The sequence below is a fragment of the Bidens hawaiensis genome, unplaced genomic scaffold, assembly GCF_021521415.1.
Source record: "Bidens hawaiensis isolate Kalapana, Puna unplaced genomic scaffold, B.hawaiensis_p1.1 tig00028811_1, whole genome shotgun sequence".
Classification (NCBI taxonomy): Eukaryota; Viridiplantae; Streptophyta; class Magnoliopsida; order Asterales; family Asteraceae; genus Bidens; species Bidens hawaiensis.
In genome coordinates, this window is record NW_027505135.1 from 149689 (window position 1) to 204637 (window position 54949).

Below are 54949 nucleotides of genomic sequence, written 5' to 3' on the forward strand. Positions count from 1 at the left end.
AGGGGAACCTGTGGCTGGATTGAATCATTCGCGATGGAAATTCCCTTTAAGGTGCTTACTTCCACTAGTGGCGGGCGGGCGAAGGGTCCAAAGGACACGTAGCCGGGGGCGAGTCAGAAAATCCAAGAATTTCATTTTCCTTCTTGTTCATCAATCGAAAATCAAGACAAACCGGGCACCACGGTGAGACGTGAAAACACCCGATCCCATTCCGACCTCGATATGTGGAATTGTCTTGCACCATATGTACTAACATTGTTCGAGAGACATGGTCCAAGCCTGGTACGAGGATGACTTGTGCCTAGGGGAGGGGAGGCAATAGATTCATCTTAGGTGGTAAGCGAAGGAACTGTAGGGCTTAGGACGGCAAGTGAGCCTCAGATTTTTCTTCAATAGCTCTAGGGGAGGTGAGAAGAGAGCCAACAGCTATTACAGGAGGATTTAACAATTCATGGCATGAATTAGAGTTGAAGGAAGAAAGACATGAAATGCTAGAAATATGGAATCTATGAATGAGCTCTTTCGTCTAAGCTCAGAACTGGTCAAGAGCAAGGAATGGACTTTAAGTGAGTGAAGGAAGGAGGGCAAAGGTCATTTCTATAAGGAAAGAAAGCATGATCAGAAGAAGGAGCAATACAGAATAACCAAGCATGACAATGAGAGGATAGCTAGACTTTCAAAGACAGTAGCAACGGCAAGGAGGCTAATCCCGATATTCTTTCCCTAGCAATTGGAGGATTCTATTGATCCAAGACCTGTATGTAGACCAGGGCCTCCCCTACTTCAGTTAAGGCCAGAAAGAATTATCTTATCTTTCTCTTCTGTCAGTTCCTTGTTGGAATACCGTATGCCCGAGACACATAATTAGGTTAATGTAGCTAGCCGTGTTTGATCCAAGTCGGGTCATACCCAATAACGAGTTAGACACACACCAATTATGTATTTGTTAAGATAAGATCTATAAGACAAATACAGAACACGACACATTCAGAAAATTGGGTTTCTGAATATTTACTTGAAAGTGTTAAATAAATTAATCGGTTAATTTATTTATTCAAATAATTATTATTGGAATGATTATTTAACTATGTATTCTTTTATAAAATGGTTTATAAAAGATGGGGTGTTTATATATTTTATAAAGTATAAAATAAATAAAAAAAAAAAAAAAAAAAACTTATTGGGGCCGGTTTTAGGGTGGGCCCCACACCCCATATCTTGGTCAAAATCATTAACATGCAAGGATGGAGGTTGAGTGTTTTACTTGACATAATACCTAACACCATGCTTCCTTGGTTTTATATATCATGAAAAGATCAAGATCATTTTTTTTTTACAACACTTTCAAGTAACCAAACCAAGACACAACTTTCTTTTCTTTCTTTCTTTCTAGCTCACGGCCAAGAGAAAAGAAAGGGCTCGGGTCTCGGGTTTTTCGTGTTCAAGCTTCCTAGCATAGCTCGGTGTGTGTTGGAGGCTCGGGGTATATTCCGTTTGAGGGTTTTCCTTTGAAAGTCTAGCATTCACATCATCATCTTCTTCAACCATCTACTAAACTCTTAAAGGGTTAAGAATGTAAGTTTTACAAGCTTTGATAGTTTAGTTTTCCCGTATTACTTGATCCTTACTTCGGGTTTCTAATATATAGATTATTGGTAATCTAATAACATGGATAAACTAGGTTGTTCATGAATATATATTATATAGACTTGTAATATATACACATATAAACACATGGATACATATGTTTAGTTTGCAAATACCATGCTTCCGCCTTTAATGTGACTAGTTAAATGGTTAACTAAGTTTGTAAATTCCATAGAAACCCAACAAATGGCATCAAGAGCCGGGATACGGGAAACTAAGCTTCGGGTTCTCGGTTTTATATTTTCCCCTTGAAAGATTTTATACAAAAAATTAACATGCATGATATTTTTTTTGTATTTAATCTTGTTATTGTTTTTGGCTTTGTTCAAAAAAAAAAAAAAAAAAAAATTAAAACCGAGCAAATGGGCCAAAGCCCAATTCGGGTGAATTTGGGCCGAAGCCCACTTGAATATGGTTATTGGGCTAACCGGAAATAAAAGGGAAAAAGCTAATTGGGTCGAGCCCATAAGTTTTTTAATTGGGCCGAAGCCCATAATCTTGTTATTGGGTCAAGCCCAAATGGGTTGGGCTAGGCCCGATAAAGCCAAGGGGTTTTGGAACGGGTTCCTAAGACATAACGGGTTATGTTTGTTAATACTAGACCGAGCCGTAGACCAAGTGGATGTTTGTTTGTGGTTGATGTTGTGATTGTAGTTAATTATTCAAGTTTCGGTTTGTAATAATTAATTAGGGGCAATTTTGTAATTTTGTAATTATTTATTCATATGGGTATGTAATAAATAGGTTATTTGTAATATCTTTATTTTATAGAAAAATGTATTAGGACATTTGTTTTGTAAAATAAAGAAGATTGCAAAATTGGAAATTTGGGCCTAATTGGGCCGGGTATGGTAATAATGGGTCTCACAAGCCCATTAAGGGATTCAAGCCCAAAAGGACCTAAGCCCACCAATGAGCCCAAATGGAAGCTTATGGAAGCTAAGGCCCAAGTTCAAGCCCAGTGGATCACAACGGGGTTGAAGAAGATGCTCGAAGCATTTGGATGCGGGATCGAGTGGGAGCTACAACATCCATGTGTCATGTGTCCCTTAGGATTGGACCTAAGACACACACTTGTTTCGGCTAACAAGTGTGGTCTAATTTAGTGGCTCGTGTCTAGTATAATTGTGTATGCTTGTTAATTGATTGTTTGATTGTGTGGTTGTTAGATATTAGGATATCAACTTCGTCACATAGAATTAATTAACAAAGCATAAAACGGGTTCTAATAATTATCGGTAATTACGTGACACATAGTTTAATAAAATGGATTTATTAACTAGCCGTCTCACGCCCATAATAAAATGGTTTTATTATAAATTAGAATTTTGAAAATGGTTTCAAAATATCATGTTACTAAATGCATGTTAGAACATGATTTAAAGTTTTACAACTAGAATTATTAAAACTAAAATTCCCTTTTTAAAATTAAGGATAATAAGTTAAACACCATCCTTTTGTATAACGCTTAACATATTAGTAAGCTCTTAGTGGGAAAAAGGTCACCTAACCGCGTAAGAGTAAATTAATATGTTAAGGTAATATTGGCATATAAATGGGAAAAAGGTCACCTAACCGTTTGTATGTTAATATTACAAGTTGATACAAGTAGGACGACTTAAATTAGAACCATGTGAAGAGGGTCACCCAAACATGGGGTCTAATAGGTGTTGATGGGATAAACATGCCGACACGAAATATGATTTCGAACCGGTCCCATAAACTCTAGAAGTTGCAAAAGGGTTTGCAATTGTTATGAATAACTACCTTGATAAATCGACAATGGGAAAAAGGTCACCTAACCGGAGTCGGGTTTATCGTTGGATTCTAGATTTTAATTATTAATTATATTTGGTTTATATATAAAAGGGTATTAATAATTAAAAAGGTAAAACACTAAAATGAACTTAATTAAAATTCTGCAGATGGCCGCACACGTCGACGACAACATAATCCCTAACGTCCAAAATGTCTCTCTCCGATCTATTCTCGCTAAAGACCGTCTTAACCACAATAACTTTTCGGATTGGTTCCGAAATTTAAGGATTGTTCTAAAACAAGAAAAATTATATCATGTTTTGGAAACACCTATCCCCGAAGAACCGGAAGAGGGTAGTGAGGTCGAATATATGAATTGGGTCAAACTCACGGAAGATTCCATTCAAGTGTCATGCCTCATGTTGGCGACTATGGTTCCCGAAATCCAAAAGGATTTCGAAAACCATAATGCGTACGACATGATTACTCAACTTAAGGAAATGTTCCTTAAGCAATCAAGAGTTGAAAGGTTCGAAACGGTTCGAGCCTTGCATGCATGTAGAATGGATGATAATCAACCAGTTTCAACTTATGTACTTAAGATGAAAAGTTACATTGATCGCCTCGCCAAGCTCAATTGTCCCATCTCAAAAGAGTTAGCAACGGATTTGATCCTTAACTCTTTGTCGAAAAGGTTCGACACATTCGTGTTAAATTATAACATGAACGGGTGGGACAAAACCATTGGAGAACTTCACTCAATGCTTAAAACAGCAGAGGCGAGCATGGGCAAAAGGGTTTTACCCATGTTTGCGATCAATGAAGGTAGATCCAAGAATCGATCTCAACCCAATCTTAAGGCTAAGGTAGCCAAAAGAAAGGGTCCTCCTATGCATCTTAAGGGTAAGGGCAAATCACCGGTTATGGCAAAGAAACAAAAGGTTATGGAACCGAGGAGTCATAAGGATGATCCTTGTTTTGGTTGTGGGGAGACCGGACACTGGAAACGCAATTGCCCGGTCTACCTAAAAGAGCTAAAAGACAAGAGGAATGCGGCGCATACCTCGGGTAATGTCTTTATGATTAATGTTGAGCTAAATCTTATTTCTTCTAACACATGGGTATTGGATACCGGATGTGGAACTCATATTTGCAATTGGTTGCAGGGGTTCAAAAAGAATGAAGACTTAAAGAAGGGCGAAGTGAATCTTTTCATGGGCAACGGTGCAAGGGTGCACGTGGTCGCTAGAGGAGACTTCACTTTATCGCTTCCAAGTGGTTTGGAAGTTGTTTTGAGAAATGTTTTGTATGCTCCTAGTTTGACTAGGAACATTATTTCTGTGCACCTTCTTAGACAATGTAATTTTGACTTTAAATTTGTAAGATCAGAAATGCATGTATCATCTAATGGTATCTTTTATTTTAAAGCTATACCAAACAACGGTATTTATGAATTGGTTCATGATAATACCTTAAATAGCTCATTATATCAAACTTCTACTAAAAGACTCAAAAAGGATTTGAGTGATTCCTACATTTGGCATTGTCGCCTTGGACACATAAACAAGAATCGAATAAATACTCTCCAAAAGAAAGGTCTTTTGAAAACAAACGAGTTAGGTTCGTTTGATGAGTGTGAATCTTGTATTCAAGGCAAGATGACCAAAGAGCCTTTCAAAGGTACAAATGAAAGGGCTAAGGATTTGTTAGGTATCATACATACGGATGTATGCGGACCTTTCAAGCCAACTAGTAGGAATAGTGAAAGGTACTTCATTACCTTTACCGACGATTTTAGTCGATATGGGTATGTTTATCTAATGAAACACAAACATGAAGCCTTTGAAATGTTCAAAGAATTTCAAAATGAAGTACAAAATCAGCTCGACCGAACAATCAAGGTACTCCGCTCCGATAGAGGAGGCGAATACCTAAGTGATGCTTTTCAAAGTCATCTTAGAGATTGTGGAATTATTTCACAGCTCACTCCTCCTGGAACTCCTCAACATAACGGAGTATCCGAGAGGAGGAATCGAACACTGTTGGACATGGTTCGATCAATGATGGCACGAAGCTCACTACCGCCATCATTTTGGGGATATGCGCTACTCACAGCGGCTCGTATTTTGAATATGGCCCCGACCAAAAAGGTGGATCGAATACCCTATGAAGTGTGGCATGGAAAGGTTCCATCCTTTTCATATTTAAGGGTATGGGGATGCATAGTTTATGTTAAACGTGACACCCCAAATAAGCTTGAGGCTCGATCCATCAGGTGTATCTTCATAGGATACCCAAAGGATGATATAGGATATATATTCTATGATCCTAGTGAACAAAGAGTGTTTGTTTCACGCAAAGGATACTTCTTAGAAACTAGGTTCCTTATGGAAGGACCTAGTGAAAAGAGAGTGGAACTTGAAGAGGTTCAAGAATCACTGGATGATACACAGTTGGTCGATACTAGCTTTCAACACGAGGATGTTGAAGATGATCAAATGGTTGATCATACACACGTTGCTCGCAGATCTAGTAGGGTTAGTCAACCTCCCAAGAGATATGGATTTCTTGTGGATGATTGCTACTTGGTCGATTCGGATGAACCGATCTCCTACAAAGATGCTATGTCACAACCTGATTGTGACAAGTGGCTTGAAGCCATGAGCGCCGAGATGCAATCCATGCACGATAATCAAGTTTGGGAATTGGTTGATCGTCCACTTAACTCCAAACTGGTTGGATGTAAGTGGGTCTTCAAGAAGAAAACCGATATGCATGGAAATTTAGATACTTACAAAGCTCGACTTGTCGCAAAAGGTTTCACGCAAACTCAAGGGATTGATTATGATGAAACCTTCTCGCCGGTCGCGATGCTTAAGTCGATCAGGATATTGTTTGCCATTGCAGCTCATTTTGATTATGAGATATGGCAAATGGATGTCAAGACCGCTTTTCTAAATGGATATCTTGAGGAAGATGTCCATATGGTTCAGCCTGAAGGTTTTGTCGATCCATCTAATCCTGATAAAGTTTGTAAGTTAAAGAAATCAATCTACGGGTTGAAACAAGCATCACGGATGTGGAATCATCGTTTTAATGAAGAAATCAAAGCGTTTGGTTTCGTCCAAAACGGTGATGAGGCGTGTGTATATAAATGGGCTAGTGGGAGTATAATCATGTTCCTTATTTTGTATGTCGATGATATACTTTTATTTGGAAATGATATACCAAGTATGGAAAACGTTAAAGCGTGGTTAAGTAGTCGTTTCTCAATTAAGGATCTTGGAGAAGCGACATATATCTTGGGAATAAAGGTCTATAGGGATAGACAAAGGAAATTGATCGGACTCAATCAAAGTGCGTACATTGATAAAATCCTGAAAAGGTTCAGGATGGAAAACTCTAAGAAAGGTTTGGTACCTATTCCTAGAGGAACCGTGTTGAGCTCATCCCAAAGTCCTAGCTCTAAGGAAGAGCAGGATAGGATGAAGCATGTTCCTTATGCTTCGGCAATAGGATCTATTATGTATGCAATGATGTGCACCAGACCGGACGTCTCGTATGCTTTAAGCATAACGAGTAGATACCAGCACAACCCAGGTGACAGTCATTGGATGGCTGTCAAGAATATATTAAAATATCTTAGAAGGACTAAGGATATGTTTTTAATATATGGGTCTGATGAGGAGGAACTCGTCGTAAAGGGTTACGTGGATGCGAGTTTCCAAACTGACCGAGATGATTCTCGGTCACAGTCGGGATATGTCTTCATCTTAAATGGAGGCGCTGTCTCTTGGAAGAGTTCGAAGCAGGATGTTGTCGCGTTATCCACTACAGAATCTGAGTACATCGCCGCTTCAATGGCAGCCCAAGAGGCTGCATGGATGAAAAAGTTCATCATGGATCTAGGGATTATCTCTTCCATTCAGGAGCCCCTAGAGATATTCTGTGACAATGAGGGTGCTATTGCACAGATCAAGGAGCCTCGTGCTCATCAGAAAACGAGGCACATTGAGCGCAGATTCAACTACATAAGGGATGAAGTTGAAAAGAGAAAGATATGTATTCATAAAGTTCATACCGATCAAAATATTGCGGACCCACTCACGAAGCTCCTCGATAGGCCAAAGCATGAGGGTCATGTTTGTGCATTAGGACTTCGGTATTCTAGTGAGTGGATTTAATCTGTGTTTAGTGTTTGTATAAGAACGAATGTAATGGGTATCTCATGAAATTAATTATGTTTTAATTATTCAATGAGTTATGTTCTATATTTGCATGTTTAATCCATGAATGACTTATGTTGTTCTAAACGTCCGTAGTCGATCATGCTTGTGGGAACAAGTATGAAGGTAAGACTATTATGAACCCGGATTGGTTGATATTCATGTGATGAATATAAGGCATAGGTTTGCCACCAAGGTTCATAGATATTTGTGGGACACAAATATTGGACATGATCCGCTCTCAAGGATCACTGCATGGAGTTAGTGCAACTGATCATAAGTAATCCTTGAGTAAAGGCGAGTATCATTGTGTCCTTTGACCTGAGATGCATATTGGATCTGGTTTCTCATCAAGTCTGATAACTTGACTCTCTTCTTTGTTTTTCGGTAACACGATGACGTAAAAGAAAGAGCTCAGATATCATACGAGATGTCAACAAGGATGTATGCAGTCAAGATGGGATTTGTTCCTCTTATGTGTTGAGAGTTTAGATGTCTAAGGCCTGTTAAGTTAAATCATTGAGAGAATGATCACTCTGTGTCTCTTCGATTTAACAGGACATCTAGCAACAAAGGGATGTAATGATAAGACTTACCTATATCATATCAAGTGTGGACTTGAAGGGGATGATGTTATTGAATGGCACTTAGTCAAACACACTAGGGGTGGTGACCTGTTTGTTAGGCGGTATTCACCATTAGCATTAACTTCCTATGAGTCTCGTGCAAGTGGGAGATTGTTGGAATACCGTATGCCCGAGACACATAATTAGGTTAATGTAGCTAGCCGTGTTTGATCCAAGTCGGGTCATACCCAATAACGAGTTAGACACACACCAATTATGTATTTGTTAAGATAAGATCTATAAGACAAATACAGAACACGACACATTCAGAAAATTGGGTTTCTGAATATTTACTTGAAAGTGTTAAATAAATTAATCGGTTAATTTATTTATTCAAATAATTATTATTGGAATGATTATTTAACTATGTATTCTTTTATAAAATGGTTTATAAAAGATGGGGTGTTTATATATTTTATAAAGTATAAAATAAATAAAAAAAAAAAAAAAAAAAAACTTATTGGGGCCGGTTTTAGGGTGGGCCCCACACCCCATATCTTGGTCAAAAATCATTAACATGCAAGGATGGAGGTTGAGTGTTTTACTTGACATAATACCTAACACCATGCTTCCTTGGTTTTATATATCATGAAAAGATCAAGATCATTTTTTTTTTACAACACTTTCAAGTAACCAAACCAAGACACAACTTTCTTTTCTTTCTTTCTTTCTAGCTCACGGCCAAGAGAAAAGAAAGGGCTCGGGTCTCGGGTTTTTCGTGTTCAAGCTTCCTAGCATAGCTCGGTGTGTGTTGGAGGCTCGGGGTATATTCCGTTTGAGGGTTTTCCTTTGAAAGTCTAGCATTCACATCATCATCTTCTTCAACCATCTACTAAACTCTTAAAGGGTTAAGAATGTAAGTTTTACAAGCTTTGATAGTTTAGTTTTCCCGTATTACTTGATCCTTACTTCGGGTTTCTAATATATAGATTATTGGTAATCTAATAACATGGATAAACTAGGTTGTTCATGAATATATATTATATAGACTTGTAATATATACACATATAAACACATGGATACATATGTTTAGTTTGCAAATACCATGCTTCCGCCTTTAATGTGACTAGTTAAATGGTTAACTAAGTTTGTAAATTCCATAGAAACCCAACATTCCTTTCAAAGAAACCCAAGGATGAAGCTAGAATGACACATTGCAACCATGTCCACGCATTTGTTCCAAAATGCCATATTGGACATAAAGAGTCATGTGTATCTGCAATTAATATAACTATTCATTTGGGGTTCTATGTTGTGAGAGCTTCGGAATCAAATCGTGTCCATAACGAAGTTAAAATAAACGAGATATTGATGCTCTAAATTTGTTATACGGAACTATGAAAGCTATCAAAATGCTATACTGCAACCATTGTCCACGCATGCTTCTAGGGTGGGCGAAGCGCGCACCTTTTCAGAGTCTGCACTAGTGTTTGCCTTATAGATATAATGTTCTTAAGGTGTTTCCACTTATAAACTATGTACTAAAAATATTATCTCCCCATCAATGAGGGACGAGTGTACACATGTTCTAAGTTTTCCATCTATTTTCGTAGCTTTTATAGACTCGAACACTCAACTTCGAGTATTGATATCTTATTTATTTTAGTTTGGTTTTGGACAAATTTTTGTTATGCTGTGAAGTCCTCGTAGCATAGAACTTAAAAGAAATAGTTGGTACTTATATTAAGTTTTATATAAATGAAATATTTATCGTTTATGTCCATTTAACTAATTTTTCCTGCACTTTCTAACACTCGACTCAAAATCTGATCACAACATTATTGTCAGCAGTAGAGTACCTATCTCATGTCGCAACTCGAGACAGCTTTAAAATTTAAAAATGAATGAAAATATTATTTAATTTTCACCTAGTAGGAAAACCATCTTTTCCAACAGCTAGATTACTACACACTATGAGAATCGAAGGTTAATTGTCTTTGCTGATTAATACATCAAATTGAATTATTAATTATTCACGAGCATAGTGTGAACTCCTTTGTCACCTAACCACAAATGAACCAATATGGCAATATCTTGTAATTTACACGATGTTGTGGTTTGTTTGAAAAGTGAAAGCGTGAAGCATGCATGCGTATATCAGATAATCAGAATATGTACAAAAGTACTTTTTGTCGTGGTGTAACTTGTTAAACATGGGTTATGTTAGAATAAAAACCCACTTGAGTTATGAAAACTTTAAAAACTCATTCTTAATCATATATTTTTAATTAAAAACTAAATCTTGTGATGCACAATTAAAGTTAATAAAAAATGTAAAAGTTTATTTATATTTTCTCTCTCCTGAAAACATATATAAAATTTACTAAAAAAATATAAAAAAATAGCAAAACATTTTTTTTATGTTTTTTATGTTTTGTATTAAATGTGACAACATATATTACATCTAACAAAAAAAAATGATATTACATAGGGTTTTCACGGGTTTTCTCAACTCAAGAGGGTTTTCAAACTATACTTCTCATATATATATATATATATATATATATATATATATATATATATATATATATAAGGTTAGGTTAGAATAAAAACCCACTTGAGTTGTGAAAACTCTAATAACTCATTCTCAAACACATGTTTTTAATTAAAGATTAAATCTTGTGCTCCACAATTAAAGTTAATAAAAAATTTAAAAGTTAATTTACACTTTCTCTCTCCTGAAAACATATATAAAAATTAATTAAAAATAGCAAAATATTTTTTTTTATGTTTTCGATGTTTTGTATTAAATGTAACAACATATATTACATGTAACAAAATATTTTTTTTACTAATTTTTATATATGTTTTCAGGAGAAAGAAATTGTAAATTAACTTTTACATTTTTATTAATTTTAATTGTGTACCACAAGATTTAATCTTTAATTAAAAACATGTGGTTAAGAATGAGTTTCTAAAATTTTCACAACTCAAGTGAGTTTTTATTTTAACCTAACCCTATATACAATATTTGTTAAATTGTTTTGACCAATTATTCATTAATAGCTATGATGAATGAGATGAAAGATGAAAGAATTATAAGGGAAACTATAACCTATTTATCAAAAATGTTTTGACTCATGACTTATAAATATGTTGGATAAATAAGATGAGAAATTAAAGAAATGAGACGAGACATGAGAGAATTATAAATAAAATTATAACACATTTGAAACAAATGCACGTGGGAATTATAAATGAAATTAAAACTCATTTGAAACAAAGGCACATGGGCAATTGTTTCGCATTTGTCTTTGTCCCGTTCTGCATGCTAACATCAAATCTATATAAAAGAAAATGAATGCCTTCTTTAAAAAAACACAAAATTAAAAGTGTAAATTTTAGTCTTTATATAATGATTTTATAAACTAAGGATACTTATATATGCGTAATATTAAACTTATCTTTTTCTATTCTTTATAATTAATTTAAACTAATATTTATGTTCCATTACCTCTTATATAGCATTTGTATGATTAAATAATAATGTCAGTCTTTAGGATATATACTTTATACATTTTCATTGATACTTGAATTACTCGAGTAACTTATTTATTTAAAAGAATCAAGAGTTGACTAGTTGAGATCAACAAATGAGTTAAATAAGGCGACAACTAATTATTTTACGAGGTTGCAATATCGTGTGTTGTATCGCATAAAAAATTCCCATATGAAATGTGACATTTGAGCCAAAACAAGGTACACCTCAGTACGTATTTACCGATTAAGCAAATAAACGCCTTTTGCATAACAAACGAACGATTAACCGAACGGGTCGGGTTATGACCCAGATATCTCGGGGGGCCATCTATAAGTGATATACGATCTATACAAGCTAAAATATTAGAAATATGGTCTTAGTTTGATAGCAAACAAGTTAAACGAAAACATGCTCGTTTAACCGCCCGCTATAGATTTAAACGCGAAAGATAGTTACAAACCAAGCATTGTATCATCCGTTAAGCCGAAAAAGACTTATCAAACACTTATTTGAAATGTTTTAAGCGGTCCGTGAAAATATTTTTGATTTTTACAAACATATAGTATGTTTTTATAATTTTACACAAAACTAGCCGAAAAACACTCGTTTTTGCGCTGTTTAACGCACCCGATAAATTTTTCGCGCCAAAAACCGAACCCAAGCTAAATTTGGACCGGGCTTTTCGTATTTGGGCTTGAGGAATCAGAAACTTGGGCCAAAATGGGCCCAAGGTGGGCCCATATAATCCCGATCGCAATTCAGCAGCCCCCCCCCCTTTTTAGTTATTTCATATTTAAACTAGATTCAAGATATTTTAACATCATTTCCTTGAAAATCCTGGACACAACTTCTTCTCCAGCCAAAAACAGCAAGAAAACCTAAGGTAAGAGCTTAAATAAGTAGCTTTTGAACTTGTTTAAACTTGTTTAATACCATAAAAACATGTATTGGTTACTAAAAATCATTCCTAACCGTGTAAAAATCCTAAAAATGGTCCGTAAATATGTTTTGATCATACACATGGTAAGGAACCTGTTTTGATAGTTTTTTTTGGCCATAAACACGGATTAACGGGTTGAAACGACGTTTTTACGGTTCAAAAGTTCGTTTTTGTGCACTAGCCGAAACCCTAACTTAAGGGCTGTTATGTTGATGAAATATTGCTTGGTTTGTGATATAGGACTTGTACCTAGCTTTCTTAGAAGCACAAGAACCTGAAAACTTGATTAAAAGGTCGGAAACGAGCCAAACCCGCTAAGGTAATGCCGAAACACTCGCTTACGTGCTATTTAGGTTAAGGTTGTGATGTGAATATTGTTAGGACTTTAAATTTTTCAGGGACATCAGGGACCATGTCAATGAGTCCCTGTTCAAATTTGGTAATTTTTCGACCATCCGAGAATATTTGGCGAATTTATTACCGAATTGGGACGTTTATTTGGGAAAAATTGCTAAGATACTTCAAAAATTATGAAATTTTTTTGGGAACTAAGATTTGATGTATTTTGATCACATATGAATTTTGGAATCATTTAGAAGTTTAAAGGTGTTTTGTTTATTTGCGTTCGTGTGAACTTTTACAGCCAAATTTGGGCCGAAAAGAATATCGCACGAGCTTTTTACATTCTGGAATTGATACAGGTTGTTTTAGGGCATGATTTGAGTATTCAGAAATTTTTGGTGAATTTTTGGAAATTGTTTGGGGTAAACGGACGATTTTCAGACTAAATATAGCTGATAAAATGAATTTTTATAAATTAATAAATTAGTAAATAAATTCCATAAACATTTTTATAAAAATCTACATATTTTAATTGATAAGTGGTTAAATTTTCATAATTTAATGATTAGCGGTTAATTAATTATGCTAATCTGAATATTAAACAAATTCAGTTTTTATAAAAACCGGCAAGTTCGCGACTAGTGAATCTGCGGGAATATCAAAACACCAAGAGTGATCAAAAATCATATTTTTGGACTAATTAAGTAAAAATGAACTTTTCTATGAGAAACCTGGACAATCCGGGTGGATTGTGCGCGTTTCTTCTTAAAACAAACTGAATAAACGGAAACGGGCCCTGTGGCTAATCCGGGACCCCAGTATGTGATCCTTCTTTATAACTTAATCATTTTATTAACCAATACATTTACCCAAGCTTATTTTCCCATAACTGTTTTCTGAACGCCTAAACGAACAACTTGGCCCAGCTGGGAAAACGGGAATCTGAGCCAAGTTCAGTTCTAAGTATTAGACATTGAACAACATCACAACCTAAGCCTATTGCCACTTTCTGGGCGTTCCAGCTACACCCAGATTAGTTATACAGCCCAGCTTAGTATTGAGATTATAATAATATTAAGATATTAATATTATTATAATATTGATTATAGGAACTACTGATAGCGGACCGAACAAACCACGAGCTGATACAGTACCGAATATCTACTAAACCGTGAGTTTCATGACCCCACTTTTAAACTGTTTTACGAACTTTTGGGGTGAAAAGCATGTTTGATTACATATACATACCTGAAACATGTACTGATGTGAATTATCTAAGTGCTAACACACGAAAGTCCCCACGATCACAGTAATTAACTTCGAGCCGGTGGCTTGTGAATAGTACTATTGGTTTGACAAACCCAAACGGAATCGGCCTGGTTTCCGTGTCACATAGCGCCGTTTGCACATGACCATATTTATACAAACAGGCTATGTAGTGTTAGACATAGCTACCGGGGCATGTTGTGGGCGGAAGGAGAGCCACAGTGATTGATTGAGCGTGGGAAATGGAAGCACGCAGCACGAACAGTCCAGGCTTCACTGTAACTTAGCATAATTACATCACATACATCATTTACATACATACATACTTATTTCATGATTACAAGTGTTGACTTGTGAATACTCATTACTGTTTTCTTGAAACTCGTGAAACTCACAAACTCTAGTAGTTGACCCGTTTTAAACTGCTTTTCAGGTGTACCTAAATCGGAGTAATTGGTGATCTGTTACTTGCCTGAAGTGTGTGGTTGATGCTATGTGAATAGAAGCAAGGGAGTTAGTAGTAAGAATGTATAGTTAACGAACTATTTTTGTTTGTATCACTTAGACCGTAAAACAATGATAGAATAAAGAAATGTAATATATTGTAAATCAGTTTGTAATGTTTCTTTATAAACAATGTGTTGATATCAGAGGTGTCTGTTACATTCCCGTTTTACGCTTTCGCATTGTGCTAGACGGGGTGTGACATGAAATGACTAGAATTATTATTAGTATTAAAGGGTAGGATAAAAAGGTTGAATTGAAAGATATAAATTAGTATTAAGATCATTCATATTTAAAAGTTTATGTTTAATTATTAAAATATTTTGTGTTTAAAAGGTGATTAAAATAGTATTGGTTAAACTAAGATAAAAAGTCGGTGTCTTGTTTTATAATTAATAAATGCTTCTAATACGGTAAACATAAAATATAACACTAGTTATAAAGCTGGATGCTTGAGATATAATATTATAAGAGCATTCTCATCCCGTTCCGTATCCCTATATCCATATACTAGCTTTTAGCCCGCGTGTTACGCGGGTTTTGTTAGTTTTTTTGGTTTTAATAATTGTGTTATATTATTTTTGCTAATGATATTTTTTTATCTTTCAATGGAGTTTTGTTTATATTTAATACTTTAATTTAACTTGGTTTATTTTTATTTAATTTTTGGAAGTTTGTTTATATTTAATACATACACGTTAGTCCGTTCGTCATTCTTGCAAGGATTTTTTTTTTGAATGAAAATATTTGTCCGTTTCTTGTTGATTATAATTTTATTGTTTATATACAAAATGTTCATATATTATGTTTGTTTAACCAAGTGTTCGCTTACATTTGAGAGCTGTTCGTTTAGGTTTTAAACGAACAAATATGAACATTCTTGCTTTATTAATGAGCGAACGTGAACACAAAATTCTGTTAGATTATATATTCTTCATGTTCGATTAAAGTTACATTTAACAAAAACTAACTTTAGAGCTTATGAGTGGTTTGAGTATAGTCTTGTAACCAATAGTTTATTATAATGTTTACTAAAGTATTTATGAAACTGTATACCATAGTGAGTTTTGAGTAAAAATCAAAGTATTTCACAGTGTAAATTGACATGAAAATGTAGCCAGATAAATTATGATATTACATATTGTATTTGAGATGCCATACATACTGCATTTGAGATGCCACCTATTGGACAGAGATTAAACCTAATGAGAACTTAAAATAATGAACACATGCCAAATCACCAAGTTGTTATATGCTCGTAAATCAAGCAGCACCGTTATTAAAAATTTATCTAAAAAACCACAATTACACAGACCCACGTAGCCATTTTTAATGAAGGATTATGGTAAAACAAAAATGGTTACCAACAAAACCACAATTACACAACCGACCCATGTAACCACCTAGAATACAAATAAAGATAATGAAGTTCAAATGCCAAAATTTGTACGTCTTCGGTTCTTTTTATTCAAATAAAAAGTTATTCTTTATATGCTTTTTTCAAATCATTAGGTATAGTTTCCATATAATACCCCAAACTTCATCTAGTATATCAACTTTGAATATTTGTTCATACCTATACAGACAACCCTGCACATTTTTACACATGTATTATATCAAACATGTGTCATGAACAAACAACAAACACCAATCAAAATAGCACCAATCAACATTACTTAATGACACCAACAACTGAGGCTTACATTTCGTGTGAGGTGTGACTCCAATGATTCCACGTGTTGTTCACAAACTAAGCGTGACTCCTCATGGAATTCAGGAATTGCAAGTAGGCTTTTTTTTTTTCTTGCTACAGATTGATTTGCACAGTACCATGTACAAACCGTGTTAAATTCTGTAATTGTGGTCTCACATGTAAACGAACGTGTTGCTATAATAATGTTGGTCAGCAAAAAGACACATTTTTAAATGACTCTCTTTGACCCAAACAAAAGGATTACCTTTTTAAGATAAATGACCCATTTTAGTCCGAACCAAAATGAGAATGACCTTAACCCAATTGACACCTTTTTATTATATATTCTCATTATAGGGCTCTCTGTCACTTTCATAAAAGATGTTGAAAAGTTGCTTAACTGCCCTTGGAATAACTCCACAAGAAACTCTCTATGCTATATAAAAAGAAATAGGTCAAGCAGGATGAGATTAATTTACAAAACATATATAATTCATGTTAAATTAACTAATAATCTTGAAGTTAGACAAAAATTACACGGTTCAACCAATACCCTAGCCTGTCAGGCCACCTATATTGGTCTTTATTTAACAAAAACCAACACTTAAGCTATAGTTTTGACTTTAAAGTCGTCAGGATAATATTCGGGCCAATTTCTTTAAGTCATTAATAAACATAGACCCTATTTACATAAAAAGAATTAAAAAAAACATAGTTATTCGGTTAATTCATGTTAGCGGAACAAACCGAATTCAAATTTCGTATATCCAATATCCGATCTGAATACTGAACTTGTAATTCGAATACGCTTAATAACCAAACCGAAAACAAAAATCGTAAATCAGATCGCTTTTTGGTTAAAGATACGGTTATCGTAATTCAGATCGCTTTTTGATTAAAGATACGGTTTAATTTCCCTTTTTTTCGGTTTTCAGTGTTTTATTCCACTTTTACAAACATATTGCGAGACAGTTGGCGATCGTTGCAAATTAGATTTACAAAAATAACAACCGAAATTAAAATTTCAATAAGATAACCATATTAAAATTGCATACTTAAACATATAATTGGTCACTAAATGAAGCAGTATGCTCAAGCAAGATCTTAAATTATATTAGGAAAACAAAGAACAAAAACCTGTCAAAAATTATGAGCAAAAGAAATAGAGAAAACAGTATGTTTAAGCCAACATTATAAACGAAAACAGAATAAGAAAAATGAGTTTAATCACATAATGGTGACACTATTAACTTGGTTTAAACAAATATATCAGATGAAATAAAAAAATATATACTTTAAACTTTTATAGTTAAGTTGTTACCATGTTTAGACAATTGTATATGCATACTTTTATGCTTAGTTGTATATATCAAACTGTCTTATAGGAGATCCTAAAGTGCATTTAGTTTCATGTTAGGAGCTTGAATTATATTTACATCAAGCTGGTTTATAAGAGACCTAATAATGCATTTAGCTTCATGACACAAACAAACTAATTGTTTGAAAGATTATGAATTATGGTGGAGAGACAAAGATATGACTTGCCCATCTTTCTCAGCAAATGAATAAACAATTTTATAACTAAAATATTAAAAAGTTAAAAGGAAATAAAACAATAGTAAGTTGATATAGGCTCGATCAATTATAGGAGTGTCAAATGGGCCGTGTCCGTGGGTGAACCAGAGTTTAACCCAAACATAAAATGAGCTTTCATGGGTTGACAAGAACATGACCCGTTTAACCCAAAATTTGATTTTATCTTATTCTTTTTGCATTTTAATTCTCTAAAACTGAATGTTTACAACAAAATTCAAATGTATATAAAACATTTACGTTCACAGTTTTACACTGTTAAACTTGATGCCTTTTATGCTTTACTTGAACTATGTAAAATAATACTTAGTGAGTTCACAGGAACAGTTTTTAAGTACAAAAGTAAACAGGTCAAACCTGCGAGCTAGCCATGTTGACCAGAACACGTTTAGCCTAAATCCAAACCCGCGAATTTCATATTAGATTCATGCCGCGTAAAAAATTCACATCCGTGGGAAAACCATACCTGCACAAATGTTTCATTTGCATCCATTGAAGTTGGGGCTTAAAGAAACGCCGCATGTAAAAAAAATAAAACGTGTTGATTGAAAGCAATTAACACTTCTAATAATAGTTGCTAAAATTGAAAAATCATTTGAATTGGGATAAAATAGTTGACAACATATCAAATCCTACATCGAGTTCATTAAGGTGCGCGTACAGGTTCGTTTACAGACTTATGTAGAATCAAGTAATAATACTACGAATTCGTGATCTTTCTAGTCACCAGCGCCCTAATTAGTGTGTTCGTAGATCAATTTCTCTAAATACTACCGGCTCGATAGTTTGTTACAATGAACCCTAGCTGAACGAAATTTTGATAACTCGGTGGTTATTAGTAATTGGCTAATTGCCAATTGTATCCCTCCTGGAGTTATATTAAAGGTAATTTTTTTTTCTTTTAACTTTTGAACATACGAACACTATTTGTCAAAATCAATGACCGATTTGATCAGCAGCAATCAATGAATAAACAAAGTAAAACCTACCTTGCTGACTTACGAAAGTAGAAAGGATCGAATTGGATAGCCCTTGAAGCGAGTTTCAGATGCAATCAGGTCGTGCAAAACTGAGATCGAAGATGATGAACAATCTGGTAATTGATTTAGAGAACAACATGAGCGTATTTTGGATCTTCATTTATCTTTATTAATTCCAATAACATTATAGTTCATCCATATAATTGTAGATGCTGGCTAAGGCTGATAGATTTGAGAGAGTAGATTGGTGAGAAATCAACAAAGCTGATTGATGCCGATTATTAAAAAAAAACGCACATTCTAATCGATTAGGGTTTTGAAGCCCCTTGCTTTATACGATTTGATGATGAAACGAAGATTAGGGCTTGGTTGGGGGAGTACAGGGTAGATGTATAAGGCAGAACTTCTTCAACTGAGTTTCGGGTCATCAAACCCGTAGGATACCCACGAAATTAAAGGAATGAATGAGAAGCCTCTATTCAGAAATCAAACAATCGGGTGACTCTAGAGGGTGGGGGAAGCAACATGAGAGTGACACGTAGGATATTATGGTAGGCAATTAGAACGTCTTATGCTGGTGTTGCTAGTTCCTTGTTAGCTTTTGGGGTGTAAAAGTCTCATGTAAAAGCTAACAAGGAACACCAGCATAAGACGTTCTAATCCATTTTACAAATGTTATCCTCTTGATTGTAATGCTGGTGTTGCTAGTTCCTTGTTAGCTTTTGGGGTGTAAAAGTTAATAAAGTGTTGTTGACCGTTTAAAAAAACAATCCAACATAAGACGTTCTAATCCGTTTTACAAATGTTATCCTCTGTGTTTGAGACTTAAATTTTTCGTTTTTAGCGTATATATATAGGGGAAGTATATAATAAAAACTCATTTAAGTTGTGAAAACCCGTAAAAACCATATGCAACATCGTTTTTTTTTGTACATATAATATGTGTTGTTACATTTAATACAAAACATTGAAAAATAAAAAATAAATATTTTTCTATTTATTAACATTTTTTTACTAATTTTTATATATTTTTCAGAAGAGAGAAAATGTTATATTTATATTTACATTTTTTATTAACTTTAATTGTGAACCATAAGATTCAAATTTGGGAAGATTCTCAAAATAATCTCTTTTAGAGAGAGAAGTCTCAAAATAGCAATTTTTTCCTCAAAATCTTTTATAATTTGGACTGTCAAGACGGATTGGGAAAAAATAAAAATAAAGACGAGATTTTAAAAGAAAGTCAGGTAAAAGACGAGATTTGGGGAAATAATGTCGGTAAAGTCCAAATTATTTGTAATCTTGAAGCAAAAGTTCAAATTTTTAAAAAACTTTTTTACTCAAAAAAACCATCTTGAGAGACAGTTTTTTTATGTTCCCTATCTTTCCCGTCCATATTTTCAAATTCTTAGAAATATATGTTTTTTACAATTATACCCCTGAACCACCCGCACCACCTTGAACCACCACAATCACCGACGCCGTCGGCCCCACCACATCACCACCACCGTCACTACCACCATAGCCGCCGCCACCACAATAGCGACCCATCACCAAACCATATCACATTCCAGTAGATTTTGATTCTGAGTGTGGGTCCATTCCCAACCCGACTACTCGGACCCAAATCACCCATTTTCATCTCAGTTTAGGATTCCAAATCACAATTTTGCAATTCATGTAAACCCCATGTACAAATCAAATAAGTAAAACTCAACTGTTATCAATAGAAACTCTTTGGTAATTAGTCTCTGTGGAAGAAACAGAGTCTTCACAAACACCCTTTTCTTATTAATCCCAAAACAATTACTCAACGACGGCGATGGAATCTGGTACGTGCCCATCGGCGGTGGCGGCTGCCGCCAATGCGGCAGTTGTCCGGCCAGCAGAAGGTTCTGCAACAACGGCCCTGTTAAGCGGATTCCGGCCGGCAGAAGGTCCGCCAATGCGGCAGTTGTCCGGCCGGCAGAAGGTCCGCCAATGCGGTAGTTGTCCGTCACTACCGGATTCCGGTCAACTGTGCGGCGAGCTGTTCTACGCGGAGCACCGGTACTCCGATCGGCATGAGTGTAGCTATGATTATAAAGCTGTTGGTCGTGAGGCGATTGTGTAACACCCCGGCTAAAGCGGAATACGCCCGGGTGTGACGTACAGATCACTCATAAGCTCGTAACGCTATTAAAACGACAATAATTATATTTAATTCATTTCAATACATCACAAATACACAATCAAATATTAATACAATAAACTTTGAATTTTCATCTCTTGTAACCTAATGGTCCAACTATTATATTCTTCGATCCTTAAACTTCAACCTGCAGCACGTTGAAAATAATATATTTTGTCAACAATAATGTTTGTGAGAATTCATATAGTCTTTGCATATATATAATACGAAAAAGTGTGTAAAATTCACAAGTCAAGATGTATTGTCTAAATCATAAAGCAAAAAAAAGTAAATACATGATATTCTCGTTCGCTTGACAAAAGTCAAATCTACTAAGGAATCCCTGTTCGCCGCGCTACTTGGAGAATAGAATAATGATACCCCCATTTAAAAATGGACGGCGCAGGTACGTCTTGTCGGACCCTCCCACTATGAGTATGTGTATGATACCGCCATTAACAAATGGACGGCGCAGGTACGTCCCGTCGGACCCTCCCGCTATGAGTATGTGTATCCACCAACAAAAACAGTAAACAACTAGCACATAATCACACAGTTTACAAGTAATATGATACAAAACAAATACATACAAGACACGCATGTGAATTTTAGTTTGACACAAGAAAACTAAGTTTGGACGTGCTACACATCAAAACGTGTAAAAGTAAAAAGGGGTTATGAAAACTCACTTGGAATATAGGGAAGAGTCACCGGGTAGACGGTTTAAACAAGCTAATTAGTTGCACGATAAATCCCAACGATTTATCCTAATTTAAAATATAAAAAGAAATAAACATCTAATCGAAAGGAACGAAGTAGACACGATAGAATGGGTTTATAACGGATTCGGGATAGTTAAAGCGTTAAATATAATGTATGTTAACTTTATAAAGTTGAACTAAAAGCGTAAACAATTTAAATATTACAACATTTTATTAATTTAAGGCGTTTTGTATTATAATATTAATATTTATGTTTTAACGAACACTTGGTTATGATATTATTATTTTAATGGTAAGGACACGACGCTTACATGATTGGAGAACTTGAGCTAAGGATTACAAATCGACTTTATAATTAACGTTTTAACGAAAATATTTTTAGCGACTTAAAGTTTACATTTGATATTAATAAATAATTTCTAATTACGATTTACAAAGACGAATATTTGGTTTTTCAGTGTGGAAAGGTAAGATATATTTTATAGTTAATTTAGAAAATTTTTATTTAAGTTAAAATGATTTTTATGATTTAATATGATATTTAGTTGATTAAAATTAATTAATAAAGAATAGTTAAATTAATAAAACTTATATAAAAAATATGAGTTCTGACGCAGGTTTCGAACCTGGGTCCTGGCGTTACAAGCTCAAGATGTTAGCCAACTGATCCAGATAATCTATTCGTCTAAGATATGATTTTGATTTATTAAATATACTATTTGATTTAAAGGTATATTAATTAAACTTAATAAAACAACAAAAATGGTTGACCCGGGTTGTGAACCCGAGTCATGAGATTACCAGGATCTTAGTTCAACCACTGGACCAGATGGGTTATATATATATATATACACAGGACTTATATTCATCTTCTCCAATTGAAACCTTAGGTTTTCAATTGGAGAAACTGGTTCCATGTTCGGTGAATTAAACTCAGGGGTTCTGATCAATGGTTGAAAACTAATATTTTACATAATTTAATTACCAGGAATGGTTGTGATTCGTCGCAAAACAGGGGCTCGCCGGAGCAGTGTCTTGACGGAGGAATTGGAGGTTACAGAGCGTGTAATAGTGAGATTAAAGATGATGAGCGAGTTTAGATTGGAGTTAGGACCTTATTTATACTAGCAATTGAAACGAGAGGCGATTAAACTGTTGTTAATTGACTTGGCCGAAATTCTGGTGAAAGTTACGGGATTATAGAACGTTTTAATGGATGATATAATACAATTAATTAGTTAGTTAACGCTTAATGACGAAGACTAAAGCCGTTACAAAGATCAATTGGTCAAAAGAACGAGATTTAAAGGAGCTTTGAGCCTCGCCGGCGGTCGCTGAACCTTGGCCGGAAAAACGATGGGGGCAGGGAGTGGGTTGGGTTTTGATTTGTTAATTTATTGTATTTACAAGCTAGGCCCTTCGTCTTTCATAATCTATTAAAACTATAACAAATTTATATTTACATTAATAAACCTTTAAGTTATGAAAGCATATTTGTGTTATTTTCGTATTATACCCGATAGCTTGAGAATCGAAAAATATTGGTTGACGGGAATATTAAACGTATGAAAAAATGAGCTTCGAATGTCGGAAATACTTTATAAATGGTAAACAATATAAACAACAATACATCGAAACGACCCAACGGGTCGGGTTAACGGATCTAAATACAAATACAAACCAAATTTACGAATAATAATTACACTAACAAAACTTGAGATATAAATATATATTTATATATATCTTTATAACAAAAACCGAAAATTAAAAATGGGTTGGGTTTTCGAGTTTTGAAAAGTAACGAATGTTACAGATTGCGAGGGAGAATCCGGTGGTTCAAGGTGGTGGTGATGGTGGAGGCGGCTATGGTGATAGTGACAGTGGTTGTGATGTGGTGGGGTCGACGGCGTCGGTGATAGTGGTGGTGGTGGTGGTTCAGGGGTATAATTGTAAAAAAATATTTTTTCAAGAATTTGATAATATTGACGAGAAAGGTAGGAAACATAAAAAAAAGTCTCTCAATACGGTTTCTTTAAGTAAAAAAGTTTTTGAAAAATTTGAACTTTTGCTTTAAGATAACAAATAATTTGGACTTTACCGACATTATTTCCCCAAATCTCGTCTTTTACCTGACTTTCTTTTGAAATCTCGTCTTTATTTTTATCTTTTCCCAATCCGTCTTCACAGTCCAAATTATAAAAGATTTTGAGGAAAAAAATGGCTATTTTGGGACTTCTCTCTCTAAAAGGGTCTATTTTGAGAATTTTCTCTTCAAACTTTAATTAAAAACATGTGGTTGAGAATGAGTTTCTAGAGTTTTCAAAACTCAAGTGGGTTTTTATTTTAACCTAACCCTATCTATAATATATATAAACGAAAACCCTAAAATCTTACGCGTCGCAATGTGGTCGCTCCATCTTTTTATGGAAGCCACCAGATTGCTTAATTTTTAAATGGAGGCCTCTCATTGATTTAACCCAAATTCATGGGTATGTGTCTTACTAAAACCAGATAGCTCTTAAACGGGTTATAACATCTCATTAAATTAAAAATTAATCTTACCAATTATTTGATATGAAAATCCTATAAAATAGGGATATACTAAAATTTAATATCCAATTTAAAAAAAAAGATATTATTTATAATTAATAAACAATTTTATAGTTAAAAAAATAAGCTGGTAATGGGTCACCAAATCCAGATAGTTTTTAAACGGGTTATAACATATCATTTATTTATGAAACATTTTCATCATCAAACCCTAAGTACATTATTAACTTTCTTACAATAAAGAAAATTAAAATCCAAAAAATAAATATTAAAAAACGAAAAATGTAAAACAACCATTCACTCAAGCCATCATATTGCTTTATTTGTAAATGAAGGCTTCTCACGCGTTTAACTCGAATTCATGGGTAAAGGTTTCACCAAACCCAGATAGCTCTTAAACGGGTTATAATATCTCATTATATTAAAAATTAATCTAATCAAATATTTGATATGAAAATCCTATAAAATAGGGATATACTAAAAATTAATATCATATTTTATTTAATATATATATATATATATAAATATATATATATATATATATATTATTTATAATTAAGAAACAATTTTATAATAAAGAAAATAAACGGGTAATGGGTATCACCAAACCCAAATAATTTTTATATCGGATTATTACATATCATTTATTTGTGAAACCATTTCATCATCAAACATCAAGTATATTAATTATTAACTTTCTTACAATAAATAAAATTAAAATCCAAATATACATATATAAATATTAAAAACAAATATGTAAAATAACCCCCATAATACGAGGAATAAAATCTAGTATATATATATATAAGGTTAGGATATATTAAAAACCATTGCTAGTTAGAAATAATTTAACATACTTTTAGAATATTTGAACATATTTTTAAATAACCTTTCATGTTTTTTCAACTGGTAGAGGTGGATGATTTGTGGCCACTCATAGGGCTTCTAAAGTTTTATCAACTAGATTGGGTTTTCAATCTATACATTCCCTGTTGTATATAAAAAGATTTTTTTAAATTTGTAAATTTGATATTCTTGACTTCTTATTGTTTGTTATATAAATTTTATTTCATTTATATCTGTAATTTTATTCATTTCTTTCAAATACGAACCTTATTTATTTTTATTATTTGACGAATCTCTCTTATTATACAAGTTCAAAAGCTAGTTAATTATATAAAATAGAAAAAAATAAGTTTAATTTTACGCATATATAAGTATCCTTAGATTTTAAAATCATTATATAAAGACTAAAATTTACACTTTTACTGTTTTGTATTTTTTAAAGAAGGCATTCATTATTCTTCTTTTATTATAGTGATTTGATGTGAGAATGCAGAACGGACAAAGACTGCGTGAAATAATTGCCCATGTGCCACTTGTTTCAAAAGTTTATCTTGTGAAGGGAATCATCAACAATTCAACATTCACATGTTTAATGTTTCATGATCACCAATTATTCAGCAACGAGAGGAACGTGGATTAGCAATTAGCACAAAGTTGAATAGACTATAATATTATATCAAAATCGTGTTAATTTTAATAGTATGTAAATTAGTTTTCAACGATATATGATGGACTTATAAGTAAACTCTGGCTATCCGTATTGATTCCATAAAAAAATGAAAGAGACCAGGCAAATCACTGCTACATAGGTAAAACCGCTCACAAAAAAGATGCGTACTGATTTCACAAATCTAATATAATTAAAACAGTAATTAAATTTTATAAATAAATAATATTAATTAAGAAAAGGAAAATTCTCAAATAGCCAATTTTGACTAACACTGTCAATTTTTACAACGGTTTTGAAAAAAATACCCAAAATAGCCATTTTTCCGTAGGATCTGACGAATTTCAATATCGTCCGACGAAATTTGTTGAACTTTAAAATCGCGCCACATGTCAACGTATTAATGGATCCGACGAAATTCGTTAAAGAACCGTCGGATCCGACGAAATTATCCATACTCTATCTCTCAAACACTAAATCTCCATAACCAACCACCATCTCCATCTTTTCTATTTCTCTACAAAACCAATCAAATCCATAGTGTAAATCGCTTAGTTTTTCATGGAGAACACAACCATAGTGTTCACTGTTCAGCTTCACTCTAGAACTGAAAATCAAAAACCCCAAATAGAAAATTTAGAGTTCGACAGACAAATTAAATAGTCGGATCTGAGTAGTGGCGGAGCCAGAATATTTTTCCTATGGGTTCGGGAATTTTGGTGCTCGATTCTTTTCCGACGTCAAAGTTTTCGGGCCCGGATAGGTCGGGTCGGTCATTCGGTCAGATAAATAAAATGCAATATCACTATCATAACAAAAATACATAATTACATTAAAAAAATAATACAAAGTCACATTAAATAAAAAAGAAAGAGTCGGGCAACCATTGTTGTTTTCTTGAAGTCCGACAGGTGAGTGCTGAGGCCGTGAGGAAATGGTTGAAGCCTTGAGGCGAAAGAGCGAAGGCGATGAGACGAAGGACGTACTCATCTGGTCGATAGAAATAGAAATTGACTGGTCATTGTTTTCATTTCTTTATTAAATTTTTAATTGGGTCTTATGTTTAAAAACGGTAATTGGCATGCTTAAAAATGTTAATTGGGTTGGGTTTATTGACCAAATCCACGAATTATATTGAGCTTTTTTCTATTATATATATGGATTATTATTGGCCAATTTATAATGTTTGTTAGTAATTTTATTGGTTTTTTTAAGCTTTTTATATTTTATAAAAGAAATATTTATTACTCAAAAAAGTTTAAATTAAAAATTTTATAATCAGTGGGTTCGAATGTTTTTTTTAAATGATATTGGGTTCCCTTGCTGAAAAAGAATGAGTTCGCTCGTTAATTCGATACTATAGGTTATATATAAAACCGAAAAAAACCGGGTTCGGCCGTACCCAGTTGACTCGATGTGGCTCCGCCACTGAATCCGACAGAAGCATGAATTGACATCGAACCCGACTGTTTATTATTACATCGCCCAAAACACAAATCCGTAGGATAGCTTTAAAAACGTCGGATCAGTTGGAAAATTTTAGTACGTGACTACATCTGATAGGATATACTAATCCGTCAGATCTTTTCTTATTTTCGTCGGATCAACGGAATAATATGACCATTTTAGAAATTTTTCCAAAACCATGCCTGTTCTTAGAATGTGTTGGTCAAAAATAGCTATGTGAGGGAATTTCTCCTTAAATGGGTGATATGATGAGGCATGAGTGATGGTGATTATTAGAAACAGTTACATAAAGATGCTTTTAGAGGTTTGAGCGACACTTGCACGGCCTCACCCTACGTAGTGGCTATAACCACTCATCCAAGGGCAACACTCATTTTCTTCATATATATATATGTAATGATGTACGGGCTTTAAAATAGGATGAGTTTTTACTTAAAAGATCAAGTTTTTGTTAAGATCGATCATGGGGTTCTAAAGGATTGTAAATCGGGTATCCTGGTTCATGAAAGTTGCATGCTTGACTCGTTTTCAGGATTAAATGGGCAACAGTCCATCGAATCTGAGTTTTGTATTTTCAGCAAAGAACAAGGAATGAAATGGATCATTACCATTCCTTTGTCTTGTTTGGTTAACATATGGGAATGAAATCAATTATTAATTTTTATTGTTTGGTATCCAAAAAAATTGTAGAAATGAAATATAAATAATAAAAACACTCATATCTCAAAATACTTTTTAACCCAAAAAAAAAAACTACAATGGCGACGGTGGTAGCTCCGGCGACGAAAATGGTGGCGATGGTGGCGGCCGGCGGCGGTGGTGTCGGCAGTTGGTGGTGGTGCCAATGGTAGTGGTGGTGGTTATTGTTAGGTGGTAGTGTTGTTGAGAAAGTATGGTGAAGGAGGGATGGAATGAAAAAAAGAAGGGTGGGAAGGAATGATTTTGATGGAATGAGATTCCATGTGTAATGGATGATTCCATTCCATTGAGCAACCAAACACCACTTTTTTCATTCCCACGTAATAAATCATTCCATTCCTACTGTCATTCCTGCATAATAAACGCTACCTTAATGTTTGTCTATCACAACTTTGCCAAACAGTCACTTTATGCACATACATTATTGTGAAGGTGTAAATTTATTTTTAGTTTGTTTTTACTACTAAAGGTTTAAATTTACTTTTACTTTATTTATTACTAATGTTTTAATATGACTAATGGCTTTTTTTCTTCTAATTCTATCTAATTATTTTATTTTCTAAATCAGTTTATTAACTTTATAGGCTATAAATTTGTATGGTGTACTCTATTTTCTAATTAATAAAACATATTTACTTCTTTTAAATATTTCGCTAAAAGAATATGTTTGTAAGAAAAATCTTTTTATCCAATCTTTTTAAAAATACTTGTGAAATCAGTATATAAAGAGGGTTAGAAAGGTTTAACTTTTTTGAAAAATTAAATTATAGGTGATCCTGTTTTGCGTAAGCCGATTAATGATTATTTATCTAATAAAAGAGAAGGTAAGAAAGCAATACTTAATCATATGGTCTTGATATTTACACGTGGATGCCAAAAAAGAACAATTTGTGAGCCTCTAGTTAAAATGTTTTAGTTCCGTCGGCTTAGATTTTAGGCCATTTAGTTTAAGTAATATTATGTATATTTAGTTGGTTAGTTATGCCCTTAAAAATTTTAAAAGTGAAAATCCTAAATTAATGATATATTATTTCATAGCCCAAACCAAATTATTAACCATGTAAGAGCTGATTTTTTTCCTCTTAGATTTATGTTTTTTGTTTGCTTTTTGTAATATTTTCAGCCCCTCAATTAAAATGTCCACGTTCCTCCACTTTAGGTACGGATCTAGCATTTTAAATATATTTGGTGCAAAATTTACTTTTTATCCATAGTTTGTTTAAGCTATACGGGCCTTTTTATTTCGCCTCGGCCGAGGTATTTAAATCCTCAGGGCCGGCCCTGGTTATCGCATAATGTAATTATCATATAAAGTTATCGCTTAATGAATCGCATAATATAGTTATCCATAATGTAGTTTTAAGCGACAACTATTTAGGCGATAACTTAGTTAGCATATAGCCGAATACTTATTTAGGTGACAATTTAATTTTGCGACAACTTATTTAGGTAACAAGTTAGTTAGCAATCACATAGAAGCGATTACTTAGAGAAGAAGCAATATTATGGACTTATCGCCTTGTAAGTAATAACTTCTTATGTGAATCTTGTACAGTCATTCAGGATTATGGCCTTTGTGGCATTATTGGCAACCTTACAATTGTGTAAGGTTGAATGACGATGCTATTTCATTCATATGGAAGAGGGGGGGGGGGGGGGGGGGGACCTCGATATGAAATATGCATAGATCTAGACAATTCTACTTTACATTTATAACGTAAGGTACGGTACAATATGTCAAGTTTTGATAATCTATGTAGTATGTATGTAATGTTAATATATTTAATAACTGTTATGCTCCTACGAATGTTTAAAAGCCAGATGCCATTTAACGAGGCTAGCTATATACACATCAAATTAGAATGTGTTGAGGTTCGAGGGCTTGGCAGTGAGGCAAAATTAAGGAGCAAAAGACTTGTATCCTGGCTTTGTTTATGTATCATTTAATTATGTTCAGATAATGTAATTTGTTTTCGTGTGGATATTGTAACTTTGAGTACGGAAGATGCTACGTTTTCTGTTGCATGGTTATAAATTTCCGTGTTTAAGAACACATTTGTAAATTTAACTGCTGAGACACATGGGTTTAGGACGCTTCTTTTAAGTTTTTTTCACAATTTTGCAAATGGTCATTCACGACTGAAAATTATTTCTAGTTTTTTTTTTTAACTTTCCCCTTTAATTTACGACGTTATGGTCAACATTTTAGTTTTGGCTTATTCTTTTCGTCACATATTTGTGAGTGATTTGCATCAAATTTATAAGTTTAAATTAGTTTTGTTTTCATTTTTGTAGTGCGTAGCGGCTCGTTAGACAAGCTTGTGGATTTAGGTAATTAAACTTTACATGCAGCTTTACCTTTTAAGGAATAAAAATAGAAAAAAAATTATCCTTAATCGTTCACAAATTTCTATCATTTCTCTTACAACTTGAAATAATTTCACGAAAAATTAAATTAATGCTTTAATAAAGGATTATATACATTTGAACTTAACATACTTAACTAATTCTTCATCAACTTGAGCTAAAATCTTCATGAGCATGCTTATTTTGATCCTTGACTGATTCAACAAACAACTCTATCTTCTCTTCTACCTCTTCAACCTAATCAAATCATATAAAAACCCAAAAGTTTTATTTTATTTATTTTGGAGCGTTCTAATAATCAAGAAAAATTACTAGCTAGAAATAAGAATAGAAACCTCATGGAGGAAATCGTCAACCAAGTGAGCTTCTCTTGCTATTTCCTCAGCTACGCCTTCCACGAACACGACGGCATTTCTCAGTTTTCCACCTTCGGGAAGATGATCGGCTACGTCTTTGGCCACCTTATCAACCGTCTCAGCCACTTCCTCTATACGATCTACTATTTTCTCTGTTTCGTCGACCACTGTATCAACTTCGTCTACATGCACATGCAAAAGAACATTTACGAAACTTTTTACTTAATTAATTGTGGCAAACTGGACTTTACAAAACTTGTTACTTAGTAAGCGTGCATGCTTCTCATGAACAATTGGTATATATTATCCAAAATGCTATACATTGTTTTAAAATGACATAAATAAAAGTTAGAGACACGTGCTGAGTTATTATTTCTCTAATATAGTTGGATTAATGCCTATGAAGCACTGACTTGTTATATCTATATTAGAGTTGGATTATTGTCTACGAAGTGAAAGTTAAAAGTGTCATTAGTTAAATTGTCGATATTGAGTATTGGCAAGTCATATTTTGGATTAATAAAATCTCATTAATTTGCCATTAACCGTCAAAGACCCTAATAACCCACACAATGCATGAAACTCATATAGAAAATGAATGAATCGATGAAGATTTTTTTAGTTAAACTTGAATCAGAGTTCTTTTTATAACTTTTACCTTTAATTTTCAATAAATTGATCCACTTTCTACTGAAAAATGGCACTATCACTGCAGTTATTATTCCAATCCATTGTTGCCTGTAATGAAGAAATATATAAATTTAGCAGCAAACTTTAAAAAAAAAAAAAGAGGAGAAAATGTGAACTAATTTTATAAATATTCGTTCATAAAACCATTATCTTTGGGTTTAACAAATATAAAACTAAACAACTTATTTATAGAATCAAAATATTAAAGAAGAAGAAAAAATCTAAAATACAACTTGCCATGTACTTACGGAGTCACCGTTGGGGGAGGATGATTTCCCGGTTGCATGTTGTACACCAGAAAGCCTCTTGCTTGGCGGGAAGTGTGCAATGGCTGATCTTGGAAGCCAACAAAGGCTCTTTTCTTTCTAATAGCCAAACGGGTGACCGGCAACCTCTTAGAAAATTCAATATGATGGATAAAATTAGCGGACGTTAGAACTATTGTTGGCGCCATTAACCTGTGTGTTGAATTTATCAGTTTCAGGATTGTTTAAACTTATGATTTTGAAAAACAAAGGAGGAGCTTTGGATGCTTAAAGTATTGTTTTCTTGATGATTTTATAAATATTTAAAGAGTGCATTAAGATAAGGAATATGATGTTAAAAAGTAGGCACAAAATGGTTTTGAAATTGACATCTTTGAATAATCGTGCGACATTTCCACACGTTATGGGTAAACATAGTTGACACAAGTTATTGAAGTTTCCAAATAGGATTAATAACGTTGCCTAGTGTCCCTTTGGCTACCAAGAAAAGGAAAATTTTCCCATTTTGGGATAAACTTCAAATAAAAGGTACTTTAATTGAAAATTAAAAGATTCTTTATAAGAATCCTACTTTTTTTTTTTAATTTTTCATTAATTATCACATTGTTTTATTATCATCAACTATTTTTTTCTAACTGAATTTTATTATGAGCCCAAACAAAATTTATGTTGTTATAATATGGGTTAGAATGTACACTATAAATTAACCAAAGTTAATCTGAAACCCAACAAATCATTGGACTCCATAGTTTAAAGGTAAAGTCCTGATTATTAGAGTACGTACATATAATTCTAAATATAAATTGATGATTTGATGGTAATTATATCTTTCATATATTGTGGTTGTATTTCTTTGTAATTCATCTTCTATATAACGGGGATTAGGTTGTTAATGTGAGAATGGAATTCACTAACTACTCTTGAATACACATGAATACGAGAACTAATTTAGGAGTGGTTGTTGAAGTTTCCACATTATCTTTTATCCCCCTGCAAGCGAAACGGCGGCGGATATACTCGAAGCAATTCACGAAAGTGTTCAAACTGAGGTCGTGGTAGGCTTTTGGTAAAGATGTCCGCAAGTTGCAACTTGGTAGGAACAAACTGAGTATCTAATCTGCCTGACATAACTAATTCACGAACAAAATGATAATCCAAATCAATGTGTTTGGCTCGTTTGTGAGACACCGGATTTTGGCTCATGAAAAAGGCACTGCGGCTGTCACACAAAAGAGTCGGACGTGAGGGAGGAAGAGCATGTAGTTCCTTCAAAAGGTGAGTAATCCAGACGATCTCAGCTGCTGCATTTGCCATGGCCCGATACTCCGACTCACAACTAGACCGGGCCACCGTTGGTTGTTTCTTGGCGCTCCAAGACACTAAGTTACCTCCTAGGAAAATCGAATAACCATATGTGGACCTCCGAGTCTCAATACATCTTGCCCAGTCCGCATCCGAATACCCCAAAATAGATGAAGCCGTAGGACGACTAAACACGAGACCATGGGATATGGTACTTTTAACATACCTGAGAATCCTTTTAACCAATTGAAAATGCTTTTCTGTGGAAGCATGTAGGTGTTGGCATGCTTGATTGACGGCATAGGCTAAGTCGGGTAAGGTGATTGTTAAATATTGAAGGGCGCCGACAATAGAACGATAAAATGTTGGATCAGAATATGGGGTTCCATCCGTGGTGAAGGTGTCCGAGGTTGATAAGGGAGTAGGAGCAGGTTTAGCATTGCATAAACCAGCACGTGTGATAATGTCATTGGCATATTTGGATTGAGTGAGAAAAAGAGTTGAGTCGGATTGGACAACCTCAAGACCAAGGAAATAGTTTAAGGAACCAAGGTCTTTGATGGCAAACTCGTTATGAAGACAACTCGTGAACATAGACAGAATGGATGGTTTGTTTCCCATAAGAATAAGATCGTCTACATAAACGAGCAGATACATAAGAGAATCTCCTTGATGATAGACAAAAAGTGATGGATCGGCATGGCTGCAAGAGAAGCCGAAGGACAAGAGGAAAGAGCTTAGACATTGAAACCAAGCCCGAGGGGCTTGTTTGAGACCGTAGAGAGCCTTATTAAGTTTGCAAAAATGAGACGGGAATTCCGGGTCAACGAAACCCGGTGGTTGCTCCATGTAGACGGTTTCGGAGAGAGACCCATTGAGAAAGGCGTTGTTCACATCGAGTTGGCGAAGAGGCCAACCATTAATGACAGCTAACGAAAGGACGATGCGAATGGTGGATGCCTTTACAACGGGACTACAAGTATGTGTAAAGTCAAGACCCGGGATTTGTGTAAAGCCTTGAGCTACCAGACAGGCCTTGTGACGATCTAACGATCCATCGGAATGATATTTGGTTCGGTAGACCCATTTTGAGCCGACAACATTGGTGGATGGAGGACGTGGAACAAGAGACCACGTATTATTTCGACGAAGAGCGTGAAGCTCGGAGTGCATGGCATCCATCCAATGAGCATGTTTGGAAGCACTTTTAAAACCTTTAGGTTCAGTGGGAGTTAAGAGAGCTGCATGAAGGTTTGAGTGCATGGCTTGAACAAGGTAAGATGCATGCTTTGGATTTGGTTTATACGTACCTACTTTTGAACGGGTCACCATTGGGTATGAGGAGGCTGCTTCGGGTTGAGCAGTGGGAGGCGTAGGAGAGGCTGCAACAGGTGGTGGTGGGTTATAGAGTGAAGGTGATGGTGCCGGCGGTGAGGGCGGCTCAGCAGGGGACGGTTCAGCAGTGGGTAGCGGGTGGGTAGGAGGGTTATTTTTGCATAGAGAGCATGGTGGGACAAGTGTAGGGGTGTTTGGGATTGTAGAAATAGGAGGGATGGGTGATGGGTTGGTAGGAGAAAAGGGTAAAGATTCATGAAAGGTTGACAGAAAGAGAGTAGCCAAATTGGTAGGAATGGAGTCACTGTTGTAGGGAAAAAATGATTCGTCAAAACGAGCATGACGAGTGACGTACATACGAGAGGATGTAGGATCAAAACACTTGTAACCTTTGTATTGCGGAGCATAGCCCATGAAGATACAAGGGAGACTACGAGGTGAGAGTTTATGTGGGGCATAGTCATGTAGATACGGGTAGACACAACATCCAAAAACTCGAAGATTGGTGTAGACGGGTTTAGTAGAAAAAATCATTTCAAAGGGAGATTTATCGTTTAGAACCTTGGTAGGTAAACAATTGATGATATATATGGCTGTACTAAACGCATAGATCCAATGAGAGGCGGGAATTCGAGCATGAAAGAGCATAGCTAAACCCGTTTCGACTATGTGCCGATGTTTTCGTTCGGCTCGTCCATTTTGTGGCGCTGTGTACGGACAAGAGAAGCGATGAAATGTGCCATTTTCATCAAAGATCTTGCGTACATATTGATTGACAAACTCCGAGCCTCCATCACTTTGAAACGCTTTTACTTTTAGTGAAAATTGTGTTTGTACAAGACGCAAAAAAGATTGCAACATGGTATAAAATTCTGTTTTTGATTTAAGCGGATATAACCATGAAAAACGTGAATAATCATCCACAAACACAGCATAATACTTGTAGCCATTTTTGCTAGTGACAGGCGACGTCCCCATAGATCACAATGGACGAGATCAAGAGGATGAGAAGCACGTTTATCATTTAAGTTAAATGGTAATTTACGGGCCTTAGCAAGTTGACAAGGTGAGCAATATTTGGTTTTGGCAAAATAGAAGTAAAAGACAAACAACCATGTTTCTTTAAAATAGAAATAATGTCATAGGCAACATGCCCTAAACGATTGTGCCACAACTCAAATGATGCTTTATTTGAAGAAACAGAAGCAACAAAAGCAAAAGATTTATCCCGAAGCACGTAAAGACCATTCTCACACCGACCTTTAGCGAGAGGCTGGCTTGTCTTCCGATCCTGAATAATAAAAAACGTGTCTGAGAAAAGAACATCAATGGGATAATCCTTAGTCAACTTGCTAATTAAAAGTAAATTTTTGGTGATGGAGGGGACCACTAGAACATCATTCAGGGACATGTTCTTAGTAAGTGAGACATGTCCTTTATGAGTTATGGGAAGTGAGTGTCCATTACCAAAGAAAATGGAAGATGAACCCGTGTAAGGAAAGGAAGAATGAAGCTTACCGGCGTCATCCATCATGTGAGCGTCAGCCCCGGTATACGCAGTCCAGTCGGGTCCTTCACTAGAGACAAGGCATTGAGCATGGAAAGCACGAGCGAGACCCTCATCGCTAGAATCGGCTGCCACAAAAGAAGAGAGTTTCGGGCACTTGTTGGCATAATGGCCATTGGTCCGACACAGTTAGTAGTGAGGTGGTCTGCATAACCCGTTGGATTACCCGGGGGAGTGGTTTTTGGCAGGGGCGGATCTATAGTGAAAACGGGTGGTTCCGAGGAACCACCCGAGTTTTAAAATGATAGTGTATTTATATATAGAAAATAATAAAGGAACCACCTTATAAATTAGAAAGGAACCACCTTACAAACATTTGAAGCCTTTGTCTAGCTGGAAACCTGTTGGTTTTGTAACCCGGAGGTCACTGGTTCAATTCTGGTTTTTGAAACATTTTTTTTTACTTAGTTAGGGTTTTATAATAAACACAACCAGTGACCAGTCCACAAAACACCACACAGCGCCTCCCCAGTCTCGTCGTTTAACCGCCGCAGATCTTCTCCGTGATTCCAATTTATCAAACTATTACTTCTCAAAGCCACCACCATCAGATGACTTCGAAGCTGACTTCCAGGGATTCAATGACCGAATTCAGGATAACAATAAGCCTAAGCCTTTTGTTTTCTCAGCCAACAATAACTCATCTGGTAATTCACTTTTTTTTCATTAATAGTTTAAGGAATTTGTTATAGGTAAATTACAAGTCGTGAACTTGAAGTTTCTAGATCTAACTTATCAAACTAGATTGATGACATAGAAACTAGTCTGTTCTTTCTTGTTATGAATTGCGTATTCGTAATAATATATATATATATATATATTGAAATTTAAAGCTTTTTGAATACCAAAACTAAGTCATTTGAAAATTAATTGATCTTTAAGTTGTTTATTTATCCCCAGCCCCTAACCCTCTTCAGCCCCTGACTGCCGGCAGCCTCACTCCGTCAGCCACTCGTCCTCGTCACTCCGACCATCGTGGAACGTTGGCAACCTCACTCTGTCAGCCACTCAGCCGTCCCCGTCCTCTTGCCACTGCCTACTCTTACTCGAATCCTCTAATCCTCCCACTTTGAAGGTAAGTTTACATTCACAATCCATTGTTAAATGTTAATTGTTCTTGACTTCTTGTAAAATGTTAATTGCTCTTGATTGTTAAGTTATTTGTTAAATTTAGTTTTAGTTTGTTAGATTGTTGGTTTTAATTTGTTAGTTTTTAATTTCTAATGACGGTGTCTCTTTTATTATTTTATCGTATTTTTATTATGTAATGAACTTTCTCGAACCATCGAACCGACCCGAACCTTAAACCGACCCGGATTTTTTTATACCCGACTCCATGAAATAGAAATGTCTAAAAGTAGTGCACCACCCGGAAAAAAATCCTGGATCCGCCACTGGTTGTTGGAACGAGTGGAAGCACTGGAAGCAGGACGGGATCGGTTGGAGTTGGAGCCACGGGATCGAGAAGGCTGTTGGTGGGTAACAAAAGCGACAGGAGCAGGGGTTGGCGGGTGCAAAGTGTTGAGAAATTGCTCCTGACTTTCCGCTTTGATAAGAAGATCACGGAAAGAGAGAGGATCCCGAGTGGTACGAATAGCCGTAGACCAACTCTCAAATGTAGGACCGAGACCACACAAGAACCAGTGGGTTTTGTCTGTATCGCTTACCGGATGACCAATGGCAGAGAGCTGGTCACAAATGGCTTTAAATTTCCGGCCAAACTCAGCGACGGTAGAAGAGCCACGGGTTAGTTGTCGGAGATTGTCACGTAAAAGATGCATTCGCTCCAAAGAAGCGTTGCTATAGGCTGCCTCAAGAGCAGTCCATATCTGATGAGATGTGGAAAGACCCAGAATCTCGGCGACGGCTTCTTCAATTAAAGAAGAATTGAGAATAAGGATAGCCTGTTGGTCACGAAGAAGCTAGTCGTCATAAACCGGATTAGGCTGTTCTTCAGAGGCTAGAGTAATGGTTTTCGGTGGTTGAGGGATAGAGCCATCAACATAATCGAGAAGCCGCTAATTTGCAAGGAGATGGGTGATCTGATTGTGCCAAAGAAGATAGTTGGTGGAGGACAGTTTTATGGTGAGCATATGAATTCACAAAGTCATTTGATACCATAAACGGGTTTTTTTTTCTTTATCTCAGGCATCCTACACTCGTACATGTCTTACATGAAGACATGGCAGGTATGAGAGCATTCCCATCCCATCCCTTATCTCCAAACCAAAAATTACGCTAAAACTCACTTTCCTTTCTTTCTCCATTTCAATTAAATAATACTTTTTATACCTTTTATCATTATCTTTTCTCTTTCCTTCACTCACAATCACTTTCAAAATATATTAAAAAATTATAAGGGATGAATAGTAACTTTTCAAATATGCAAAAAAATCACTACTTTTTTAAAATATAAAAACTTTTCACTCACAACACCCTGAATCACTCTCTAATTAAATTATAAAAACACCCCTCATATAATATGAGGGGTTGGATGAGAATGCTCGACAACATGTGCAACACCTGTGGACACGCCCACCAAACTGAGTGCCACTTCAGGGGATCCTCTTTCAGATAATAACGATCTTTATTATATGTACATTGTCGTCACTCGTAAAATAAAGTTTTCAGTAGTGTATCAGTTAGTGTTTAATTACTCGCGTTTACATATATACGAGTATACTGTATGTTATGATACTGTTATTGACTAGTTTTACATGTATTTACCGATCAGTTACTGTTATAAAATTACAAATTTAAAATAGTAGAATCTCATATAATTGCCATATCTGTTTAGTATATTATTTTTATTGAAAACCTGAATTAATAAGTTAAAAATTACGCTAAATATTTGGAAGGGCACATTAGCACATGTAACAAATAAACAATGCGTCAATGTGCATATATACTTTTCTTATATTATTTTTATGGTACATGAGATGGAAGGCAATAAAATAGATGAAAAAGAAATACGCAATACAATCTGTGGAATATATCCATGTTTCACATGAATACTAAAAGTCACTTAAGTCTTAATAACACCTAACCCCTCAATATAAACTTTAATCAACAAATATCAATATCAACATCAACTAGCTAGCATCTGATGGAGCAACTTGGGTTAGTTGTTTGACTGGTTCAATAACTGGATCCAACTTCTTCTCAGCTTCTTGAACCTATAATTATATAAAAGAACAGGTTTTATAAATTTATACATATAAAGATATAACAATTTTTACAACCAATGTGCATACCTCATCGATGAAAGCTACGGCTTTTTGGGCCTTTTCGGCGACAGATTCTGCCACTCCTTCAATGGCCTCCACGGTCGTTTTGAGCTTATTACCATCTGGAAGATCGTCTGCAATCTTTTCCGCCACCTTGTCCACCGCTTCTGCTACAACTTCTACCACATCTATTACTTCCTCCGCAGTCTCCATTACCAAATCTACGTCTTCTGCATATTTAAATGCATGTTTCCATCATTTAATACCAAAAACTAGTTCAATATTTGTATATTTGAACTTTGAAACCATTCAATAAAAGTGCATATGTATACCTTTAAATTGTAGCAAGGTTATAACCGTTGTTAACACTATTCCGGCTGTCCACTTGTTCCTAAAAAAATGATCATGATCCGTAAATTTAAATTTTTAAATTTTGGAAACAAGCTTAATAGAGATCTTAGTTTACAGCATTAGGCTCATCAGTTAGGCTAAACGTACCTCTCCCCCTAACTTTATAAATATCAGACAAATACTTACTTGTTTGAATTCCAAGGGGACGATGACGATGGTGGTGATGGAGTAGGTGTTTGATTGCCACTTAAATCACAAAACGCTCGCCGGGCTTGGCAAGCCGAAGTCTTGCTTGGGAGCATACCATGAGAACGAGTTGATACATTTATAGTTTGAAGGTTTTTAACGATTAAGCGCCCGTAAGAAATGCCCTTTGATCTCGCCATTTGAACAAAGTATGGATAATTTTCTAGGTTTGGAAGTTGTGTGTTTGATTTATGTTATTTGCAGAAGACAACGTAAACTTGAAGTTTGGTAGACACGTTGTTTTTTCCATGGTCAACTGTTGAAGGTTTCTTATTCAATTAGGTTATCATATATATTGTTTAACACATGTTTGTTTACTTATATATATATTTAATATTTTGATCCAATCTTGATCCAACATCATCACCTCAATTATCAAGATAATTGTACATAAATATCTTCAAATGATTCTGTCTTAATATTATGATAACTAGATAAATAATAAATTATTAAATAGTTAACCAGGGCGAAAATAAAGAAAAAGTATTTTGATATGTTAATTGAATTATATTTTAATATAACGTATATAATTTTTTAATTTTATGAATAATAACAATACTTTTATGTAAAATAATTATCACTAAACAAATTAAGAAATACTAACATCTATACTTCCAACAGTTATATTTCTATCTAGTATACTTATATATAATTTAGTTTAAGCTAAGAAAATATATATAAAAAAGAAGAAAAAGAAAACAGGATAAAATAAGTAGACTTTGGCCGATGGCTTTGTAGAATAATCTATAATGGGTTAGGTTCAATGTGTTAAACTCAATCCAACCAATTGAAGCATAGATACTTGTATTACTTGTCGTAATATATAAGAAGGAAAGCGACACATAAAATTGTAGAAAATATAGGTTGAACTTCTTATATGAATTTAAAAAATATAATAGACGTTTTTAAATAGTTTGAAAGTTTGATAAAGTAACAATAAATTAAATTGTTATGATGAGTTTTCTATTTTTTACATTTTTTTGGGTAAGCTCGAGGTTGTTTAGCTAATGAAAATCTATACGTGCAATCTTTTGCTACATAAGATCATAAAGGTGTGTAACCAATATGAGCAAGAAAATCAACAAATCCAATATATAACACGTGGCACGTATCTAACATAAATGAAACTAGATGTTTTGAATGGGATATGTGAATCTAGATATGTTACTAGTTACAATTTGATAATCAAATATGAGATTGAAATTAACAAAACATGTCCTATAAACCGACTTCGTTTGGAAAAACACAAAAAGTGATTTTCTTAAGATATAGATTAATTGAGGATATAATTACATGCTTCAAAGAAAATACAAAGTGAAGGAAAAATGCACGTAAGAAAAAAAAAGTAAAGATCAAGAAATTGAATTGAAGCACAAACGGTTTTCAAATTCTTTCTTTCTTAACTTAGCTGCTCGTTATAATCCCCGACTTCCTACATTCAAATAATTAAAAGTATGTAAATTATAATACAATAAATTGCTTAGATTCAATGCTGAAAATAACAATTTAACTTACATCGATCATTACTGTATAATGAAATGTTAGTATATAACGAACATTCACCATCAACGGATCGGAAAGAAAAACGAATATATCGCGCGAGTGAAACTATATATAATTTGTTTTTACAAGTAAAAGGAATTTTCAGCTCTATATTACTTTTTGCTTTTATTACTTTGTTGTTGCTCAGTTATTTCTTGATCCTTTTTGTCTTCATCTTCTTGCGGAATCTCATCTCCCTTAGAATTTTCGTGAGTAACAAACGACTCTAGTTTATCTTCAGCTTCTTCCACCTGCTCATTTCCATTTTATTAGTGTTACAATTACAAACACGTATGTACAATAACGAGGTAAAACATGATAACAAGTATTTACACGCATGCATATGTACTTAAAAAATGGGGATAATGATCAAAATGACCACTAGCTTTTACCAATAACATTCCTTGACTAATCCTCTCAAACAAAAAAAAAATACCCAAAATGACCACTTTCTGAACTGACGAATTTATCTGACACTCTTCCGTTTTTTGAACCAACCACATCCAGACACGTATACATTTAAACGATCGGCCATTGATCCATTCTGTAGGGCTTCATATCTATTCTATCGGACCTCTCCCTGGCTTCATATCTATTCTCTCAGACCCAACGGAATAATATTACAAGGAATTTTGTTGATAAAAATGGTCATTTTGGTCATTATTGTTGGAATTTTGGGTATATTTGTATGTGAATGAATGTCTTAAAAATGAAAGTGGTAAAACTTGTCCCACATCGGTTTGGGAACAAAGTGAAGAGTGGTTTATAAGATGCAAGTGTGCAACATTTAATACTCGTTTGAAGTTTTGTGATGTGTTTTACTACAACTCCTACCGGCGCGCAGGGGGGGGTGCAAAATTGGGTTTCTGGACTTAAATTCTTCGAACTCGTGCGTGCCCGCACGTCCCGTAGACACGAATACATTTCCGAAAACCCGGGCCCGTGTGAGGCGACTTTTTGCACTCATTTTTGTTTTTGAGACTGCTCGCTGGTGCATTTCATAACTGATAGTCAATGACATTAATGATCATTATTCAGTATTGATTATTAGAATCTGTTTCATTGCACTAATGATTTCGTAACTGATGGTCAATGACATTAGTGATCATTATTCAGTAATGATTATTATTTTCTGTTTCATTGCACTAATGATGACCATTATGGTGATAATTATGCACTAATTACCAAGTATTATTATGGTCAACAATAAGTTATGAGTTTTAGTTTTATTGTTATAAAACTAGATGAAATGCTTCAGTTCAAACAACTAGAGAAAAACACACAACTCTCTCATCCTCTCCGCTGCAACATTATTACGGTTTCGTTTCAGACAAGTGATCAAGTCCGGCAGTCCGCTACTGCTTCGAACCGGAGTACCCTGGGAACAGACCGCGAATCTATTTAAGGGAATTGTGTCAAACACAAGCCCGGTTCACCGTTATCATTTACTGTTTCTATTTTATTTCCGGTTCTAATGCAGGAATACCAACAATTATCTTTATAAAAATTAGGCAGACAATTAACCTTATTGATGATTTCATCTGCAACATGAGCACTCTTCGCGACTCCTTCGGCTATTTCGTCGACCCACTCCAAAGCTTTCTTCAGTTGGCTATCTTTTGGAAGATCTTCAGTAATACTATCAAGTACTTTATCTACTTTTTCTGCAGCATGTTCAATGGTTTGCACTACATGTTCAGTCGTCTCTATCTTTTGATCCACTTTATCTGCATATTTATTAATCAGTTCAATTTAAATTGTTTTTAATTACTTGTGGAACTCAAAATAATGTGGCCTTACTTTTTAGTAGAAGCAAGGAACCCCATTTATGGGTGAAAAAAGGTAAGACGAATGTTAACACCATTCCCACAATCCAATTTCTCCTGCAAAAGTAATTATATAGAAATTAATAATCATATATTATATCTCATGTTTTGAATATATTGTGACACACATATAAAATGAATTACAAAGAATAACATATGTTTTATGTTTATAATACAATGTACTGTTTATGCAAGAGTTAAATAAATAAGCTTTATTAATAGTGTCAAATTGAATTGTCATTAACTTTCAAATGAGAGAGAGAGAGAGAGAGAGAGAGAGAGAAATATTAATAAAAAAAAGTAATATTAACGCTTAATGTCTTTATGTATTTTATAACTTATGCATATCTTTTATATACACGTATATAGATAATGCAATAAAATATAGTCTTCTTATAACCAGTGTAGAGATTAGAATATGAGACAAAGATAGATAATTATTAAATATATAGAGGATTAGAAACGTACATTTCAGAATTCAAAATAACTTTAAAGACACGTAATAATTTATTTCATATGTATTTAATATTATTTAAGAGTGATTTTATCATTTAGCATATGTAATTATAACCATAAATTAATTATTGCACTAGTAACTTGATCGTCACACATATCATTTTACTAATGTCAAACTACAATACTTGTAAATTACACCATTTTTCCAAACTAAATTCATCAAGAGTTAAACTTATGACTTCCCATTAAGAACAATAAGCTTCTAACGCTATATCAAACTTAAAAAAGGTTCGGTACATTTAGAGACAAGACAACTAACATGGTGACAACCGTAAAGTCATGGATTGCTACTAGGAATCAACCTAATGTCAAACCCATAACCAATCAGGTTCAAGCTAGGATCACATTCAAAATCAGTTAAATTTATGGGACCTACAAGTTCATTTTTCTCTAGAAAACCTATGGTCAAACAAAAAACTGATGCTAGTATATTTTACTTTTCCTGTTTTTTGAAATAAATATAAAAACAGAATTGCTAAATCAGTAAATCTTACAAAGACCCTGAAGGAGATCCAGATGGAAGAGGAGCATCAGGTGGCGGATTAACGTTGCTATGTGTCACGAACTTCGTCGTTTGTGAAGTCTTCGACATGCTCAAGTTTCTGCCACTTTTATCAAGCAAATTCCATGCATATTCCTTGTTCTTCAAGGACCCTGTTTTCGAAAGGGGCTTGATTAACGTAGGTTCATCTTTCGGTTTCAAAGACGACATAAAATCAGCACGGATGAATCTCGAAGACATTTTTTGGTACTTTTCTGGCTTAATGTTGAAGCTTGAAAGTTGAAACACTTGGATATCAAAAGTAGATATATGCGTGTGTGTGTGTGTTTGTTTGAAGATTCAAAAATGGAAAAATGTTAATGGAGTGGTTGAAGTAAATGGTTACGTATGTGCTTATATTATGTATATGTCAAATGTTAATGTTAATGAAGAGTTTGACTTTGATAGAATTATATATGGAAGAGAGGACTTTTTTGTTAGTTGTATTGTCAAAGCTAAAGATTCACAAAATCCTTGTTAGGTTGTTTATATGCCTTGTTACCCAAGTTAACTCCATTTATGCATCCTATATCTTTTGTTTAGAAAAAATCAACAACATGGTGTTCACATCTTTTTTGCCGTGTGGTTGTTAATTACGAAAGAAAATCGATCGTTAATTATGTAATTATCTAGATGGATATCATGGTTGAAACAAGTAGCCCAACTTGTTACATAAGATTATATGACGTTGAAGCACTATGATCCATTCTCTAATGATCATGAAATTTACAAACGGAGGAAAAAAAATGCTAATAATCTAGTAGTTATAATGGCGCTCGGAGTGGATGCATGATATTCCTAATCCATCGATGGATTAGGATGAGATGATTTGGGTGTGGTACCGATGGGGAACCCCACCTCACTCACTACTAGAAAATGGGTACCATTGCTACGAAAATTTGTGACACAATTTTTTTCGTCGGAATTTATCACACATTTCCGACACATTTTTGACATAAAGTAAAACCTGATTTTTTTACGACAAAAACTAAAATGTGTCATAAATGTGTCGGAATTTCCAACGCGTTTCCGACACAAAATTTTATTTTTGTAATTCAAGTTTTTTTTATATTTTTATCTAAATCATAATACAAATTGTGTCAGAAATGCGTTGGAATTTACAACGCAATTCCGACACAACAATTTATTTTTATATTTTTAGTTTTTTAATATGTTAATCCAAATAATAATATAAACAGTGTCGCAAATGTGTCGGATTTTGTGACGCCTTTCTGACGCAACATTTCAAATCTGTATTTTGTTTTTATTAATACGATAACTAAATGGATAATTCAATAAATTAATTAAATTAATAATGTGAGTTCCGACGCATTTCCGACGCAACATTTATTTTGAAGGAAATGCGTACGCATTTCTGACAACTTGAATGTGTTTTTTGTCTAATGAGTCTTCAACTTTTGTTTTTTTCGTCTATATTTTGTATAACTTCATCATACGTGGAATGCTTTATTTTCCTAACTCATACATATACATATGTACTATGCATGTACGTGTATACGTGCTTAACATTACGCTTATACTTCTAGGATTATAAGAGACAGTTCTGGGTTATAAATTCCAACTCTACACGCATACGTATATGAATGTTAATATGCATAAGTTTGTGAAGTAAAAGTATTCCATGTATAAAGACATTGTGTAAAAGATGGGATAAGAAAATTAAACAATGTATAAACCTTGGTTAAACATATGTTTAAAAACAAAATAACCAAACCGATTAATCGAAATGAGCCCGAGATGAGCTTGAGTCGAGCCTGAGTCGAACTTGAGTTTAAGAATGATTGATAAATATAGTAAAAGAGTCGAGCCTGAGTCGAACTTGAGTTTAAAAATCTACTCACGAGATGAGCTCGAGCTCTGTGTAAATTAAATGACTGGGCCTGAGTCGAGCTCAACTTTAAAAATCTACTCACGAGATGAGCTCGACTCAAACTCTGTGTAAATTAATCGAGCTGAGCTCGACTCAAACTCTGTGTAAATTAATCGAGCTGAGCTCGAACCTAGTATAGCTCGGGCTCGACTCGGCTCGGCTCGTTTCCACCCCTGTGCACACCCGAACCAATTTGAGTAAGCTTGGGACCCACTATAATATTATATTGAAATATTAACCCATATTGAGGGTCCATTTGTTTTTTTATTTTTTTGTTTTGTAATAACCTAAAAATCTTACAGCCGTCATCATCCAAATAGACCGTTCGAACTCACAGCCTATTCCAATCGATTCACTGCCGATCATCCCAGGTAATTACCAATCTGCTCAATCAAATAATTTCTAATATTAGTGGTCGCTATGTGCTGCTTGTTGAAATATAGATTATTAGAAGAGGTGTGTGCATAATTGAGGTGTGTAATTATTAACCATGCTGTACTCGATTCTGGATTTCTTTCTTTTTTTCTGGATTTCTTCTTTTTTTTTTTTGTTATAATATGCAAAGTAACTCTGCTCAACACTAGAAATCCATTAGATTTTATATAACAGCGTGACGACAAGCAATATTTTCACACTTTAGAGTTTGTGTTTGTTTGATTAACTTTAACCGAACAAACGGACAAACACGAACACTTAAAATATGTAGTTTTTCTGATTTTAACTAGAAACGAATAGGTGGTTGTATAGATGGATAATTGCTAGTTATGTTGATCTACTGACGGCGGATAAATGCATGATGACTTCATTATGGCTGGTCGTAGTGATAAGCGACATACTGACGGCGGTCGTGGTATTCGTGGACGTGTCCCACATCTGAGTGGTAGATCACGCAGACAACAGTCAGTTGACTCTAGTCCTGTCAGTGGTGGTGCTAGTAGCTTACAAAAATACACCTCAGCAGGAGGTCGTGTCATATATCGTGGGGCAGGAGGTCGTGTCGTGTTTCGTGGGGGGCATATTGGCCCTGGTAATATTAGCGGTACGGGTACCAATGATCCCACTTACTCTCGAAATTTACAACCAGTCTCTGACTATGACAATGATGATTATGATCATGAGTCGGATAATGACAATGACGATGGGGATGAAACACCACATGATGCCTCTCAACGCGACTCGACTTCCGGAGGCAGAGCTCGTGGTCTATCTCAGAAATCACCTATAGAACGAGTCGGTAAAGGGTATGTCTTTAGTTTCTTCATTTAATCTATGTTATAAATATATTTGGGCTATTTTTGGCATTTTAGATCACTTGTTTAAAAACGTGTTACGCCTGGTCGAATTTTTCCTACTTATTTGGTTATTTTAATATTGCAGGTTTGGATCGTTTAGTGTTCACCAAAATATTTATGCCATTCTATGTGAGTATCTTAAAAGACCATGGACCACATTTAGACAGGTCCCAAGGGATGTTCTAGATAAGATGTATGACAAATTTAAGGTAATGTATCACATAATTATTTATTAACTGTTTGGTTTTTTATTAACTGTTTAGTTTTTTGTATCACATGTTTTAAACTATCTTGTTTGTACCATAGAACAAAAAAAAAACTAAAACCCACAGATTCGTTCTCTAAATTGTGACTCTCAACTTTCAAACCCAAGCAACATTTTTGGATTCTACTTCAAATGATTACATCTTCAAACCAATTTAGCTAAAACATGAACAGGTCAAAACAGTTTGAAAATAGTCAAAAGTCTACCTTTAATGTGCGTCTCTTTTTATTCTAAGATTTAGATTATTGTTTTTGTAATATACTTAATTTGTAGCCGGCCGAAAGTTAGAAAATAAAACCTACCGTGAAACCAAACTGATGACCGGTTTGGGCGGTTTCGTGGTTTCAAACCAAACCATGAACACCCCTACTAGCGGATGCTTATTTTTGTTAACATTACACGTTTAACTTTCACTTTTTATTTTTTTTAGACTCGTTGGAGCTGGGATCCCGATTGCAATGAACTTAATCGTGAAGCTTTTATCAACATGATTAAGGCACGATACAGGGACATCATATACAACTTAAAATAACAATCTTCAAAAAAAGCCAAGTCAGACGAATGTGAAATCGATAACCAGTTTGATACCATTCGTAATTTTCCGCCTGATTTGATTTCTCAAATGTATGGGAAGAGATGTGTGATGTAAGTGAGCTAATAAACAATTTGATATCATTCGTTATTTCTCGTCTGTATTTTCTTTTTATTTTTTACAGGTTTGGGACACTGACGATTGGCGCAAGAAGTCTAAAAGCGCGAAAGATAACCGCATGAAACCCGACAGTATTGGCAAATTTTCCTGGCATACATACAATGAGTATCGTGTTAGACTGGTAAGTTAATAACATTTTTCTACTTTTAATAATTATATCATTTAACACTTATTGCATTCTATATCCTATTATTTCACTAGAGAAAGGTCTTTGGTAGGGAACCAACTTACAAGGAAATATTTCTTGTTACCCACCTTAACATAGAAGGTAAAAGAAAACTATTGGCTGGAGAGCTGGACATTAACAACTTGGACGAAATGGTGTTTTGTACTGAACGAGCCAGAGAAGCTTATGTAAGTTATATGTTTCATCTTAAAATAATTATTGAATGAAGCTTAGTACACTAACAATCATCTTGTTCGTGATGAATTGTAGGAGGAATACTTGTTTTTTATGGTAGAGAAGTGCGGACTTGATTTCAGTGAAGACGATCCTGTTGTGTGGTCACATGTTGTTGCAAATGGTCGCACGAAACGGGTCTTTGGGATAGGATCTTCGGATCTGAATTACGTGGTAACCGGGAAACCAACATCTTACGAGATTACATGATCATCTACCGAACAACAATTACAAGAAAAGGTATGTTGTTATTACTGTTATCATTATTTTTATAATTATGTGTTTTTTACTAATTATTATACATTATTTAAAAATATGTAGATTCATAAAATGGAAGTTCAAATGGAAGTTGATAGGAAAACACGGGAGGAGATGGAAGAAAAATTGCGACAAGAAATGCAACAAAAAATGGACGAAGCGATACAAAGAGGTGTAGCAGAGGCCATCAGAAACTGGCGACCTTCCGATCCTCAGTTTGTAGTGGATTTGTGGTCGTTTAAACTGGTTTGTGGTTTTCTTATGGATGTTCATGACTATGACTTCGACTGTATTTTGTATTTTAAAATGGTAAAAGTTGTTTTGCATGTGAAATTGTGGTCATTTATACAGGTATTGTGGGGTTTTTATGTATTTTTAGCATAATAAATGGATCAAAATGTAATTTATGTGTGTCGGAATTATGTCGGAAAACAAATTATGCGTGTGTCAAACTTGCGTCGGAAAACATTTCATATTTGCGTCGGATTTGTGTCAGAGAATAATTTAAAGTGGTGTCGGAATTGAGTCGAAAATCAATTTTTATATGCGTCAGAATTGCGTCGGAAAATTAAAAATTAATACCGTATTTATACATATACGGTAATTATAATTATTAAAAGGTATTAAAATACAGTAATTATAATTATTAAAAGTTGTTAAAAAGTGTCGGAAAGGTGTTGGAATATTACGACACAATTATGCGTCGAAAATGTGTCTTAGTTTGTGTCGGAAATGCGTCCTTAAGGAATTTCCGACGAGGGTTTTTCTGACACGCAAAATGAGTCGTAAATGCGTAGGAATCACTCGTTTGTGACGCTTTTCCGACGCAATTTGCCGTCACAACACTATCAGTTTTCTAGTAGTGACTTAGTTGGTACCGACTCAAAATCGGTATGCATGGTGAATCCATGTGATACCATGTGGAACACCACAACCTCATACCTGATTATAGTCCTATAACCAACAAAAAACTTGGGTATCCATTGGGTAATTAATCATTGGTTATCGGGCATAACCATGAGTTTTGGATATATTATATCGTATATTATATACGATATGTTTAAAGTAAATCTGGTATATTAAATACTAAGTATACCTAAAATAAATAAGGTTGGTAGGAACAAGAATACAATCGGGTATATAGTTTTCCGTATATACTTAAAAAATGTTGTATGTTACACAATTTTTTCCTAAACTAACCTCATGATCAAGCATTAAACATCTAACCCTCCACCAAAAGACATAAGCCTCTACCACTATGCCAACTTTTCAAGTGGCTTTCTTTCAAAGATTTGAAGTATAAGTATGGATAAGATAATGTTGCTATCGGATGCTGATTATGGCGGTTAATTGGTTTTAGACGTTTAAACTAATATCATTTTAAAGAAAGAGCATGCTGTCTAGACGTAAAAAATTTACTAATTTAGGAAGGATCAATATGAAGTAATCTTGTGAAAGTGGTTACATTAAGTTTTTTACTAATTTAGGAAGGATCAATATGAAGTAATCTTGTGAAAGTGGTTACATTAAGCCCCAATTTTGTAGGTGGGCCGGGCCATAGCCATTAAATGCATGCTTCTAAATTATAAACCCAATTTATTAAAATGACAACTATTGAGTATTAACATGTAGACAACGCGAATGGCCGAATGAGGTTGGTGGCTCATAGTAAAGATAGAGTCTTTAAAACATTAAGATGGGAGGTCTTGAGTTCAAGTCTTTCAGATAACAGAAATTTCCCGTTCAAAAAAACAAAAAGCATGTATGGTCACCAAATAGTTCGGGCCTTTTTTAACTTAAGTTGTAACACTTTCCATCTTTACAAAACTTGTTTATTTAGCCAGACGTTCGGGATTAATAGATTTTTGTCAAATGTTGTTGTATCAAACGGAAAAGTAAGGGTCAAGAGGGTTGCAGTTCTTGGCTGGGCTATAGAAACGCCCGAAACCTTACAAGGTTTGCAATGAGCATATTTGAATCAATGTGTCAAAACCATTACAACAATGTGTCAAGTTAAAATTGCATGTTTGCTACACTGTTAATGGGATTTGATGCCCTTGTTTAAAACAATGTGTCAAAACCAACAAAACTATGCGTGCAAGTTTACAATTTTGATGGAATTAAGTTTATAATTGTGTGTTAAATGCATTATAACTGGTGATGGCTTACGTTTAACAGGAGTCGAAACCTGGTTTGAGCACCTCTAACCTGAGGCTGATGGGATACAAAACCAGGTGGGCTAGGTAGAGGCCTTGTTGAACCAACTTGTGCATGGGCTTACTATGTCTATATGCACCGAATGTTCTACTAAGCAGTATCATAATCACTAATTTGATTTATCTCAAAAGGTAGCACAATGAGTCCAAATGTTCCGTTGTGCATTTGTCAAATATACAGGTTGAGTGAGATTTGGGTCAAACACGAGTACACGGCCATGCTTATTCGTAAGCTTGGATTTTACCCGTCTCAAGCTAAGCGCGGGCATGTTCATTAGATGACACTGTTGTTTACTGTTGTGACATTCGTCTGTTACTTTTTATGTTTATATAATGATTACTTTTCATTTCTTATTATTCATTTATACATGGTCTTGTATTGTATTGCATTTTCCGTACGATATAAAGAACATCTTTTTTAATTTATTTTAATAAGAATGAATCATTTTCATATATATGTCTCTCTATTATGTATTAAAGTTCGGTATATGATGTGTATTCCCCGTCAACAAAAACCCCAAAATTATAAACCAATTGATTAACACCTATTCACTAGAACTCTTGTGGTAACATGTTAGACAAATCATAATCTTTCTATTCCGTTCACATGGAAGACAGCGGGCCATAAAGAATTTTTCCGTCTCAAATATCATCAACGCGATTTAGAATAATTCATGGACGGCTGTGTTTCTTATGAACGCGCACGATATTAACTTATGTGAGAGATTAAATGTTACATTTGCACTTTTCTCAAATACGTATGTAATAACTAAAATATAAGTAAATAACATTATGCATAGTTTTAGACAATTGAGCTTTAGTAAATAACAAAACTTAATTTGTCTTGATAGGTTGAGTTGAGCGGTCGACAATGTGACTTCTTTGTACATATGTTAACGATGTTTTGTAAGATAATGATTTTGGGTAATTTGTCTTGTTTCAAACAACTAAAGCGAATTAATTTTTAATTAATTTCATAAAAACCAATAAAATCACCGCTTACAAGCGGCATTACAAGAAGAACGTGTAACCAAAAGATTCTTTGCCAACAACAAAAATTAGAATCTTCACTGAATCTATTAAAATATTAAACCTGTTATTTTGGAATAATAGTCTCATCAATTTTTTTACTGCATGCCGGTGATAGATACTTTAAAACATCATTATCTAAAAAGAATAAAAGAAACTGCCTCAAATTGATGTTTTATCCCCGTTACAATACAAAAAGAAAGCGTTGTGACGAACCAAAACAGCGACCAGGCGACAGAATTGTAACACATTAGTTACGGAAAACCGTCACAATAAAGTCTATCACAAATTCCATGCTGATGTTAAAGGGTTGGTTACTTTGTTACATATGCTTATGGCTTATGCATATCTTATCTGTCGCATTAGTGTTATTCGATTACTTAAAGAGTAACTGATCTATGGTGTTGGTTTCATTGAACAACATTATTTTACTATTAATCTTTATTAACGGTAAAAAAATCTATATATCTATTAAAAAAATATGTTTTGCCCCTTTTCTATTGGTCCTTTTGATTATTTCTATAAATAAAAAGTATTCTTAGAATTTCTTGATAATATAATATTCAAAAATAAATTTAAAGATCACCAATATCATTTTGAAACTTAATTTGCATTTATGTCTATTAACCATATGTTACTTTGTAATTTTGAATTCATTTTGAAACCTAATTTGCATTTATGTTTATTAACCATATATTACTTTGTAATTTTGAATAAATGAAAAGAAAGAACAACATGGATTTCTATCTATTTAACTTTAATTTTTAAATGTTCTTCAATCAACAGAAAATTTTCAAACGGATTAATCCCAACAAGTAGGTTATATATTTATTTTTATGTGTGTCTAATTTCATTAACTTAACTCATAGAAATTATTTGCTGTCGTTTTTTTTACCAGGTTCAAGACATTAAATAAACAACTAAGAAAGCTACAAGTCTTCTTTCCTCTCATACACCATATACACCAATGCAAACTTCTTTTATTTTATTTTGGCTTTGTTTTCATTTATATTTCTATCATGACTATATGCTAAAAGTTCAACTTTGTATACATATATTTCTAAAAGAATAAAGATGTCTTTCAAGTATAATTAGTTAATGTTCTTCAATCTAGATGGAATTTTATAGATAACCTTTATGTAAAATTCAACACTTTATTACATAGTATATTAATTTTTTAATTATTGGTATATGGTTAAATGCTTTCTAATATGCCAACAATCAAGCTGTGACAACTGCCCAAATCCGACCCGACCCAGGTACCCGTTTTCGAATCCGATTCTTTTTATGATTTAAAATTTGATTATTAATCTTTGTAAATTTAACATTAAATAAATCATATATATATGTATACATATTTTTTTTTATATTACTTACTAATAATAATAATTTCTTTTCCGCCGTCCCGCCTTCCCTTGTTCTCTCTTGTCGCCGTCCCGCCTTCCCTTGTTCTCTCTTGTCGCCGTCCCGCCCCTCTGCTTAACCCTTAAGCCTGGAACCCCTTTTTCTCTTAACTCTTTGCCTGTCCTTTGGTTCTTCCCGCCTAAGGATGTCTGCGCAGCTCCACGCGCCAGACTCCTTACAAGGAAGCCTGCGTGAAGACCAGCTGTTCCTGCGATACGCGAGGCGAACTGTTCCCGCGACGCGCAAATGATTGTAGTTCTTCCCGCGGCGCGCTAAGAATGGTAGTTCTTCCCGCGGCACGCTAAGGATTATAGTTCTTCCCGCGGCGCGCTAAGGATTATAGTTCTTCCCGCGGCGCGCTAAGAATTGTAGTTCTTCCGGCGGCGCGCTAAGAATTGTAGTTCTTCCCGCGACGCGCGAAGGATTTTTGTTCTTCCCGCGGCGCGCTAAGGATTGTTCTCTGTCTGCCTTCGCCCTCGCGCGCGGCGCTCGAGTCTTCTCGCGCTAGACCTTAAGTCTTTTCTTCAGTTTAGGTCAGCCTGTATGCTTTTGAAATATCTTATCTTATCTTTTGAGCACTGTAGGTCAGTTCCGACATCTGTCCGAAGAGCCACTTTCGGTGCAGCATGCGCACCAATCCTATTGGTTGACAGAAAAAGTGACTGGCATAATCTTTTGAAATCTTCTTTTGCATGTCTTGAACAGTGCTTTATCTGACACCTCCCATGCTTTGACCTGTAACCTGTCAGCTTTTCCCCATCCCCTGCAGCTGCCGGCATATCTTTTAATATCTTTTGCTTTTGTTTTCTTGTGCTTTTTAATATCTTTTGCTTGATTTGATAAGATCTTTTCCCCTTTCAAGGGATTGTGTTCTCTTGGGTTTTCCTATAAATTAAGCTAATTTCTTGTAACACTACACACACTACACTTAAAACTCTCCCCAAATCTCTCTCCCTTTGTTCCTCTGCAACTCCACTCCTCTCTTTGCCTCCGTCTTCTCTTCTGTTCTGCCCAGAATCTCGGTAAATATGAATATATATATTTTATTTTAATTTGTTTAACTAACAAAAATCGATACTTACTGCATATATTCAAGACATAAAAATCAATCGTTAAACCAATAACCTCTTATTTATAGGTTAACTTGTGCTTGTTTAAAAGTTGGTTCTTGCA

The 54949-nt window shown here is 34.5% G+C and overlaps 1 protein-coding gene and 1 long non-coding RNA gene across 2 annotated transcripts; both read right to left on the reverse strand.

The window, feature by feature from the left end:
- Positions 1-30681: 30681 nt before the first annotated feature.
- On the reverse strand, positions 30682-31737 carry LOC143610975 (uncharacterized). The gene is made up of 3 exons (XR_013149687.1): positions 31559-31737; positions 30880-31082; positions 30682-30781 (listed from the first exon to the last, which is right to left on the reverse strand). It is a non-coding gene; the product is annotated as an uncharacterized LOC143610975 (long non-coding RNA).
- A 9802-nt stretch (positions 31738-41539) lies between these two features.
- On the reverse strand, positions 41540-44512 carry LOC143610990 (uncharacterized). Its single transcript, XM_077085323.1, has 4 exons — positions 44263-44512; positions 43227-43309; positions 42951-43153; positions 41540-41677 (listed from the first exon to the last, which is right to left on the reverse strand). Exons 1-4 carry the CDS (start codon positions 44508-44510, stop codon positions 41540-41542), a joined length of 672 nt encoding a protein of 223 aa, XP_076941438.1. The 5' UTR covers positions 44511-44512.
- Positions 44513-54949: the final 10437 nt, after the last annotated feature.

Coding starts and splice junctions, on each gene's coding strand:
- LOC143610990 (XM_077085323.1), bottom strand. CDS start 44,510: ATGTCTTCGAGATTCATCCGTGCTGATTTTATGTCGTCTTTGAAACCG. Junction 43,310..44,262: donor GGATCTCCTTCAGGGTCTTT/GTAAGATTTACT, acceptor TTACTTTTGCAG/GAGAAATTGGATTGTGGGAA. Junction 41,678..42,950: donor CAGATGAAATCATCAATAAG/GTTAATTGTCTG, acceptor GGAAATGAGCAG/GTGGAAGAAGCTGAAGATAA.